The sequence below is a fragment of the Zingiber officinale genome, chromosome 6B (genome assembly GCF_018446385.1).
Source record: "Zingiber officinale cultivar Zhangliang chromosome 6B, Zo_v1.1, whole genome shotgun sequence".
In the NCBI taxonomy this organism is placed as follows: Eukaryota; Viridiplantae; Streptophyta; class Magnoliopsida; order Zingiberales; family Zingiberaceae; genus Zingiber; species Zingiber officinale.
The window spans coordinates 120,210,972-120,283,060 of NC_055996.1; the positions used below are offsets into that span (position 1 = coordinate 120,210,972).

At 35.5% G+C, this 72,089-nt stretch overlaps 3 protein-coding genes across 4 annotated transcripts; all 3 read left to right on the forward strand.

The window, feature by feature from the left end:
- Positions 1 to 22,501: 22,501 nt before the first annotated feature.
- On the forward strand, positions 22,502 to 28,529 carry LOC121991470 (cytochrome P450 CYP73A100-like). Its single transcript, XM_042545468.1, has 3 exons — positions 22,502 to 22,637; positions 22,726 to 22,778; positions 28,221 to 28,529. Exons 1-3 carry the CDS (start codon positions 22,502 to 22,504, stop codon positions 28,527 to 28,529), a joined length of 498 nt encoding a protein of 165 aa, XP_042401402.1.
- Positions 28,530 to 40,288: 11,759 nt separating this feature from the next.
- Positions 40,289 to 43,153, forward strand: LOC121991471 (uncharacterized protein At4g15970-like). The gene is made up of 4 exons (XM_042545469.1): positions 40,289 to 40,297; positions 42,046 to 42,342; positions 42,429 to 42,794; positions 43,088 to 43,153. The coding sequence occupies exons 1-4, from the start codon at positions 40,289 to 40,291 to the stop codon at positions 43,151 to 43,153; spliced, it is 738 nt and encodes a 245-aa protein (XP_042401403.1).
- Positions 43,154 to 43,215: 62 nt separating this feature from the next.
- Positions 43,216 to 45,911, forward strand: LOC121990602 (myb-related protein 2-like). 2 transcript variants are annotated; one of them, XM_042544711.1, is made up of 6 exons: positions 43,216 to 43,531; positions 43,607 to 43,808; positions 43,892 to 43,968; positions 44,061 to 44,118; positions 44,181 to 44,352; positions 45,759 to 45,911. In XM_042544711.1, the coding sequence occupies exons 1-6, from the start codon at positions 43,490 to 43,492 to the stop codon at positions 45,772 to 45,774; spliced, it is 567 nt and encodes a 188-aa protein (XP_042400645.1). In that variant the 5' UTR covers positions 43,216 to 43,489; the 3' UTR covers positions 45,775 to 45,911. The 2 variants fall into 2 exon arrangements, with proteins under 2 accessions (XP_042400645.1, XP_042400646.1); XM_042544712.1 differs by lacking the exon at positions 44,181 to 44,352 and having other exon boundaries at positions 43,218 to 43,531.
- The last annotated feature ends 26,178 nt before the right edge of the window (positions 45,912 to 72,089 follow it).

The window sequence follows — 72,089 nt, forward strand, 5'->3', positions numbered from 1 at the left end:
ATATAATTTATTTAAAATTAGGTCTCTTTTACTTACCTTAGTATCGGAGGTTCCTTCGTGTAATTCGATTAGTTTCTCCAATAAGTCTTTTGCGCTTAAGAATAGGCTAATTTGGTTCAACTCTTCTTTGGTTAGTCCGCATTATAGAGTCTGAGTAGCTTTCGCGTCGGCATCGATTTTCTTTATTATGTCTTGGTCCTAGTTTTCGCATGTTACCAATTTTCTAGTGTCGTCGAGTGGTAGTGAGAAGCCTGTTTGGATGATGATCCACATTTTGACTTGCATCTTCAAGTGGTACTCCATCCGGCCTTTTTAGTAACTGAAGTCCTTGCCGGAGAAAAGAGACGGGCATGCGGTACTATAGCCTTCTTGGTGGGCCATCGAAAAGCCTTCTTGGTGGGCCATTGAGAAAAAAGAATTCTTGCACAACAAAAAATGGAGAATGTTCCAAAACTTGGTCTTGAATTAGTAGTGCTTGTAAAAGAGAAAACTAACATACTCGAGTGGTGTTGCACCAACTTCGAGAAAAAAAAACTCGATAAAAAATTAATCGAAAGGGGTGATAGTACCAATTTTGATCGGCTCCAAAAAATTAAAAATAATATAACGAAAAAAGTTGCTCGAACGGTGGTTTCACCGATTCAAAGAGGCCCCACTCTGATATCAATTGTAGGATCGTTGTGCTAGAGGAGGTGAATAACGCTCGTAACTTTCACATTTTCGGAAAATACAGAATAAACGCAGTGGAAATTAAAGAACAATACTAACACTATTGATTTTACTTGGTTCAGAGCCTGTGACAACTCCTACTTCAAGACCCATGATTAATGATTGCTTTCGATGGATAATTCACTAATAATACGGAGAATTACAAAGATAAGTATAAGTATAATGGAATTATAGATTAAGTGTTATAAATGACAATTATACTGACGACTTAGAGAGTTGGAGTTGCTAACTTTCGGTCGTCAGACCAATGTTACGGTTTTGTATACTTGTCTTTGGAGCAGCGCGCAAGAGAGAGATCATGAGAGTTGATATTCGAAGCAGCTGGTTGAACCCTTTTTTTATAGCCAAGTTGAACCTAATCCGATCCACTGATCTCGGGATCACTGTTTGACTCGACATTGATCGGTCAACAGATCCTCCATGATCAATCGATTGATCTTTTTGAATCGACCCTACTTCCCGTCCAGATGTTACCGCTTCGAATAAGTCTTCGTTCGGTCAACCAATCCAGCCGTTGGTCGACCAAACCTTCGATGCTCCCTGGCTTATCTGGTCTGATCAACCTAGTCCAATCAACCCGCTATTTATGTTAAATTTTAAGGGATGCCCTAAGGTGATTGTTTTATAATTTTTACTATTTATTTGATAAATATAAATTCACTATTTGAATGCATATTATATGTTTGATGGTCTTAAACTCATTTACTGAATGCCCGTAATATAATTCATAGCATGAGAGAATTTATAATTGGATCACAATTTATTATTATCTCTACATGTGCAATTATGAACGTATTAGAATTTCCCTAGTCGTTGAATTGATGCATTTAGACATCATCAATTCTATAACACTAGCACGAGTTATACTCCTTGGTTCGCCAAGTAATTGGTTTCTCACTGGCTGGAGACATTGAGATGTCAAGAGTTAAACGTGGATACTAGTTATGGTAACTAGTTTATTGGAGTGACTCACTTTAAGACTTCATATATTTATCTATATATAAATATGTGTCTGTGAAGCTCTTACTGTAGCTCGAGTACAAGTTTTCTTCGACTTGAGGTATACAAGTCATCTTGGTAATGAGAACTTATATTTTGACATCTTAAGCAAGTATCTTATCGAGGTGTGGACCCGGAGTGATTGGGTATAAATTGAAGTGTCCAAAGGTGTTTGGATAGCCCATAGAGGATTCACCGTTTCTTGCGAGGAGATGTATAGCCTATGACCACTCGTTAGTATTATTACTCAAAGTCTTTGGACAAAGCATCACATGTTAAGAGTATGAGACTCTTAGACACATGTACGAGTAATTTGAATCCGCAGAATAAGAAAGTATTACTTGGGCTAGGTGTGACGTAGTCAGCCTAGTGGGGATTGACACATATATCATGTCTTGAACTAAGTAGGTATAAGATGAGTGAAAGAAACGAGGCACAATTCACTGTAGCAACTGAAGGGTTCAGAATTAATTCTAAAATCAACTATGATTTTTTAGCTAATTGGGGATTATGATGTACTATTAGGTGTCACTCAAGATTATTCCATAATTAAGTAGTTAATTATCGATGACCAAGATAAACCGGGAACCTATTGGGTCACACGCACTAACGAGTCTCTAAAAGACGTAAAATAAATTAAAAAAATAGGATTATTAGATCAAGAGATAAATATTTGGTTAGACCATACATAAGACAAATATGAAAATATTTATCGCATCAAAAGCGCGGATATGCCACATCTCTTATGGAAGAGTTAGACCCTATTTGGATTAGTCATGAACCAACTTGGTTTAGTTGTGAACCAAACCAAAAGGTTAATGGGCTAATTTTTGGTTAAGGGATAGTGGATTATATTTGGGTTTTCTAATTCAACTCATTAATGAGGGCTATATATTGATATGATTAAGAGAGAAACTAAAACAAGAGATCATTAATTAGCTTGATAAGATTCTAAAAACCTTAACCTAATTTCTTCTCTCCCTCTTCCCTCTCTCTCTCCCACCACCAACTAGAGGAACACCCTCCTCTTGTTGTCGTGACCTCCAAGCAAGGCAGAAACTCTTTCTTGTTGTGCTTCTTCTTCCTCTTGATTCCTCTTCTCCGCTCATGGCTAGTGACTTTTGAAGGAGAGTCTTGTACTCACGGAGTTGTCTTGAGGAGTTCGACATGGATATAAATAGAGGTGAGGTTCGACAATGTCGCTAGGGTTGATGCCCTTCTTGTTACAAGTCATCCGTAAGGTATATCTAGAATAATGGTTATTCATTTTATTTTTATTTTATGATCTTGTCTGCGTGATTGTATCCTGCATGCGTGTGGTGTGTGTTGTAATAGATTTATTTACGTTAGTCTTCCGCTATACATGTTTACGAAACGTGTTTTAGCATACACTTCATCGGGTATATCCCAACAGTTTATCCATCGTTCGATCGATCGATGCCTTGATTCAAACTTCATTGAGCTGATCTAATCTCTGGGGTTTGGTTAACTGATTCGAACGTTTGGTCGATCGAAGAAGGAAAAAAACCTTAACCTACAAAATGTTAGTCTTCATGTAAAATAGAGTTAGAATAATAGGCAAGCAAGGTATTTTGACAGTCTCTAAATTGTCTGGTCTTGATTTTGAGTTTTACCAAAACTCTAGGTCGGACTAACGCCTACTGTTCCCTTTATGAAGAACGCATCCTCACCTACTCCTTTTAGGAGAGTTTACCTTTTGTCAAACCGATCCTCCAGATCGTTTGGACTTTTGCTCAGTGTTTGAGACATCACGACTTTTCGTTGGATGTTCGCTTCCCGACCCCTCCAGTCTTCCGCCTGGTGTCCGCGACCCCCAAAACTTTCACCTAGTGTCCTCGACCTTAGGATTTTGTCCAACGCCCTCCTAACCTATCAAGACTTTGTCCAATCTCTCGGCCCGGGACTTCGTTGCCTAACTGCAACTAGAACTTTCCACCTGCCTAGCCTCAAGTAGGACTTTCCTTTGCCTAAAATCACTTAGGACTTTCTTGCATATTTAGTTCAACTTATTAGAACAATAATAACATTTAACTTAGAACATTTTTCCATTATCAAAACTAAGATTCGATCATCTAGTGCCCCTTACACCAACAAATAGGATTGTTATCTTTGATGTGTGAACAACCCTTGAAAGTCTACAGGTCTGGCTGATTTGAGTGTGATTAGAATGTTTACACATCTACAGTATCCACACTAGCACATCCCTTGTTTCATCTCACGAAAATTGGAGAGTCTGACACACCTTCACCTTCTTGCTAGAGATGACTATTCACCTTCTTTGCCCTCTTTAAAGAGATGGCTATTTAAGATGACAAAAATAAAAAGCTAACTCATCACCTTCTTTTTCCTCTTTAATGAAATGGCTATTTAAGATGGCAAAAAGAAAAGGCTAACTCTTCACATTCTCCATCCTCTTTAAAAGAGAAGGCTAACTCTCCACCTTCTTTGTCCTCTTTAAAGAGATAGTTGGGTTGTGCCTTAAAAGAAAAAGGAACCATATTGAATTAACTCATTAAATCAATAAGCTTAAGGTCTGAAGCCAATTTCAGACTTAAGGCTTAGACCCATATTATTTTAGTCAAGCTAAAATAAATCAATATTCAAATCAATATGTTCTTTGTGTGTGACCCAATAGATTCTCATAATGTTGGTAGTGTTTCTAAAACTATTTTTAGATACTTAAGAAATGAGTGGTATCTAGCAATGCATTATTATTATTGAAGTGACGAGAATATTTTAATCCAACCTAATATATCTGTGATTATTATCTTGTATAGCTCATTCATTTTATCCTTGATATCTAGATTGATTTATGAGATATAAATTGTGTCATTCTCTCATCAATCTATATGTTTCTTGATCAACTTATTTGGTTAAGTAAGTCTACTTAGAGATCAATTGCCACCAATTGATCTCTAAGTAGACTTACTTAACCAAATAAGTTTAATATCTCATATAGACTTATTTGAGCATGACCATAAATTTCAGTAGCCTTACTTACTCAAGGGCCCACAAATATCTCTTCCATTATATGGAATGGATAAATCTCATCTACATTACTTACATCCCTCTGCATAATTCATTGTATACATAATGAAAAACTTTATAGTCCACCATATTATAGGTGATGTTTATTAGTACCAAAGTAGGCAACTCCTTATATAGGAAACTATAGTGTCTTCAGGTTTAAGGAGAATTATTTATACTAATAGTCACTATGATAATGTTTATAACACTCATATAACAATTTATAAAGCTTCTCATGGCGGGTCAATTTAGTATAGATTCTCTAATATATATCAATGTATCAACTTGATATCTTATATGATATATTGTATACTAGAACCTATTATTCTATAACACTATATTTACTCAGCTAGCACAAACATGAAGTAAATATAGAAAACAAAGCATTGCTTATTACAAATATGATACAATATATCTTAAGTCAATCAACTTATGATTAGCTCTCAGGACTGACACTAACTGTTAGTATCTCATAGTAATTTTGATGTGGTCAACCAAGTTAAGTTAGGTCCTGTATATTTGATCCTTGTGTCTAAATATGCAGGAGTTTAGGAACACAAGAAGTAGAGCAGAAGACACAACTAGCGAGAAGGATGACACGGGAAGGAAGTCGACGGGTTTGGTGCATCTGAAGGATGAGATACTGCGGAAGAGTACATGGACAGACTAGAAGGACGTGCGGGCGTTCGAGGGATGAGAAGCCGGGAAGGAAGTTTGCTCGAGGAGAATGTCGGAGTTGGGTTCGAGTGAGCTCAACTCCGGTTAGCTGGAGAATCACCTACACGAAGAACTACGTGAAGAGATCAGCTTTAAGGTGAGTTGCCCTGTGGAAGGCGTCTTCCATGGCTGAAAGGCGCCTTTGATGAACAGTACGAAGGCGCCTTTGATGAATAGTACGAAGGCGCCTTCCAGCCTTTGAAGGTTCCTTCGCTAGCCGTTAGCCGAGGATAAAATTTTATCCTCGACGGATAAACTCTATCCAATGGAAGGCACCTTGGACCTCTTTGGAGGTGCTTTCAAGTTACGGATTACTTTCTTTATAGGCTATAAAAGGACCCCTGTCTTAGGAAATAATAATAAACTCTTGTATTCATTTTTTAGCAACTTTCTGAGTATTCAACAAGTGTAAGAGACTTCTCTTTCTTTAACGAAGAAGATTTTTAATGTTTTCTTTTACCTTGGATTAATAACCACCTAGATTGTAACCAAATAATTTCTTTATAGATCTCTTCTTTTTAATTATTAATTTAATTTAGTATAAATTATGTTACTAATTAGAATTGAAAGATTAAAAAAGATTTATTTTAATTTACATGTAATTCACCGTCCCCACTGTACTAACACTAACATCATTTTCTTTTCCTTTATTTATATTGTGATATTTATGCCATCATATATATTGAAAATAGTTCCCAATTTCAGCAAATATGTCAAATCCAATTGGCACTCTTCTTGCATCTCAAATTTTAACCGGTGAAAATTTTTCTAAATGGAAAAGCAAGACTAGACCAAATACCAGATTATGTTTGGGTCAATCCTTAATTAAATATAGATATATTATCAAACATTAAAATCTAAGAGGTTGATTGTACTAAGAATTTTTTTCTTTCTAATATTTGATAATTTTCTTTAAGTTAAACTTGCTTCTTAAGGATTTTAAGTTACACTAGGATATACTGGATTTTTTTTAACTTTCCTTTTTCTTGTTGACATATATAAAAAAAAATCAATTAACTAAGAACTAAGGTTCACCTTAGGCTTTTTACCAATAATATTAAGGTTTTCATTAGGCAAACAGTCTAGTCCAGATCTGAAATACCCTTTTCAAAATAAGGCCAACAATATCTATTTCTCCGGTTTGTCGAAGTTCTTCATTTTACCCTCTATCCTTTCTTGAAAGATCATAGATTTTTTAAAATTTGTTTTCAAAGGATTTTTTTTTTCAAAATAATTGTCATAGACTTAGGGATGTAAACAAGCCGAACTGAGCCGAACAATATTAGACTCGAGCTCGGCTCGTTTAAGTTATATTCGGGCTCGAGCTCGAGCTCGGCTCGAGCTCGAATCGAACTTTTATTACAAGGCTCGAGCTCGACTTGTTTTGGAATTATCAAGCTCGAGAACAGTTCGAGCTCGGCTCGTTATTAACTCGATTATCATAGTTAACGAGCATAATTCCTTAAGCGAGCTCGGACTCATTTTAGAGCTCATTTTTTGGCTCATTTTAAAACTCATTTTAAGGTTCGTTTTAGAATTCATTTTTTTGACTCGTTTTTGGCTCGATTTAAGGCTCATTTTTTGGCTCATGAGCCTATAAACGAACATGTTCGCGAGCTCACGAGCCGAATATCCTTAAGCTTGAGCTCGGCTCGATAAAACTATCGAGCTCAAAATTGAGCTCGAGCTCGGCTCGATAAGATAAACGAACGAACTCGAACAAGTTTTTTATCGAACCGAGCTCCGAATAACTCGCGAAACGTTTGGTTCATTTACATCCCTACATGGACTAATTTTGAAATACTTTTGAAAACACTTTTTTAAAGAATTTTGATTTTTTTTAAAAAATAAAAATAATTTTTAAATATTTTTCAAAAAAATTCAAAAGTTTTTAAAATAAATTCAAAGATTTTTCAAATAAAAAAATCAAAGATTTTACATAGAATTTTCAAAAAAATCAAAAAATTTCAAGATATTTTCTAAAATCTTTTTCAAATATCTTTCAAAGAATAATATGTTAATTAACTAAGTATATTTCACAAAGAAGACGTACTTATGTCTCTTAGGATGTGTTTGGTTTAAGTTATCATGTATAATCTTGGTTATGTGATTACCAGGTAATCACATAACCAAGGTTATGAGGAATGAAACATAACCAAATGTTGTTTGGTTCAATCTAGGTAATGCAACAAAAAATATGTTTGTTTGAAGGTTTTAATGAATAACCTAGTTTAGTATTTTACTAGATTACTCTTAGTTACAAACCAACTATACATAATAATAATAATAATAATATTATTATTATTATTATTATTATTATTATTATTATTATTATTTAAACTCTATTATATTTTACTATATTTTCATGTTTTTTTTTAATTTTTATATATATTTTTATATTTTTATTTTGTTTTTTTTATTTTTTTACTTTTTTTTATTATTTTTTAGGGTTTTTTACATTTTTCTATTTTTTAAAATTTTTTAATGTTTTTTAACATTTTTTTATTATTTTTTACTTTTTAAATTTTTTTACGTTTTTTTTCTATTTTTTAATTTTTTTTTTAATTTTTTTAATGTTTTTTCTTTTTTTTTAAAATTTTTTTATTTTAAAAGTTTTTTTACCATTTTTTATTTTTTAATGATTATTTTTAAAAAAAAATTTTACGTTTTTTTATTTTATTTTTCATGTTTTTTCTTTACATTTTACTTTTTTTTCACATTTTTCTTTTATCCGAGGGTATTTTGGGTAAAAAAATTCGATAACCCCGGAATCAAGAAAAATGTCAGTTTTCCGAGGTTTTCCGATTCATGGTTGCATGCCCCTTTTGCTGACGTGTCAGGCATGGAACATTACTCGGGAATCATCGATTACCTAAATCAAACAGGGTTTTTGTTGATAACCTTAGATGGATAACTAAGGTTATCAAGGATAACCCCCAACTAAACACACCCTTAAGATTTATGAGGTCTAAGGTGACCGATTTTAACTCTAAATATTAGTCAACAAACATGATTTTTAAAAGTGTATAATGTTTTGATATATATATATATATATATATATATATATACTATACACACCTAGACAACCTAGACAATTATGAAATACATTAAAACATTAGTATGTTGAATAACTATTTTAAAATAGTTTTAAGAAAATAATTCTATAAATTTTGAAAAAAATTTCAAAATATTTTAAATTTAATGGTCATTTTCATTTTACCCTTCTAAGTATCCTAGTATAAATAATCACGGTAACCTTATGAGTTTTGTGAGATAATTTTTATTTTTATTTAATTTAAAATTTAAGTTAGAATTTGGAATATTATTTGATTTTGTGTTAAATTTTGGTTTAACTTCTAGTCGGTTAAATACACATTTCAAAAATTGACTTCCAAGTTATGACGAGGCATATAGACTTTTTTTGATATTGAAACAATAACCATTTCATTAGACAAAGTATTTTTAAGATTATACAATTGACCTATTTTTTTTTGAAAACCCTAATCTAATTAATTTAGAATGTGACGAGGTACCTTCAGTCAATTCCTCTTAGTTGAATGTACCAAATAGAATACTCCTTATCCAACATGTATACACTTAAACTAAGTATCCCTAATGCGCTATCATCATACTAGCTTGTCAAGTATTAAACAATCTTTTATTATCTAACCATTCAAGATTAAGTAAGAAATTGAGGATAACATATATATATATATAACATAAATAAATATAAAATAAATTATTAAAATATGCATATATGCATGACAACTATAGGGGGCGGATCCTTAGTCCGTATGGTCCAACCTTTGTATTGATGGGGGTAATAGCCACTCACCTGTTAACAAGTGGGGATCATTGTCTCCCACCAATCTTCTTGTCCCGATCTAAAAACGAATCAAGATAAAAGGACCAGAGGATCCGGTCCCACAACTCTATGGTATACTAAACATGTCAAACAATTAATAAATGATTTCTAAAAATGTATTAAATTCTCAATTTTATACATTTTTTTTTATATATACGAAAGTGAAAACCCACATTAACATATTTTGATTTTATTAATTTAATTATTTTAATAGGTAAAATTTTATTAATTAGTTCCATATTAATAAGGTACTTTATGATAATTAGTTTAAAATTTAATTTATGATTTTTTAAAATTTAGATTTGCCTTATAAAAATTTATAAATTTAGTTTCTTAAATTTTGGTATTTAATTTCAACTTATTTTCAGATTTAATTTTGATTTATTAAATTAGTCATTGTTTCATGTAAAGAGTACTTTATTATAAATGACTCTTAAATTTTAAATTCAGATTTTTTTTGCATTTAATTAGAATTACAATTTTTAAGATTTGAAGTTTTATTTTCTCAATTTTTAATATTTAATTTCATATTTTCAGATTTAATTTTAAATATTAAAGTTTTGTATTTTTAAAATTAGAATTTATCTTATTTGAAATTTTATCTTTTGAATTTGTAAAATTTAACTTCGAATTAAAATTTGAATTTACATTTTTAGAAATTGATAAATTATTTTCTGAATTTATCTTTAAAAGATTTTTATTTTTTTAATTTTTAAAATTTTATATAGGATTAAGATTTGAAATTTTCTTTTTAATTTGTATTTGTAGACTTATCTTTTGAATTTATCTTTTTAAGATTTATAATTTAATTTTCTTAATTTTAAAATTTGAATTTTTAATATTTAACTTCATCAAATTATTTTTAGAATTATCTTAATTAATTAATTATTTAATTGTGAATTTTTAATTTAATTAAATTTGAATTAGATTTATCTTGATAATTATTTTGATTATTAATTCATTTTAGATTAATTATATTAATTAAAATTGAGTTGTTAAATTTAAATTTATCTTGTGAATTATATTGATTATTTATTAATTTTGAATTTATTAAATTAAAATGTTTCAAATTGGATTTATTTTAATAGTTAATTAATTTAGAATTTATTGAATTAATTAAATTTAAATTAATCAATTTAGATTTATCTGGATCGAATAAAGAAAATATTTTGTTAAAATTATGATTAATTTAATCTAGATTAGAATGACTTGGTCATTTAAGTTGGTTATCAATATTAATTAATTCTAAATTATTGATGATTAAATTATATAAATGAGAATTATTTTTATAAATTAAATTAGAATTTAAATTCGGATTGTCTAAATTAATTAAATTTAAAATTTTCAAGTTAATTTTATCTTCATTAATTGAATTAATCGACATGCTAATTCTTTCTAATTTACTGTAATAATTTGAATAATCTAAATCATGCACTAACATTGTTTGCTTTCCCTAATTCCGTAGACTTTTTCTTCGTCTTCTTCTCCCAGCATTGGTTCTTGTAGCGGTCGAATCGGTTGCACTTTATTTTTTGTTTTTTCGGGCTCCTAACATTGGTTGCTCCTTTGCCACCAGTTGTGTCATTCGAATCTTATAAGTATGACACTTATTTTTATAGTTCCCTCTCTCCCTACTTAAAATATATAATATGTAATTTAAAACTTAAATTTATCATCATACATTTTCTCTTCCTCAATCTTAGGCATCCATGTTCCCTTGGCAGTTAACCTCCTCAATCTTAGGCATCCATGTTCCCTTGGCAGTTAATCTAATCGAGAGCCCTCCAAACTCTAATATCAATTATAATACCAGTGGGATCAATAGAGGTGATGAATATCGATCGTGTTTTTTCTTTTCATTTTGTTGTTTGTTCTTTGTAATCAGATTAGTACGTAGCGAAATAATAATAAACAAATAGAAACAAAGACACAGGCGATTTACATGGTTTCTAACCCCATAGTTAGTGTAGGTCTCGTGCGGCCGGCAAGAGGGGGATGAATTAACCTACATAAAAAAAATAAGTATACCTTTCTCAAACAGTTGGGGTTTAAATAATTACACACTTAACAAAAAGATAATAGAAATACGAAAAGTATGAGACACAAATTTTCTTAGTTTGCAATCGGAAGATTGCTACTCCAAGAAAAGTAGGCTCATTATGAAGATCTCCTTCTCAAACAAAACGTCGAAAGCGGAGAAACCTCATACATGAAAATAAGCTCGGAAATGGAAAGCATAATGAAATTCAAAGTACAAAAGTGTGTTCTTCGAAACCACTGTGACCAGAGCTCTATTTATAGTCTACTGGTCGAATCTGACCGTTTATTTATGTGGCACGATCCGGGCACCCGGACCCTCTTTGGGCACCCCCAATGTGACAAAACTCTATCTCCATGCAACGACCAAGTGATAAATTTTTATCCATCTCCGGATGTTCGAACTGCTCCAAGTGCTCAGACCGTTGCTAACGTGAACCCAAAAGTTAATCCGCAATAATGAGGCACCCTTGGGGCACCCTGGTGGTCCGAGACCCGGATTAGTCAACATTGTACTAACTCCCCGGCGCTTTCTCCGATCGCTTGAGTGATCTCCGCTATCCGGAATTGGGCCCACCCGAACTCATCTTCTAGCCTTCTCATCGAGCAATCTTCTGCTCCGGCTTCTCATCACTCAAAAATGTCGCATGCTTCATTCTCGTCTGCAATCGTACTCTTCCGCATCACCTCATCCCTCGGGCACACCAAGCCCGTCGACTCTTTTCCGTGCCATCCTTCTAGCTAACCGCATCTTTCGCTCAACTTCTTGTGCTCATAAGTTCCTACACACTTAGACACAAAGATCAAACACAACAGGACCTAACTTGACTTGGTTGATTACACTAAAACTACTACGGGGTACTTACAATTAGTACATCCAAGGCTTATATTCAAGAGGAGTCCGTCCACTATTTTATCTCCTTTCTAAAATTTTTCTGGAGATGGAAAAACCGCTTGCAATTTAGGTACAATCAAAAGATAATGAAATAGCGTGCATGTACTTAAATAAATACAAATAAATTTGTTAAGCCGATCTGTAAGACTTGAGCATAGCGCACCCCTTTTAGTGTTTCCCTTGTTGCAGAGCTTCGCAACTTGTTTTCTTCTGAGTACAAAGAAGGATAGTAGAGAATTGTTGATTTGAACGTCTTGCTCAGGGTTTCTTTTATAGAAATTTTTGGGTCTACTAATAAGGTCTATCGGTATACCGATCCTAGATAAAACTTGATCCCCACAATCAAGTTTATTACGATCTGCGATCTCATCATTATGAAGTTTATTGGTCGACCAAAAAATCTTTTTTCGATCTACCAAACCATGTCATGTCACCAACCTAAGTCCGAACTCAAACTTGGCCGATAAACCCAATCAATCTATTAATACTTGGATTCATTCTACAGATCCTTGGGATCAACCGACCAACTTAGCTAGGGTCAAGTTTGACCCAAGTCAAGTCTGGTTCACCCCAGATTTGGTCTAATTGCATCAATTGCTTTCGTCTGCCTTTCATCTTGCTTCCAGATCTAGGTTCCCGCAAGACATGCAGAAGAGTACGCGGGCGGACAAAAAGGAGGCGTGCGGCGTTTATGAGGGACGAGAAATCGGAGCGTAAGGTTGCTCGAGAAGGTCGGAAGTTGGATTCGGGTGAGCCCTATTCCTGATGGCCGAAATCACCCAAGCGAGCAGAGCCGGAACGGCATACCCAGACTGAGGCAAGCAGCATCGGAGCAGAGGGCCCGGACCGAAAAGTCAACATGGGTCCGGGTGCTCGAAATCTTATTTTATCCATTTCGACGTGGATGTTGACCGTTGCATCGAGAATAGTTTTTTATCCCACTCCAGGCGCCTGGAACCCTTCCAGGCGTCCCGACCAAGGGTATAAATACAGCTTTGATCCAGAAGCTAAAAAAATAACAAGCAATTCTTGATACAACACTTGTGAGTTTTTCTGTTTTGTTTAGCTTCTTCCTTTATGAGCTTTCATTGCTGTAAAGAGGTTTCTCCGCTTGAAGGAGAAATTAGTGCGCATCATTTCCTTGGATTAACAATCTCCCAGGTTGTAACCAAGTAAAACTCTCTGAGTCTTTGTCTTTTAGTTTCTTTTATTTATCATTTATGCAAGTGTTCTTTTAAGTCCAAGAAGGGTTCGTTTATTTATTTGTGCAGGGTTATTCAACCCCCCTTCTAGCCGGCCAATGGTCCTAACAAGTGGTATTAGAGCCAGGACACTTCAGGAGGACTAACCGCCAATCGAAGCATAGAATTAATGGCCGGACTGAGCATATACCTACTGAAGTTCGAGGGGGAGTTCACTAGCTAGAAAAAACGAGTGTAGGTATTCTTTAAAATCAACTTTGAATTACTATTAATAATGAAGTTCGGTTTTGTAGCACCCGAGGGTAAGGAAGAATACCAGTGGACAAAGAAGGAGCAGACCGACTACGTGGCAAACGGCAAAGCAGAGTTCCATCTGCTGAGCATCCTTCCGCCACAAGAAGTCAACTGGATCGACACCTACAACTCAGCAAACGAGCTTTGGGAGAAGTTCCTTAAGGTACACGAAGGGACGTCCAAAGCCAAGCTTGCGAGAAGGGACTTACTTCGCAACCAGCTCACCAACCTACGATTTGAAGAAGACGAAATGATTGCACAACTTCACTCAAGGATTAAAGAGCTCATCACCAGGCTTTCGAATCTCGAAGAAAAGGTAAGTAATTGAGATTAGCTAAGGTACGCTCTTAATGCATTCCCTAAAAATACAAAATGAGCATCACTAGTAGATGTCTTCTATATCTCTAAGGACTTAGAATATATTACCTTAGAAGAATTTTTTTCCAACTTTTGAAGTGCATGAATTAAGATGTGCAGTTACGAAGGAGCTAAAACACAACATCGCACCTTCAAAGCAACGAGAGACGAACATGAGTCAGAATCCTCTCTCGACGACGAAGAAATGGTAACAATGGTAAGACATTTTAAAAAGTTATTTAAATCAAGAAAGACTAACCATCAGCAGGGTAGAAAGAAAAGGATAATCAGATGCTACCGCTGCAACAAAGAAGGGTACGTTAAGGACAACTACCTTAAGTTGAGGAACAAGGATAAAGGAAAGAAGCATGTCCAAACAAACAAATACAAGACTTTAAAGGTGACGTGGGACGAAACGTCGTCCGAATCGGAAGTTGAGGCTTTCTTCGGACTTGTGTTGATGGCAAGTCATCAAGACAAACACGAAGAAAGCTATTCCGAAATGAGCATCGAGAGCATCGATGAAGCCCCAGCGACATTGGAAGAAAGCAGTAGTTCAGGGGGAGCCACGAACAACGAGATCGATAAGGTAAGTCAGGTACGATCTCTTCCTCTTGATAAAATATTTAAATTCGTTAAATTATTATCTAAAGATTGTTGCAAATTAGAAAAAAGAAATTAAAGAATTAAAAGTAATTCTAGCAAAATCCTGTCCATTAGAAGATTTTGATAAATTAAAGTTAGAAAATGATAATTTACATAAAGAAATAAAAAAGTTAAAACATCACACATGCACATATAGTACAAGTATTAGAAGATATAATTTGAACTGGTATTTTAGATATCATAAAGGATAAATTAGAAATATGTCCCTAAGAAATTTCTAATTAACCCAGTTGGAAGGAACCTTTACTGGGTTCCAAAGTCTTGTCTTAATTAAAGTATAATTGGACTTAGGACTTTCAGAGAGTACATTACACGTTTAATTTCTTTATGAGGCTTTGTCTAAAAAGTTGTTGTTTCTCCAATAACCAAGAAGGCCTAGTGCCTCGTCACAGCCTGGAAGCCAAATATTGAAATAAAATGTTTAATTAACTAACTGATAAACTATTAAAATTGGAATTAGATAATGCTTTGAATAGTTACTCAATTTTTTTAGAAAACTCTTAAATAAATTTTTTCATTATTTTTACTTAAAGTTTTTTTAAGTTATTTTATAAACTTGTGATTTACCAATATGTATTTTATATGTTGCATAAAATTTTTTTAAAACTTAGAAAAAAAATTTTACTTAAAGTTCTTTAGTATCATATTTACTTTACCAAAATTTCTATAAAAATTATTTTTAAAAAAAATTGTTTAAACTGGGGAATTTTTTTATTACATTTTTAGTGCTCTCAAAATTATTATTAAAAATCTTGATAAATTTTTCAAAAAATATTTGAAAATCAGAGTTTTATAAATGTTACCCTTAGATTTTTTTTGGTACTCCATTTTTTATATAATCAAAGGGGGAGAAGAGAGAATTAAGTCTAAGGGGAGGTAGCTTAAAATTTGTTTTTACATTTTGCACTTTATTACAAAATTTAGTATTAGTTGTTTATCCTAGCTTAACTTGGATTGCTCACATCAAAAAGGGAGAGATTATTGGTACCCCAAGGTGTTGGTGCGGGAAGCATCTGACGATCGAACCTATATTTTGATTATGTCAAAGGATTCAAAGTTAAGGTGTTTTGTTTACTAATATGTTGAATGAGCGTTGTAGGAAAAGTCCTAAGTGTACTTAGGCAAAAATCCTAGTTGCAGTTAGGCAAGTGGAAAGCCCTAGGGGCGGTAACCCTAGGTCATAGGGGGTGGTAACCCTATTCGGAAAGCCTTGGCGGGTCGAGGTCTTCGGGCAAAAATCCTAGGGGCGGTAACCCTAGGTTGAAATCCTGGTGTCGCGAACCGGGTGGAAGACTAGATGGGTCGTGGACCGGACGTACGTCCAGCATGAAAACCGGAAGACTCGAGCGTCGAGCAAAAGTCCAGTCGGTCTGGAGGACTGAACTAGCAAAAGGTAAACTCTCCTGAGTGGAGTAGGTAAGGGTGCGTTCCTCGGAAGAGGGAATAGTAGGCGTAGGTTCGACCTAGGATTTCCGATCGGAAATTCGAAGTCAGAACCGGACAGTCCAGAGACTGTCAAATACTCTTTTTATTATGTTTATTATGTGCTAACTTTGTGTTGCAGGGTATTTTGGGACTAACGTATCTTGCAGGTACTAAAACACAAAGTTTGCCTCAGATGAATAGTATTCGAGGCGCCTCCATGGAGCTTGGAGGTGCCTCGGGTGCAAAGTGAGCTGGCTACGTAAAAGGAGCTGGAGGCACCTTGGAGTGTGATGGAGGCGCCTCAAGGCGAATAAACAGTAGCGACGCAAAGGCTTATCGCAGCGCAGGATCCGGGATATAATTTCATGTTTGAGGTTCCTCCGACAGGCTTGGAGGCACCTCAAGCATGCTATTTAAGGAGGGTTCAAGCAGCAGTCCAGATCATCGATTCACGAGCAACCTTTCTGCATCCAGCTACTAACGAGAAGTTCCGACAAAGCTACAACAAGTTTCCGACGACCCGGCACTCCGATTTTGTTAACTTTGTGTTGTCGGTATAATTTCTTTTACATTTCTTGTAATCCATCTTGTAAATCTTTCACCCGATTATAGTGATTACCTAGAGTAAACGCTCAACAAGCGTGGGCCTTGGAGTAGGAGTTACCCAAGGTTCCGAACCAAGTAAAATCTTAGTGTGCTTTTGTGTCTTGTTTTAATTTCCGCTGCCTAATTCTCGAGTGTTTTAAGAATCTGAAACGCGTGAAAGTCACGAGCGCTATTCACCCCCTCTCTCCCCCTCTAGCGCAATCTCGATCCAACACAAGGTTATTTTGATGTGATCAAATAAGTTAAGTTAGGTCCTATTATGTTTAACCCTATGTCTAAGTGTGCAGGAGCTTAGGAGCATAAGAAGTCGAGCAAAAGACACAGCTAGCGAGAAGGACGGCACTGGAGAGAGCCGACGGGGCTTGGTGCATCTGAGGGGCGAGGTGCTGCGAAAGTGTACGCGGGCGGACGAGAAGGAGGCGCGCGGCATTTCCGAGGGACGAGAAGTTGGAGCGGAAGGTTGCTCGAGAAGGCCGAAAGTTGGGTTCGAGTGAGCCCTATTCCGGATGGCCAAAATCACCCAAGCTAGCATAGTCAAAGCGGAAGACTTGAACCGAGGCAAGCAGCACCGGAGTAGAGGGTCCGGACCAAAAAAGTCAACCCTGTTGACTTTTAGGGTCCGAGCGCTCGGAACCCTTTTGGGTACCCAGAATCTTATTTTATCCACTTCGACGTGGGTGTTGACCGTTGCATCAAGGATAGATTTCTATCCCACTTCAAGCGCCTGGAACCTTTCCAGGCGCCCCGACCAAGGTTATAAATATAGCATTGGTCCATAAGCTAAAAAATAACAAGCAATTCTTGATACAACACTTATGAGCTTTTTTGTTTTGTTTAGCTTTTTCCTTTCTGAGCTTTCATTACTGTAAAGAGGCTTCTCCGCATGAAGGAGGAATTAGTGCACATCATTTCCTTGGATTAACAACCTCCCCGGTTGTAACCAAGTAAAACTCTCTGAGTCTCTGTCTTTTAGTTTCTTTTATTTATCGTTTATACAAGTATTCTTTTAAGTCCGAGAAGGGTTCATTTATTTATTTGTGCAGGACTATTCAACCCCCCAACCTCTAGCTGGCTAATGGTCCCAACAGTACCCACTATTTGCACGCAACAATATGCTACCACCAATGAGTCTAGTGGACAAACAGAATAATTAGGTAGCTATCTAACTACTGACTACACCTAACAACATGCTACCATAGATAGATCTCGTCGAGAGTCAAAGTACATGGAAGATCACTGTTTGTGTGCAACAATATGCTACCACGAATGGATCTCATGGGCGAACATGATATACATAATATAAGCATAATAACAAACAGTCTAAGTAAGTGCAATAATAATGACTTCCAAGAATAAAATTCTACAAGTTACACTATGGTATCCCTAACATAAAGGCATAAGTATAAACAATAAATAACATGGATAGCGATGAGACTGTATAAATATCAAGTAGACTAAAATAAGGACAAGCAAGTAAATATCAAACTTAAGAAGCAAATAGAGTGAAGCTAACAGATTTATTAACCGAATAACCGAATACAATTCTAATCAAATTAATACTATTGTTAATCATGGATTTACTATGTTAATTGTAGCTAACAAGATTTAATCAAATGAATACAATTCTAATCAAATTAATACTACTTTTAATCATGGATTTACTATGTTAATTGAAGCTAAATGGATTTAATCAACCAAATACAACTTAATTCAATTACTTCGTTACCCTATAGTAGGCTTCCTCTTCTTCTCTAATGGTGGTTCACAGTGGTTGATGAAGGTGGGGGTGAGGTAGTGATCACAACGTGAAGGAAGGAAGGGAAACAATCAGGCAGGGGATGCAAGTCTCCTTTGATTGCTGAAAAAAATCACTCGCTCTTAAATAAGCATGAGCAGAAGTGTGGGCGGGTTTGGAGACAGGCGAGAGGCAGCCATGAGAGGCGGCTAGATGAGTGTGGGTCTACAAGCTCATCTAGTCAGTGCGTAGGTGTCTGAGGCGAATGTGAGGGGGTTCACGGGATGTGCCATCGAATAAGGGAAGAAGGAGCGATGGTGGCTGGCTTTGCGCATGCGGACATGGGGAAAATGATAGGGTAGCAACGGCGGGGGTGGAAAATAAAAAACCTAGGTTTTAATGAATCAACTTTGTTTATGGGTTCCATCAACTCGTAACTTAAATAGGATAACTCAAATAAACTTTCTAAAACTTTAATTAATTTATCCCATTAAAATATATAAAAATTTATTTTAAATTCTAAAAATTCAAATAAAATCTTGTATATTCTTATACATTCATATTTATTTATTTTCATGATCTAACACTTTATGTCTACTTGACCTACTAGACTTCTTGCTTAGGGTTCCTGTCAGAATTCACCACCTAAGACTTATTCCCTTAGGATCTTATAATCTAAGGTTCACTCCCATAGAATCAAGTCTATCAAGCATCCTTCTTGGACTTGCCACTTGCCACTTGCCACTTGCCACTTGCCAGACATCCAACATCCCTCACTGGATAGACTTTCCCTTGCCTAACATCTTGCTAGGACTTTTCCTTGCTAAACATTCAGTAACCCTTGACTGGCTAGACTTTTCCTTGCTAGTTATCCAGTCAATCTTTGACCTGACTAGGCCTTACCTTTGCTAGTCATCCAATTTACCTTTGACTTGACTAAACTTAGCTAACTTCCAAACATCAGGTCTTGTTTAGGTCAACCCTAAGTCAAACTTGACCAGACATAGATATATTGTCGAATATTGAAACCTTAGAGGCTGATTGCATCAACAATTAATAACCTCGAAGCACAGTTAGAGGGAGACGGATTTGTTTTAAAAAAAAAACTACGTTAAATGCAGGTCTCAACTTTTGTTTCTTAACTCAGAATCATTGCCCCAACTTGATACAATAACCCACGAGAGCTCGAGCGATATGGGTACGAGGGTGATTCCTCTCCTGGCTCAGCAATCAAGTAGAAGTATTCAGGGATATTTATAATTGAGTGATTCCTCTCCTGACTCGACAGAAGCATTCAACCTATTCAGTAGTCGAGCAATGTATCCACTCGGCAACTCGATTGATTTGACGATTTAACACTTGACGAGCTTGACGACTTAGCACTCGGTGAGCTCTGCACTTGGGAATTCAATGTCCCGATTTGGTTTCCCACTCGGACTCGGAAAGTATAAGAGTCGCTCGGACCTCGCGACACTCGAGAAGCACTTCTAGCAGTCTATTCTTGACAACCCACTTGAGCTCAGAATATTCCACTTGGTAGGCTAGCGAATGATGGCTCAAGCACCCAGAAACACTATCGAAGAAGAAGTAGATCGGACAAATCTAGATTGAGAGCTTGAGATTATCAGTTCAATATTCTCAACAGATAAGAGTAAATTTTGAATTTTGATTCTAAAATTTCAAATTCAGTACATTTCCATCATAACTCCGACGACAATCTCTTACAGGATTGTGGAATAGATTGTGATGCGATGATAAGGGGCCCACCAAGTGCGGATCAAGGACGGAGGTAGCAAATGGAGTGGAGGTCAAAGTCAAGGCTGACGTGGTAGTCAAAGTAAAGGGAGTCAACGTCACAGAACCAACAGGCTCACCAAAGGTGGGTCGAGCGGAGGCCTACGGCAGTTGCCGATTGGTAAGTGGCTTGTTCTAGTAGGATGTCCGTACAACTAAGAGCATTACAGTAAGAACATCATATGCTCATTACAAAGTGGACGAACGATAAGGTGACCGGAGCGCTCGCTCGGTTGGGTGGTAACAATCAACTGGAGTAAGGGATTACGAAGAAGATCGACTGAAGTCGATCGGGCAGGGATATCAGGCCGAATAGCTCCCCCGCTCGGCCAATAGTGAAACTCATCTCATATCTCTTGATATCCCTTTGGGAGATAATACCGCTGACAACGAGACATAGTTAACAGACGGATCATACAATGAAAGTTTCTATTGTCGCATCAAAGATTTGCATGTTCTGTTAATGTATGATGTCAAAGCTACTTTTCTGACATGTTCTTTTATAGGACAATTTGGAGAACATGCCCATGCATTAAGGAGTGTGTACGTTGCCCGTTGGAGCGCTATATAAAGGGGGTCCATGCACCGACGGAGGTACGCGTTATTCACTATTCATGCCTATGATTAATGTTGCTCCATTTCCTTCTATCTTTCCGGTGACTGACTTAGACGTTTTTTTGTATTGTAGAACAAAGCAAGGTTTACAAGCAGTCAACCTAGAAATCACATCCCGAGCCAACATTCTTTACGATTTTCGGACAAGGTCAAATTGCTCTAAGAGACGACGTTGTGGGGAATGAAGTGGACAATGGCAGAGCTGGTGAACCACTCGAGTTGTTAGAAGCGGCTCCAAGAGGAGCTTCAGCGAGTCCTGGCCGAGGAGCCGGAGACGGAAACAAGCCTGCCGCCACTGCTGTACCTGCAGGCGGTGGTGAAGGAGATGATCTCAATGCACTCGCCGATCCCGCTGTTGGTCCCCCACCTGAACCTCGACGTGGCAAGTTCGGTTGGTACGAAATCCCCAAGCAGACGAAGGTCAACGTGAACGCATGGTGACCAGGGAGCAACCCCAACTGTCGGCTTAGAGTTGGAGAACAGAGATTAAGCCCAGAAAGTGTTTGGGTTATTGCCTGTGTGAATGTGAATATTGTCCTTGACGTTCAAACATTTATAAAACTACAAATTTTACGAAACTAGATAAATTTGCCAACAGAAGACATGTCTGGTGCAACTAAAACCAAAGCAAAAATCCTTACGCCAGGTTCAGTAGTTCCAATGCCATCAACTAAGGAACGAAAGAAGACACTTCTTCTCCTCAGTTATAGTGCAATCAGCACCACTTGATGGAGAAAGAACTGGATTCCAGGAGGAAGGATCTTAGATGATTTTTGTTCCTCATCTCTGCAAGCAAAAAAAGAAAAAGAAAAGAAAAAGGAAGCCAGAGCTTTGCCTAAAGAGTAGCTTGGAGAAACCATCCATGGACAGTCTTTTGGATGTTCAAGCTGGGGAGAGAAGTTGTGTGCATCAGTGTGGAGAAAAGTTTGTTGAGATCATAGACTTTGAGTTCAGGTACGCCTGTTTTAGAGTGCTGACAATATTTTTATTAATTCAATTCAATAATCTGTTAGTGTTGGTGGAAGTATTTGTTACTATTAATTTTAGTCATTTTTATAGATAATTCTGTTAACAAACTGTTAAACTTAATACACCAAAATATACAACTACTTCTGGCATTTAATTAAAGGCTCAAACAGAATGATCTACCATCTCTGAAACGTCTCAAATGCGCCAGCAAATTAATTAATCTCTTGAGCAATTAACTAATGAATCTTATCAGACTCTTGACTGAGAAGCCACCTGACTCATTAATTGCAGGCTTTGACTCATTAATTAACTTCACTTATTTCACACAAATTAACACCAATCGGCTTATGTACGTCAGCTTAATAATTTAATTCACACCAGCTTAATTAGTTTGATCAGAGTTGAAGGATCAAACTATTCAAATCTCAAGTGTTACTCTCTCTATATATAGAGATATCCATCAATGTAATCAGGCACCACACTTGATTAAACTGAAGCTCAACCAATCTCATATATTTTGAACACTTGTAGTTTTCATTTGAGAGCATATGGCTTCCATCAAGGTTTCAACTCTCCTACTAACCTACGCGTTCATTGCGGTGTTTCTTCATCCATTCTTGTGTCGAGGATCAACGACGAAGATGATGACAGCGACGAATGAAGCAGGAGTTGCAACCAGTGACGGTAATTGATAGAGTTCAATAATTTCTACATAGTGTGGTATGGTATGATAAAATTAGTTAACTAATCATATTGTACTTTTTTCTTACAGGTAAAATGATAGATCAAGGAATAGCCTACTTGCTTATGATGGTCGCTCTTCTCGTAACATATCTTCTCCATTGATGATTTTCATGGATGACATGCTTCATGTTTCTTCATTGCTCATTGTTGAGTGGAAAAAATTGAGATCATGGTCTTTAATTTGGTCCACTTAAAAATATATTTACTTGTATTGGAGTCCCATTAGAATGTTTAGAAAATCAATTAAACAGTTTTTGATGGCTTAATTAGATGCTTTATTTAATGTTATTTCGGCTTAATTAGATGTTTTATTTAATGTTATTTCCCTCTTTTTGTCATTGTGAATGAGATTATTTATGTGTGGTATTTGTTGTGAAAGTGACTAGCTATCATTTACTGAGTAAATTAAGTTCCTAATTTTAAGCGATGACAAAACTAAGTTTGCAACAAGGGGAAAAAATCTATAGATTTATTCTTAAAAAAAATGACATAAAGTAAATTTTTTCTAAACAAATCTTTTAATTTCTGCAAAGATTTTTTATTTTTTGCGTATGCAAGTCAATGCAACATTAATTCAGAGTAAAGTCACTCCGAAAACAACTTAGAAATTTGCGAAATATAAATATTAAATCATTGATGATGTCGTTAATAATGTTTTTATGTTTTACTTGTAATAATTATTGATCCATTAGGTCTTCATTTATTGACAAATAAATTTTATTTTCTTCGTTCGGAGAAAAATGTTTTTAGAATAGTATTGCAGAAAAAACGCTTGATAACACTAGAAGTAAATAAAAACTACTATATAATGGTTAGGCCAAAAAGAGCTAACATATTTAATGATTTGAAAATATTTTATTAGAGCACATGCATGTCCAAAATATAAATATAAATATATCTAACACATACATGATCATATATCAACACTGTAACATCAAATATCAAAGCATGATATAAGATTCTATGAAGTCACCTTCAACACCTCCTTAGGGTGCATTTGATTCTAAATTATCTTTGATAACTTTAGTTATTTATCTAAGGTTATCAACGAAAGTCTTATTTGATTTAGATAATCGATGATTTCCGAGTAATGTTCCATGCTCGACACGTCAACAAAATGGTAATGCAACTTAGAATCGAAAAATCTTAGAAAACTAAGATTTTTCTTGATTCCGAGGTTAACAAAATTTTTTTACCCAAAATGTCCTCGAATAAGAGAAAAATGTAATAAAGAAACATAAAGAAAAAATAAAAAAATAGAAAATATAATAAAAAAAAAAACTTTTAAAAATGTAAAAAAATAAAAAAAATCAAAAAATAATAAAAAAAATGGGAAAAAAACATTAAAATAGAAAAACGTAAAAAAAATTAAAAATAAAAAAACCTAAAAAATAATAAAAAAACATAAAGAATATGTAAAAATATATATAAAAAATAGAAAAAATATTAAACATAAAAAATATAAAATATAAAAAAAAAAGTAAAAAATAAGAAAAACTTTAAAAAAAATAAAAAAAGGAAAAGAAATAAAAAAAATAAAAAACCGTAAAAAAGAAAAAAAAACTAATCGATACAAAAACCATTAAAGCCAACACAAATACCAATGTAATATAAAATCACTACGTTTCCAAATGTTATTGTGTGTATGTATATATGTACATGTAAACACACTAAACTAAATAAGATAAAAGTTATACTATTATAATAAAACTCAAAAATCTGACAAGGGAAGAAAACCATAAATAGAGATAACGAAAAACAAATCAAACAACTCATAAAGAGAATACAATCTCAAGTGGGGTCGACAGTCAAGACCTTTAAGTGACACAACATATTCTTTATCTGTTAACCTAAAAGTTAAAGAACAAGCAAGGGATAGTGAATACAATAATTCAACGGGTATAAAAAAGATAGTACATGCACTACATCACACAAGGAATTCAAATGAAGTAGTCTAGGTAATATTACTTACTATCAAAAGTAAGTGCACTAATATAATCATTTGCTAACAAATGCATAAATAATAATAATATAACCCTCCATTAACCTATTCAACAAAGTATAACTAATAAATTAGGAGTACATATAGTACATCCAAAAATCGCATGTATAAAACAGGCATATAACAAGCACATCACAAGTATTGACTACATGCAACAACATACTACCATGAATGAAATTCATGGGAAGTCAGGGTGTATCCATTGTCTACACATAATAACATACTACCACAAATAGGTCACATAGGTAGATAGGATTATTAGGTAGCTATCCAGCTACTAACTGTGTTCAACAAGATGTTACTACAAATGGATCTCATGAGCAGTCAAGATGCATCCACTGTTTGCACGCAACAATATACTACCACCAATGAGTCCAGTAGACAAACAAGATTATTAGGTAGCTATCTAACTACTGACTACACCTAACAACATGCTACCATAAATAGATCTCATCGAGAGTCAAAGTACATGGAAGATCACTGTCTGTGTGTAACAAACAACATGCTACCACGAATGGATCTCATGGGCAAACATGATATACATAATATGAGCATAATAACAAACAGTCTAAATAAGTGCAATAATAATCAATTCCAAGAATAAAATTCTACAATTTACACTATGGTATCCCTAACATAAAGGCATAAGTATAAACAATAAATAACATGGATAGCGACGAGATTGCATAAATATCAAGTAGACTAAAATAAGGAAAAGCAAGTAAATATCAAACTTAAGAAGCAAATAGACTGAGGCTAACAGATTTATTAATCGAATACAATTCTAATTAAATTAATACTATTGTTAATCATAGATTTACTATGTTAATTGTAGCTAACAAGATTTAATCAACCAAATACAATTCTAATAAATTTAATACTACTTTTAATCATGGATTTACTATGTGAATTGAAGTTAACTGGATTTAATCAACCAAATACAACTTAATTCAATTACTTTGTTACCCTATAGTCGACTTCCTCTTCTTCTCTAATGGTGGTTCATAGTGGCTGACGAAGGTGGGGGTGAGGTAGTGATCACAACATCAAGGAAGGGAAACAACTAGACAGAGGATGCAAGTCTCCTTTGATTGTTGAAAAAATCACTCACTCTCAAATGAGCATAAGCAGAAGCGTGGGCAAGTTTGGAGAAAGGCGAGAGACGACCATGAGAGGCAGCTAGACGGGTGTGGGGCTACAGGCTCATTTGGTCGGTGCGTAGGTGTCTAAGACAAATACGAGGGGGTTCGCGGGATGTGCCATCGAACAAGGGAAGAAGGAGCGACAATGGTTGGCTTTGAGCATGCGGACATGGGGAAAATGATAGGGTAGTGGTGGTAGGCATGGGAAAGGGAAATAAAAAACCTAGGTTTTAATGAATCAACTTTGTTTATGGTTCCATCAACTCATAACTTAAATAGGATAACTCAAATAAACTTTCTAAAACTTTAATTAATTTATCCCATTAAAATATATAAAATTTTATTTAAAATTTTAAAAATTTAAATAAAATCTTGTATATTCTTATACATTCATATTTATTTATTTTCATGATCCAACATTGTATGTCTACTTGACCTACTAGACTACTTGCTTAGGATTCCTCCTATAATTCATCAACTAAGACTTACTCTCTTAGGATCTTACTATCTAAGGTTCACTCCCTTAGAATCAAGTTTGTCAAGCATCCTTCTTGGACTCGCCACTTGCCAGACATCCAATCATCCCTGACTGGATAGACTTTTCCTTACCTAACATATTGCTAGGACTTTTTCTTGGTAATCATCTGGTAACCCTTGACTGGTTGGACTTTTCCTTGCTAGTCATTCAGTCAATCTTTGACCTGACTAGGCCTTACCTTTGCTAGTCATCCAGTTAACCTATGACTTGACTAAACTTAGCTAACTTTCAAACATCAGGTCTTGTTTAGATCAACCCTAAGTCAAACTTGACCAGACATAGATATATTGTCGAACATCGAAACTTTGGAGGCTAATTGCATCAACAATTCATAATCTCGAAGCACAACCGGAGGGAAATGGATCTGTTTTAAAAAAACTGCATTAAACGCAGGTCTCAGCTTTCATTTCTTGACTCAGACTCGTTGCCCCAGCTCGGTACAGTAACCCACTCAAGCTTGAGTGATATGGGCAGTCGGGTGATTCCTCTCCTGACTCAGCAATCAAGCAGAAGTATTCAAGGATATTAATAGTTGAGTTAATGTATCCACTCGGCAACCCAGTTGATTTGATGACTTAACACTTGACGAGCTTGACGACTTAGCACTCGGTGAGCTCTGCACTTGGGAACTCCGATTTGGTTTCCCACTCGGACTTGGAAAGTACAAGAGCCACGCGGACCTCGCGACACTCGAGAAACACTCCTAGTAGTCTATTCTTGATAACCCACTTGGGCTCAGAATATTCCACTTTGTAGGCTAGTGAATGACGACTTAAGCACCCAACAACGCTATCGAAGAAGAAGTAGATCGGACAAATCTAGACCGAGAGCTTGAGATTATCTGCTCAATATTCTCAACAGATAAGACTAAATTTTGAATTTTGATTTTGAAATTTCAAATTCAGTACATTTCCACCATAACTCTGATGACAATCTCTGACAGGACTGTGGAATAGATTGTGATGTGGTGATAAGGGGCTCACCAAGTGCGGGTCAAGGATAGAGGTAGCAGATGGCGTGTAGGTCAAAGTCAAGGTCGACATGGCGGTCAACGCCACAGAACCAACGTGTTCACCAAAGGTGAGTCAAACGGAGGTCTACGACAGTTGCCGATCGAGCATGAAGTGTCCGATCGGTAAGTGGCTTGTTCGAGTAGAACGTCCGGACAGCTAAGAGCACTATAGCAAGAACATCAGATGCTCATCACAAAGCGGAGGAATCATAAGGCGACCAGAGCACTCGCTCGGTCGGGCGGTAACAATCAACTGGGCTAAGAGATTATGAAAAAGATCGACTGAAGTCGACCGGGCAGGGATCCCCGATCGAACGACTCCCCCGCTCAGCCAAATAGGGGGACCCATCTCATATCTCTTGATATCCCATTGGGAGATAATGCCGTTCATAACAAGATATAATCAACAGGCGGATTGTACGATGAAAGCTTCTACTGTCGCATCAAGGATTTACAATATTCTGTTAAGGTATGGTGTCAAAGTCACTTTTTTGACATGCCCTTTCATAGGATAATTTGGAAAACATGCCCACGCCTTAAGGAGAGCGCACGTCGCCCACTGAGATGTTATATAAAGAGAGGTCCATGAACCGATGGAAGTATACGTTATTCACCATTTACACCTGTGATTGATATTACTCAATTTCCTTCCATCTTTCCCGTGACTGACTTGAGCTTCGGAGGACTAACGTCAAGCACCCTTTTCCTGACTCGACAAACGTCTCTTATGTTGTAGAACGAAGCAAGGTCTACCAACTGTCAACCTAAAAGTCACATCCTCGACCAGCCTTCTTCACGATTTTCTAACATGATCAAATTGCTATAACAGACGACGTTGTGGGGAATGGAGCGGACACTGCTGACGACGTTGTGGGGAATGGAGTGGACACTGGCAGAGCTGGTGAAACACTCGAGATGTTACAAGCCGTTCCCAGAGGAGCTTCAGCGAGTTCTGGCCGAGGAGCCGGAGACGGAAACAAGCATGCCGCCACTGCTGTACTTGCAGGCGGTGGTGAAGGAGATGCTCTCAATGCACTCGCCGATCCCGCTGTTGGTTCCCCAAATGAACCTTGACGCGGCGAAGTTCGGTTGGTACGAAATCCCCAAGCAGACGAAGGTCATCGTGAACGCATGGTGACCGGGGATCAACCCCAACTGTCGGCTTCGAGTTGGAGAACAGAGATTAAGCCCAGAAAGTGTTTGGGTTATTGCCTGTGTGAATGTGAATATTGTCCTTGACGTTCAAACATTTATAAAACTACAAATTTTACGAAAACTAGATAAATTTGCCAACAGAAAGACATGTCTGGTGCAACTAAAACCAAAGCAAAAATCCTTACGCCAGGTTCAGTAGTTCCAATGCCATCAACTAAGGAAAGAAGACACTTCTTCTCCTCTGTTATAGTGCAATCAACACCATTTGATGGAGAAAGAACTGGATTCCAGGAGGACTGATCTTAGATGATTTTTGTTCCTCATCTCTGCAAGCAAAAAAGAAAAAGAAAAGAAAAAGGAGGCCAGAGCTTTAATTTGCCTAAAGAGTAGCTTGGAGAAACCATCCATGGACAGTCTTTTGGATGTTCAAGCTGGGGAGAGAAGTTGTGTGCATCAGTGTGGAGAAAAGTTTGTTGAGATCATAGACTTTGAGTTCAGGTACGCCTGTTTTAGAGTGCTGACAATATTTTTATTAATTCAATTCAATAATTTGTTAGTGTTGATGGAAGTATTTGTTACTATTAATTTTAGTCATTTTTATAGATAATTCTGTTAACAAACTGTTAAACTTAATACACCAAAATATACAACTACTTCTGGCATTTAATTAAAGGCTCAAACAGAATGATCTACCATCTCTGAAACGTCTCAAAGGCGCCAGCAAATTAATTAATCTCTTGAGCAATTAACCAATGAATCTTATCAGACTCTTGACTGAGAAGCCACCTGACTCATTAATTGCAGGCTTTGACTCATTAATTAACTTCACTTATTTCACACAAATTAACACCAATCGGCTTATGTACGTCAGCTTAGTAATTTAATTCACACCAGCTTAATTAGTTTGATCAGAGTTGAAGGATCAAACTATTCAAATCTCAAGTGTTACTCTCTCTATATATAGAGATATCCATCCATGTAATTAGGCACCACACTTGATTAAACTGAAGCTCAACCAATCTCATATATTTTGAACACTTGTAGTTTTCATTTGAGAGCATATGGCTTCCATCAAGGTTTCAACTCTCCTACTAACCTACGCATTCATTGCGGTGTTTCTTCATCCATTCTTGTGTCCAGGATCAACGACGAAGATGATGACAGCGACGAATGAAGCAGGAGTTGCAACGAGTGACGGTAATTGATAGAGTTCAATAATTTCTACATAGTGTGGTATAGTATGATAAAATTAGTTAACTAATCATATTGTACTTTTTTCTTACAGGCAAAATGATAGATCAAGGAATAGCCTACTTGCTTATGATGGTCGCGCTTCTCGTAACATATCTTCTCCATTGATGATTTTCATGGATGACACGGTTCATGTTTCTTCATTGCTCATTGTTGAGTGAAAAAAAAATGAGATCATGTTCTTTAATTTGGTCCACTTAAAAATATATTTACTTGTATTGGAGTCCCATTAGAATGTTTAGAAAATCAATTAAACAGTTTGATGGCTTAATTAGATGCTTTATTTAATGTTATTTCCCTCTTTTTGTCATTGTGAATGAGATTATTTGTGGTATTTGTTGTGAAAGTGACTAGCTATCATTTACTGAGTAAATTAAGTTCCTAATTTTAAGCGATGACAAAACTAAGTTTGCAACAAGGGGGAAAAAATCTATAGATTTATTCTTAAAAAAATGACAAAGTAATTTTTTTCTAAACAAATCTTTTAATTTCTGCAAAGATTTTTTATTTTTTGCGTATGCAAGTCAATACAACATTAATTCAGAGTAAAGTCACCCCGAATGCGAAAACAACTTAGAAATTTATCGATGCGAAATATAAAAATGTATAGTAAATCATTGATGATGTCGTTAATAATGTTTTTATGTTTTACTTGTAATAATTATTGATCCATTAGTTCTTCATTTATTGACAAATAAATTTTATTTTCTTCGTTCGAAGAAAAATGTTTTTAGAATAGTATTGCAGAAAAAACGCTTGATAACACTAGAAGTAAATAAAAACTACTATATAATGGTTAGGCCAAAAAGAGCTAACATATTTAATGATTTGTATCTTTTAAGTGTATTAAATTTTTAAAAGAAATCCATTAATTTCTTTCATATTGAAAATATTTTATTAGAGCACATTCATGTCCAAAATATAAATATAAATATATCTAACAGATACAGGATCATATATCAACACTATAGCATCAGACAGGGTATGCCCATCATGTAGGTAATTCTCGGATAGTAAAGGAGTATATCTTTTTTTATTACTTGTAAGTAGGTAATTCTCGGATAGTATGAGATTTTGATTGTATATGATATATGAGATGACTATATATCCGAGGATATTATAGGTGTTTACATGTCACTATCGAGGGACTAGCAGGCTGATGCGGGCAGGTCACACCTCTATATTTATTATGATACATTATGTTTAATAGACCCATAACTACTTAATATTTAAGAGAGAGATTTGAAGTTGATATTGTATTTGAACATCAAGTTATATATCTTGATGATATATAATTTATCTTTTATCAAACAAATCATTAAAAAAATCATTTCTAGCCTCAAGTTATAAAGCACACAAGATTACATCAATACATTTTTTTTTTGATACGACATCAAGTTGGATAAAAAAAAACAGGATACTAATTAAATTGCTTAAAGAGTTATAATGTTTAAGCCATATATCATATCTTTTCGGACTGATTAATTTTGAAACGAGTTGAATGGGATAAAGCGTATCATATAGCCAACAGTGGTTTCTTGGAGAATCCTTCATTTGAAAAGTAATGCTACATTATTTCAAAAGAAAACTAGAAAAAAAATATTTTCTTAAAAATATTCTAATTCGTTTTAAATGGATCGAATTGGTATCCTCACGTGGTGCCCAATTAATTAAAGAATGATATAATTTTACTATAATAAAACAAAAAGACAATTCCTAATACGTTTTAGTTTCGAACTCTTGAAAGAAGTGTCTTCCAATTTGTTCATGTCACTTGCTGCAAAGAAGCGTAGAGCTATCGATGTGGGCACTCAGTAGGCCGCGCCGCCGCGGACATAAAACCCTTTTATAAAAACACCTTTCAACTATGAAATTTGTACGGTATATTTTCTAAAAAAAATATAGATGAAATAGGAGAAAATAATAAAAAAAAATGAAGATAATAAAAATTTTAGGTTAGCTAGTATAGTGAAAAATGATTGTTTAAATTTAATAAAATGAGTTATTATTTTAAATTTTAGATATAGAGATAGAAAAATTGGTATAGATGTTTTAAAATATTAAACTAATAAACCAGGACAAAGTAAACGGCCATTTGCCGGCTGGCTACGTATGAAACAATGAATTAAAGGCATTAATTGGTCATTAACTGACTTCAATAATTAATGCTTCCACATACATCAAGCGCCCAATTTACGTTTGATTAATAATTCATTTAAACCATCCTAACTTGATCAAATTTGGTGGCTCTATTGGGCCGTTCAAATACCCAGTATATATTGTATGCTATGTATATATATCCATGGTGGCAATATGTATATATATCCATGCAATTAGCTAGCGAGGAATACAAACTTAGGCATCAATCCATTTGCTCAACAATATCACTTCTACCCTCACTTCACAGTGTTCATTCGAGATCACTCATGGCCTCCTTCAAGGTTTCAGTTCTCATGCTAACCTATGCATTGATCGCCGTGCCTCTTCATCCATTAGTGTGTCAAGGAACAACTACGACAATAAAAGCGATGACAACCATAGAAGGAGCAGCTTCGACCAATGATGGTATGTAATTGAATTCATTTTCACAGTTGGATTTCGTGTCTTTAAATCTGTGGTAAAATAACTAAGTATCTCCTCTTTGCAGGTAAAACTATAGACCAAGGAATAGCATATATTCTTATGATCACTGCCCTTCTTATCACATACCTCATCCATTGATAATCACAAATCATGCAGCATGGATGGCACGCCTCAGTTCAACTGGAAGATCAATTTGTCAAAATATACGTATTCTTATTAGGATTAGGGATGTATATCATTAATTTTCCCCATTATTTGTAAACAAAGGATGATGAAATAAAGGATGATTGTCAAACGAGAACATTATATAATTTATTTTTCTTCACAATAATTCCAATTGTTAGAAAAACATAAATGAGGAAGGGTATCACAAGTCCATTTCAATAAAACAGAGTTCAACTTATCTGAATTAGTTAAGAGGATACTAAACCCTGAGAACATGTAGTAGGAATCATCAGGATAGCAGAAAACAGTTCAAACTTCAAACCATCTGCACTCATGAGATTCATTAAGATGAACATATATGATATACCGTCTGATGAATGTGAAATGATAAACAGGCAGAGTGCATTCGTGAGATCCATAGGCACATGACAAAGTAGCATGACTTGGAGAGTATTATATACATAATGTCAAAAAATTGTCAATTGAAGGCCAAGTTAAATCTTATGTGGATGTTGATGATCCATTTGCACAATGCTTACCTTAACTTTGCTGTTTTTGCTTTGTCATCTCATTACCAGCCACAAGAAAGTAAGCAGTGCGCCTGAAAGCCTGAAAACAATAATAATTATCATATTATCAACATAGTAAGATACAGTGACGTGATGAAGTTGAAAAAAAAAACAGAAGGAAATATTGATGGGTAACTGCCTGAAATTCATCATTTTGACTTTCCTGTCCAAAAATAGTGATGACGAAAAGTTACAGATGCAGCTATTACGTTGATTGGATATAGATCATGCTCCAATCTGTAAGCACGAGACATGTTAGTACTAGGTCAAAAAAGGGGTCCCGACGTTGGCCCTCCGACGCTGAAGTCAGTCATCTGTACGAAAAAAATGAAGATGAAACAATATTAACACAAGCGCCAAAAGTGAATTACGCGTACCTGCGCCGGTGTACGAACCCCTTTTATATAATGCCCAAGTGGGTGACGTACGCGTTTGTCGAGGCATGTGCACATTCTCCCATTGGTTGTGAGCACGTTCCCCAATTGGTCTTGGACACGTGGTCATGGACATATTCTCCAATTGGTCGTGGGCACGTTCTCCGATTTGTCTGTCGTACGATCCGCTTGTAGACCATGTCACGTGTCATCGACGCCATCTCCCAAAAGTATATCCAAATATACATCAGGGTTCCTGCCGATCGGCCGAGTGGGATAGCCGCTCGGCCGAGTACTCCTCTGCTCGACCGAGTTTTCCAATATTCGGCTGCTTTTCCCTGTGACGACGATTCTAGATAGTATGTTCACGTCTGACCGAAATAGCGATTCGGTCATCTACACGCGTCTTCACTTGGTTCATTCCATTGCCAGTCGGGAGACTCATGCCCGGTCAGCCTTTAATGTAAAGCTCCGCTCGACTACCATTTAGTGAGTCTATTGGTCGATCCTCTAACATTGATCTCCTTGATTTTAACCTCCACGATCAATTATTATCTTCTTCCTTTAACCCACACTTGGTGGACCTTTTTTATCACGATATCAATACTATCCAGTGCTTGTTGCATGTGGCCACCTATCAACCGCTTGGTGTGTAACTGGGAATGGTGCATGTCTCAGAGCCGGATGACCTGCAATAATGATTCGTTTGAGAGCATGTTGAAATAATTCGGCAAAAGGTTTCCTTTCATTATATAAGCAGAGTTGTCAGACGAGTTGACATGGCATTCCAATTTAGATTCTCAAGTTCTCTTTCTTAGGGAACAAAAATATCATCATATGGAAGTGAGGAACAAGAAAGCATCAGAACTATATTTTGTTATGCTTTTATAGTCAATCTGATTGACACATCTAGCTATCTACCATGTAATCTACACAGAATATATAGTTTGGCCATGCAACATTCTTTTATTGTTGTACTTGCACGCATGAGCAAAGAAGCTTGACAAGAATACATTGGTACTCTTATGTGGCAATTACCTAGGAGAACTCATCCTTAGGATGTGTTAGGGTCGATTTGTAGTTGGGGTGTTGCTTTGTCATTGATGATGTGCAGCGGAATACTCTCAAAGCAAGCTCCAATGCTAACAACGTAGATTTACTTGGTATCCACCTCAAGATGAGATGATTAATCCAAGGATCCACACACGACGCACTTCTCTACTAAGAAAATAGCTCCTTTTCGGTCGCAGCTGGAGGCGGAGAAGCCTCGTACAAGCTCACGCACAAGAAATACAAAAAGAGGGAAACAAGAAGCTAATACATAAGGAATCTTACAAGATTACACAACGAAACCTTAGTTTCTTGTTCTTCTTGCTTGAGTACACCTCTTGAGATGCTTGGGAATGGAACAACACTCCTCTCTAAGCTTCCAAGGACTGGTGCGTGTCACTAAACTTGGTGGAGAAGAATCAGTGAAGAATCGGGAGCACAGGAGAGGAAGACTGTCGAAGAAGACGCTCGCCAACGGCTATAACCTGCACAACGGTCGGATCCCAATCGATTGAATGACTCTCAATTAATTGGGGAGGCTTTGAATCGATCGGCTGATCGATTCAGAGCGCCTCTGTGCTATTTGGAAAGCGCCTGAATCGATCGCCCGATCGATTCAGCCTTTATCGTGCAATTTCCAGCCCCCCCAATCAATTGACTGATCGATTGGAGGTTTCAATCGATCAACTGATCGATTCAGAAGCTCACTGTTCTTTCAGAAACTCTCCCAATCGATTGGGAAAGTTTTGATCAATTACCCAATCGATCCAGACCATTTCTATACAAAATCATGTCAACCAATCGATTGACCAATCGATTTAACCCCCCCAATTGATTGGCCAATCGATTGGCAAGTAGAAAAATGTGTATAGCTTGAAATGAGCTTCATTTCGTATCCAAGATCACCTCATTCTGATATCCGAATCAAAAGTTATGGCCTTCAGAAGTCCACTACGTCCGAACTTTCTAGTTCCATGCCAACTCCCTATTGGACTTACGACCGCTAAGTGTTCGATCAACTTTTGGCCCATCTGATGCCTCCCTTATATGTTAGTCACTATTCCAAAGGCTAGTAGCCGCTCGTGATTTACTTCCTCCGTGTTGGCCCTGGAACGGGTTGGCGGGGGCGCTGGGGGCAGCGTATTCGCCTTTTGCCACAACTTTTGACCCATCTAGACTTTTTCTCCTCGTGCCAATTGTTCGATCAACCTTGACCCACTTGGACTTACCATCTCGTGCCAAGTGTCCGGTCCTCCATGACCCACTTGGACTTCCTTCCACCAGATGTCCGGTCACCCTTGACCCATCTGGATTTCCTCGTGCCTGACTTTACTCACCAGGTCTTTCCACTACCCGGCTTCACTCACCGGAACTTTCCCCTACCTGGCTTCACTCACCAGGACTTTCACTCTGCCTAGTTTCACTCACTAGAGCTTCCCATCTGCCTGGCTTCACTCACCAAGATTTTCCCTTGCCTAACCTCTAGTTAGGACTTTCCCAGTCAAGTATCTGGTCAACCTTGACCTACTTGACTCTCCATCACATTAACCTGGTCAACCTTGACCAGAGTCTGCAATCTCCATGTATTGTCAAACATCGAAACTCAAACATCAAGACTCAGGCTTGAACTAACTCAAGCTTAGTCAACCTGACCTAGGAGATATTGCACCAACAATCTCTCCCTTTTTGATATTTGACGATACCTTTAAGTTAGGTTAATCTCATAGCCTCAACTTCCTTTCATGTCAAGGCATGAATGAGGATTTCCTTCATTCTCCTCCTTTCCTAGAGGGCAAACCCCCTCTTAGGTAATGAAGGTCTAACTTAAACCCTATATTTTTCCCCTATTGGCACACATAAAAAACACTCCCCCGGAAGATTTGCTCAGCGTTGTTCACAACTTCACTTGTTGTTCATAACACCACAATGAAGGTCTCATACCTTTCACTGTATCCAATGCTCACCCTTGAGCATTAACCAAGCCAACAATGAAGGTCCCATACCCTTCATTGTTGCCCTTGCTCACCCTTGAGCATTTACTTTAAAGAAGGTTAACCACCTTCCAAGGTTTATAAAAATTAATTTTTATGTCCTTAAAGAGTAACTCCTAAAGACATGCTGCAAACTTCTGTCATTGCACCAACAATGACTTGGAATCCCTAAATCTTTAGGAAACCCAAATTTAGAAGTTTTGAGGTTCAAAATTTCAATATTGAAACCAAACCTCAATCTAAACTTCTACTTAGTCTCCCTTAACCAATCCATCTTTATTTTAATCATGAAAACTCCCCCTAAATGTATACAAATGTATTTCAAGGAGTTAGGAGAGATTACCTAGACTAAAAATGGTTTAAGATGCTGAAATCAGGCTTTCCCAACCAAAATCAGCATTTTCAATCGATTGGGTTGAGTCTTAATCGATTGAAACTATTTCAATCGATCCACTGATCGATTCAGAGAGGTTCTGTTCGCAGAACCTGCCTTTGAATCGATTGCCCGATTGATGCAGGAGAGAATGGATCGATCGGTTGATCGATTCCGTGAGCTACTGCTCACGAGAAATACCTCCTAATCGATTGACTGATCGATTGGGGTACTACAATCGATCGGTTGATCGATTGGAGCTCTGATTTCCTGAAATAAAATTTCAACCGAAATTAAGAAACTCCCCAAAAATTCTAAAAAATTTAAAAAATTATAAAAACTCATGTAGACATTACTTAGGGTATATACTATCATGGAAAAATAGTTTTCTCTGAAAATACTTCCTATTTTCAAAGATTGACACAAACTTGAAAACTTATAAAAAATTTAGTGTTTTCTTCTAGTTTGTGTCTAACTTTTCAATGATGATTACTATCAAAAGATAGTCTTCACCAAGGTTTTCCAAAAGTATTTTAAAATTATTTTCAAAACTAATTTCCAACCATGTTCTTTGGGCTCAATGCACATGACTTGTACATTAACTTTCCCAATGATTGGAGTACACACAACTATATGTTTTGATGAACCTAAAACTCAAAAAGAATGCACTAAATCAACATCTTGAGTTTTGTTCATTATCCTAACATCTCACTTGTATTTAATGTGTACGAAAATACATACAAGTCACCTTATAGTTCCTTGTGAAATGTAAAATTTGGTTTTTCACTAAACTAAGGATCATGCATATCTATCTAGGAATTTTAAAAAATTTTGAACATCCACATAGGATGTCGCTTGTTAATAAATGTCATTTGTCTTTAATTGCAAGGGATTAAAAATAATGCATGATGATTTATGACATACATCAAAATGAATAATTTTCCAAAAGAAAATTTACTGTAACTACATGATGTATTATGACGTGACATGATATTTTTATGTTTTTCATAATAAGTATGAATGCAAAAATATGATGTCATGGCATATGATGAGCAAACAATCATGTCAAATTAGTATAAATAAAATATACCTAGATTATTTATCTAAGTATCCTTAACCTTAGCTAACTTGACATTAAGTCCTAGATTGCCCACTTTTCCTCAAGAAAATGTCAAACTCTCAATTTTGACATTTCTTTTACTTTTCTTAATTTGTCTTAATTTAAATTAAGCATAATTCTTCAAGGTTTGACACACTTTACTCTTTCAAAGAGTAATCATTTTAAATTAAGGCCTAAATTTTGCCCTTAACTTCTTAAGAAAATACCAAAATCTCACCTTGACATTTCTTTTACTCTTTATTTGATGTGTGAATTAAAATTACATCAAATTTCTTAAATTATGACACATTTTACTCTTACAAAGAGTAAATAAATAATTCACTTCATTTTCAAAAGTTAATAATAACCTTGAAAATGCTCTCCGAGTGTCAACTTCATCAAGGTTGGGTTAACTACCCTTCCGATTAGAGTTGACACTCTCTAACCCATCTAAGGGGTAGAGAAAATGCTCCTACGAACCCAAAATCTATTAGTGCTCCTTGAATGCTCTAGGTACTCACTAGGGATAACCTCCCTAGATACCTTCCTAATGATCTTGTTAGGCTTCTTAGAAGCCTTGGTCACATTCTCTAGGTCAACTCTAGGGATTGCTTCCCTTGTGACCTTCTTAGTGACTTTCTTAGACTTCTTAGAAGTCTTAGTCACATTTGTCATTGCAAAGATACTCCTAGGGATAGCTTCCCTTATATCCTTGACTTGACTCCTAGACCTAGAGTTGGTTCCATAGCTATATGGAATCCTATGGTAAGAAGACACATCCTTCTTGATTTTAGGTTTGTATCTCAAACCCCTATGACCATTAGATGACTTTTGCGTTCCTCTCCCTAACCCTAGATTATGCTCATTTTGATCCTTAAGAATGTTTTCCATTTTCTTCAGGGTCTTTTCTATTTTATCAAGCCTTGACCTCAAGACTTGATTTTCTCTCCATAAATCCATAGATTTTGGTTTGCCATTAAATCCTTGAGTATTTTTATTTTTGGGTTTGTATCTATTATCCTTAGTGTTCTTGCCCAAGTAGTTATCTACCTTCCTAACCTTAGGTGAGGTAGTTTTAGCATGAAGAACTACATGATTTTCATTAATTTTATCATGCCTCCTATTTTTATGATAAATATCATTAAAATGGTATAAGTTAGAACTAGCATGCTTTTTACCATGATTTAAAGGTATAGACTCAATAAATAACACCTTGGGTTTTACCTTGGAAGCTTCCCTTGACTTGTGCTTCCTCCCTTAGGCTTGACCGACTTCTTTCCCTTTGGACATTGGCTCCGATAATGTCCGTTTTGGTTGCAAGAGAAACACACAATATGCTTCTTGCTCTTCTTTGTTGTGGGAGCGGTCTCCTTGGGCTTTTCCTTACCCTTTGGTGCCACTTGGCCTTTCTTCTTGACCAATTTAGGGTACTTACTCTTGTAGTGCTCATGTTCCCTACACTCAAAACATATAATATGATTTTTATTTTTAATTAAAATATTTATACCTTCATATGTAGGGATGACACTTGATCCTCCATTTGATTTTTCATAACTTTTGGAGGTTGTATCATCTTCTTCTCCACTTGACCCAGATGTAGAAGCTTCTCCTTCTTCTTGATCCGGTGTCAAAGAAGGGCGTTCCCCCTCAATCCTAGAGGTGGAGGCTTTTTCATCTTCATCTTGTACATGGAACAAGGAGTATGCTCCCTCCTTGCCATTTTCATTACATTCCTTTGAAGATGAGGCTTCTTGGACTTCTTCTTCGGATGTTGAGCATCTCTCAACTTTCGAGCCCTCCTCCTTTTGGTCTTACTCCAATAAGTTGCTCTCTTTGGATTTCTCTTGGTTTGATGTAGTGGAGGGTTCTTCATGAAGCTTGGCCAATTTACCCCAAAGCTCCTTGGCATCATTGAATTCTCCAATTTGCTCCAAGATGTTGCTTGGCAATAGATTGACCAATAGCTTGGTCACTTTATCATTAGCCTCACATCTTTGGATTTGCTCTTGGCTCCACTTACTCCTCTTGAGAATTTTGCCCTTTGAATTTGTTGGAGTTTCAAAGCCTTCCATGAGAGCAAACCATTGCTCTATCTCCACCATCAAGAAATTTTTGATCCATGATTTCCAAAGATCGAAGCTTGTTGAAGTGAATAGTGGAGGCACCCTCGTGTCATATCCAAGTCCATCTTGGAATTCCATTTGAAGTTGAGCTTTAGATGATGTCTTTTGACTTGATGAACTTGCTTCAACTTCTTCACCCTCTAGCCTTGTTGCCCCTTCCGGCGATGGTTCCGGTAAAGAGTGACCTTGCTCTCATACCACTTGTTAGGGTCGATTTGTAGCTAGAGGGGGGTGAATAACTCGTCGCACGCTCGTTGCTTGCTTCGTCAATGATGATGTGCAACGGAATACTCTCAAAGCAAGCTCCAATGCTAACAACGTAGATTTACTTGGTAACCACCTCAAGATGAGGTGATTAATCCAAGGATCCACACACAACGCACTTCTCCACTAAGAAAATAGCTCCTTCTCGGTCGCAGTCGGAGGTGGAGAAGCCTCGCATAACCTCGCACATAAGAAATACAAGAAGAGAGAAACAAGAAGCTAATACATAAGAAATCTTGCAAGATTACACAACGAAACCTTAGCTTCCTCTTCTTCTTGCTTGAGTACACCTCTTGAGATACTTGGGAATGTAACAACACTCCTCTCTAAGCTTCCAAGGACTGGTGCGTGTCACTGAGCTCGGTGGAGAAGAATCAGTGAAGAATCGGGAGTGTAGGAGAGGAAGACTGTCGAAGAAGACGCTCGTCAACGGCTATAACCTGCACAACGGTCGGATCCCAATCGATTGAATGACTCTCAATTGATTGGGGAGGCTTTGAATCGATCGGCTGATCGATTCAGAGTGCCTCTGTGCTCTTTAGAAAGCGCCTGAATCGATCGCCCAATCGATTCAGCCTTTATCGCGCGATTTCCAGCCCCCCAATCGATTGACCGATAGATTGGAGGTTTCAATCGATTCAGAAGCTCACTGTTCGCTCAAAAACTCTCCCAATCAATTAACCAATCGATTGGAAAAGTTTTGATCGATTACCCAATCGATCTAGACCATTTCTGTACAAAATCGCATCAACCGATCGATTGAACCCCCCAATCGATTGGCAAGTAGAAAAATGTGTAGAGCTTGAAATGAGCTTCGTTTCGCATCCGAGATCACCTCATTCCGATATCCGAGTCAAAGTTATGGCCTTCGGAAGTTCACTACATCCGAACTTCCTAGTTTCATGTCAACTCCCTATTGGACTTACGACCGCTAAGTGTTAGATCAACTTTTGACCCATCTGGACTTTTTCTCTTCGTGCCAAGTGTCCAGTCAACCGTGACCCACTTGGACTTACCATCTCATGCCAAGTGTCCGGTCCTCCATGACCCACTTGGACTTTCTTCCACCAGATGTCCGGTTACCCTTGACCCATTTGGATTTCCTCGTGTCTGGCTTACTCACCAAGTCTTTCCACTGCCCGGCTTCACTCACCGGGACTTTCCCCTGCTTGGCTTCACTCACCAAGACTTTCACTCTGCCTAGCTTCACTCACTAGGACTTCCCATCTGCTTGGCTTCACTCACCAGGATTTTCCCTTACCTAACCTCCAGTTAGGACTTTCCCAGTCAAGTATCTCATCAACCTTGACCTACTTGACTCTTCACTACAACAAAAATGTTAAAAGACAACACCCCAAAGACAACGGTTTTAAGAGAAACCGTTGTGTATTTGATCAAAGGCAACGGTTTTTGACAACACCGTTGTCTTTGAACTCCCCATTAAATATAAAAGACAACGATTTTGTGAAAACTGTTGTCATTGAGCGGCTTCATTTTAAATCAACAACACTTTTTACAACGGTTTTCTAAACCGTTGTCTTTATGCGCGTTTTTAAGGGATACAACAACAGTTTAGATAAAACTGTTGTAATTTGACTTTGATTTTTTTTTTCTCCTCGCGCGCATTTTTGCTTTCCCTCCCTGAATATCTTTTCAGCGCCGTATTTTCCCCTTAGCGTTCCCGAACCCTAGCCATATTTCTTTCCCTCTCCTCATACCGCCTCCGTTGCTCTTTGTGAGGGTTGTCGCCCTTTCAGTCACCCTCCTCTACTGTGCCATCGCGTCTGTGGTTTTTGTTTCCTCGACCTCCCGCCGAGGCGATTTCATCCATGCTTATCCTGTCATCCCGAAGCAGCAGCTGGCGGCTTCCGTTCCACCTCCGAGTTTATATCCCCCGCCGGAGCTGCAGTATGAACCTACGAGCTCTGCTCTTGCTGTTCTGCGGGATGCGACAGTGAGTGTTGCCTCTATTTTTTCCCCTCCAAGAAAAGAAAGATACCTTTTTAGGGTTCTGACGAAATGGCGATACTGCGATGACAGGAAAGCCAGGAAATGAGGTTGGAGAGGGTCCTGAAAGCGGCTGCTACCGCGGACAATGCGGTGATAATAACCTCCTTGAATGTGTTCTGGTCCACGCCCGGATCTGTACTGGACGTGTTCCTGGAGAGCTTCCGCATCGGGAACGGGACAAGAGAGCTACTGAACCACCTGGTCATCGTCGCCGTGGACGACAAGGCATACGAGCGGTGCGTCGTCGTGCACCGACACTGCTTAGACTTCAAGGTCGAGGGGGTAGACTTCTCCGCTGAGAAGGTGTTCAACTCGCCCAAATACTTAGACATGATGTGGGCGCGGCTCGATTTCCTGCGCCTGGTGCTGGAGAAAGGCTTCGACTTCGTCTTCTCGGTGAGTTCGACAACCTCTCCATCTACGGATCCCGCCATTAGCGGCAACTTTTAGCAAAGAAAAAAAAACATCCTTTTCATTTATCTTTTACCATCCAAACATTCTTTACTTGCAGCTGCTTCCAATATTCATACCTACCTGCCTATGCAATCAAAACATATCTATCCATTAAACAACAAAAACAAAGGAACAAAAAAAAGAAGACATTATTTGATGGATTACTAAGGCCATTATTTTTCTCTTCAAGTTTAAAAATTCTCTTCACAAGTATATGCTTCTTTTTTCTTTAGTAGGCCTTTTATGAAAGCGAATGGATATTTATGGATCTATTCTCCTGCACATGCGATGCGACTAGTTAAAGTTGTTCCATGAAAAAGTTTCTTCTGCAGAATGAGTGCATAACTTTAACTTCATGAATTGAAAACTAAAGCTCCAGCACATGGTCCATATTAAAGGAAGGACAATATCTCTTTTTGGGTTTCTCTGAAGATCGGATCGACTTAACTGCTTTATTCAAATAATTCCAAATTCTCTTTTGCAGTTGGCTTATAAAGAGTTTTGTACCATCCTTCAGCTGCAAGAGAAGTAGATGAGCCTTTGGGAAAATGATAGATCATAGATGTGCATGTCCTGGCATTCCAGAAATACGAAGTAGATGAATCTAAAGCGACAAGTTTCAGCTACTCAAAGATCTGATGTGCATAGGATTACCTGAAACAAAGGCAACAATAGATAAGGTAAGAAAAAGGAAAAGGGAAATCTTTGCTTCTATTTGATGATTGATGTGCATACTATTTCTTACCAAGCAAAAGATGTATCATCAAGGCCACAACAACATCATTTCTTCTAGGGAAGCATTTCCTCCAGAGAGGCATTTGTTATTGCAACAATGGGGGAGCATTCCAGACGAATCGGGACTAGTGCTATCGACTGATGCAAAGCCAAGGTTGAAGTGGACACCTGAACTCCATGATAAATTCCTAGAAGCAGTTAATCAACTTGGCGGAGCAGACAGTAAGTATACAAGAAAAATACATATAGAGCCAAGGCAACATACTTTGCATGATAGCAAACTAACTTGCTTAAGTGTAATGCAGAGGCAACACCAAAAGCAGTCATGAGACTCATGGGCATTCCTGGACTGACACTGTATCACCTAAAAAGCCATCTTCAGGTCCTGACTAACTAATTCCTTAATTCTTCTTCCTTAGCTTTTCTTTATTCATTTTTATATTTGAAGACTATGCTTCTCTTGTTGAATTGCAGAAGTACAGACTCAGCAAAAATCTTCAACCTCAAGCAAACATGGGAAGTACTAAGAGTGGTAAGAGCAAATCCCAATTTATCAAACATAATGAGCTTGCAAGCTAATACATAATGCTGCAGTTGTAGGTTGTTACTCTATGCGTGTTTTGGACAACCCCGAAAAAAATATATCAATTGTTTTTTATCATGATTTCTTTGACAATGAGTACGAACTGCTAGTGAGCATTGAAGACATCACACCTTTTTATGAGTTGGAGCCAATATCTGCTAATTGTCTGGTTACTTACATGTGGTAAGTTTTCGCATCACTCATTTTGACGAAGTGCGATCCGAATGGACGGATTGCGTACTAGACTATATTCATTACTAGGTATAAATTACTAGACTTCAAAAGATGGTTGAACACTTTGTTTGTGACTCCATGATTTATTGATTTTGATTCCTTAGTGCCAATAATTTGTTTGTTCATAGCTAGCTATCTCCTTTGCTCAATACTTCATTCTTGCATTTCTACCATGAGCAGAATTAGTTGACATTTCCCTTATTTATTGCCTCTCTTTGTGGTCCAAAATTAATAATGGTTGAGTTGTGTGAGTAACTTATTTAGTTGTTTCTGAATATGTAGGACTAACAATGTGGAAGTTATCTTTTTGTGAATTGTTAGATGATGACCTTTTGTATCTGTGTTTGTTTCATTTGTTAGTTTAATTTCCTTGTCTAATCCTATAATTTATTATTTTTTCTTTTTACAATCGCATTTAATACAAAAGTTTCATCGCCTTTTTTCCCTTTTGGCCTTTTGAGTTAGATTTTGGTTTCTCTTAATTTTGGAACTTTGTCCTAATCAGGTGGGGGTAAGATAGTTGTACTTAGTGGCATATTGGTGGTTTCACTGGGCTAATAGTCGACCAATATACGTGTGAAATTTTTTAGGAAAGATTGTAAATTTGTAATAAACGTTGATCTGTGTGATTAATCTCGTGTGTTTCATATTTGAATGACTTCAATTTTGAAATGATTTTCCAGATTAAGTCATCTTAGCTATCTTGATCTGAGGGGCATCTAGGAATACAAAGTATGAATTTGACGTGGCAGGTTAATATGGTTAAGTTTCACTTTTCATGTCAATATTTGGTGAATAACAGAGTTCTTTTCCTTTTAGACACACCCTTGATATTCCTCTTCCAATGTGTTACTCATGAATGCAGCTGATTGAGAGAGGATTTTTTATTATTATTATTAGAACCATATTTCGATAAGGCTCCTTGAGTCACATGGAGTACATTAGTTGGAAGAGTTTCTCCATTTCTTCTAGCAGTGGCTAACAGTTCTGCAACATGTACAAATAGATACTCAAAGATTATGTTCAAGGGTACTCATAAGTTTAAGTCAATGTAAAATTTGATAAAGTTGCAAAAAATCCTCTTTAAACCAGTCATTAGTTGAAAACGTAAGAGGAGGAAAATTTGTAATTGTCTGTTTTTACCCTAACTGGATGAAAGTAATTTTTTAGTTGCTCTTATTCTTTGGTAGTCATATTTATAGTAATTTTGACTATAACCACCTCAAACATGCAACTTCGAGTATAAAATGGCTTGTTTCCTTGTATTGATTGTTTTCTAGGAATTCATGTTGTCATGTAGATTATAATCTGGAATTCTAGAATTTTATAAGTTTTGTTGAATTTTTCTTTTGCAGGTCGGGCAATTCGTGAGTCTTGAGTTTATTTGATGCAAGAAGTGAGCTTTGTTAGGATGTAGCTTGCCTTGCTAATTTGTAAATTAAAAGTCATATGGAGAACAACAAATGGAAAACTATGATTTAATGTATATGGAGAACAATAATGGAGAACATGTGTATTTTGATGAGTAATAACTCATTTTGTATATTTTTGTATATGTGTGGCTACAAGATGAATTATATATGGATGTATATTTTGGATTTAATGTAGTAAATATTTAGCTTTGTATTGGTGGTTTGCTTATAGTAAAATAAGATTGGTTGTTTGGTAATTAATGAACATTAAAGACAACAGTTAAAAATGTTGTAAAAACTATGTAAACCAAAATGATTTTTTTTTGAAAAAAGTGATAAAAGACAACGGTTTTATCCGTTGTAAAATATATTAAAACTGTTGTAAAAAAAAAGCAAAACGAGTAAATATTATCTACCACAACAGTTTATATCTGTTGTAAAAAGAGTCTACTACAACGGTTTATTTTTGTTGTTGAAATTAGCTACCACAACGGTTTTAAAACGTTGTTGTATCCTTCGTAACCAAATTTTGAGCATATATACAACAACGGATAAAAACCGTTGTCAAATGTCTAAAAAGACAACGGATTCAAAACCGTTGTCGTAGGGCAATACATTCTAGAACGCCCTCAGTTACAACGGTTTTTTGACCCTACGACAACGGATAATATCCGTTGTCGTTTGCAGTTTTTGTTGTAGTGCTTCATCACATCAACCTGGTCAACCTTGATCAGAGTCTGCAATCTCCATGTATTGTCAAACATAGAAACTCAAACATCAAGATTCAGGTTTGAGCTAATTCAAACTTAGTCAACCTAGTCAATCTGGCACAGGAGATATTGCACCAACAGGATGTTCTTGACTTTAGTTAGCTTGACTTAGGTAAAATATTATCATTTATTGGAACAACAGGTTGCCACAATTTATAGCCTTTCTTCTTGGTGTAGAAGAATATCCCGTGAATTTTTATTTGACAAGACTATGCAAAAAGAAGGGGCTCAATAAAACTAGAAATTAGTTGTGAAGTCTTCCAATTGCAACCACAATATTGCACTGATTCACTGAAGTTGAGAAGCCAATGGTAAGACAACATCCACAACAATAGGACCACTTATTTACCTTGTACATATATAGAAGGTTAGAATGAAATAATCTATTACACAGTAGATGCTGGTAGCAAGAGATATCTTAGCCAATCCGCAAATATTTTTATTAGCACAAACATTTTATTAATGATGATAAACAACTATGAGGAGGGGAACTTTGTGCAACAATAAAATTATTGTCATATGACCTTATGATTACGATCGAATCATGAAGAAAGTCTCTTGCAATGTAAGGTAAAATTGTATATAATAGACGTCTAACCCTTTTTCAGGATCCTACATTGACAGAAACTTCATGCATTGGATTGCCTCTTTTATAATAAGCAACTATGCCAAATGCATCACCAAGTTACAAAGGGATGAACTTGAAGCATCAAGCTTTCCCAATGACAAACTTATTGAGGATAAAATATTATTAATTCAAAGGCCCTAGGAAGAATTGAGATCTGTTTAAAGGTTCCAACCCAACTAACATTGGAAATAAAATTTTAAAAAAAAATGTACTACCAAATAACGGAGCAGCAAAAAGACTTCTAGAGTGAAACATGGATAGGTCATACAAGGGGCACAATCGTGCTTTTCTCTATTGCTTATCGAGGACACATCCAACATACCATACGGCTAGGTCATGCTTCCCAACACAATCTTGGATCGTCTTCAAAAACCAGTACCACAATCTGTGCTAGTTGACACATGATCATCACTTCGCCTACATATATTAGGACCAAGATTGGATGTCATATATATCTTCTACACACTTCACACTTCCATCTCATTATAAAATTTTAGAAATCCAAGTCATATAGATCTATTAATGAGTTTCGGTCAAAACTCATTGATGGATTTAGAGAGTTCTAATCGGACTCATTCCAACTCCTGTAAGTTTTTACAGTTTCCTAGAGTACAAGGATGCTCTCCATTATCATCGTAAAAGATTCTCAACATTGCTAAAAAATGTTTAGAAAGTTTCAGACTTTGTGTCAATTGACATGTACTTATAACTTTATGTAGAAGACTCATAACCAAGATTTCTAACCATATCTACCTTCTATACACTCCACACTTCCATCTGATTACAAAAATTTAGAAATCTTAAGTCATCTAGTTTTATCAAAGAGTTTTGGTCAAAATCCATTGATTGACCTAAAGAACTCTGATCGGACTCATTCCAACTCCTGTAGATTTTTGTAGTGCCTTAAAGGCCAAGGGTGCCCTCCATTATCATCGTAAAAGATTTCTAGCATTGCTCAAAAGGTTTCAGACTTAGTGCCAATTGGTACGGATCAATAATTTCATGTAGGAGACTCAAGACCATGATTTCTCACCATATCTTCCTTTTACACGCTCACCTCTTCCATCTCATTTCAAGTATTTAGAAATCCAAGTCTCCTTGGTCCATTAATGGATTTTGGTCAAAACCCATTGATAGACCTAGAGAACTCTGATCGGACTCATTCCAAATCCTATGTATTTATTAGGTGAACATGAGTCCAAATAAGCCCTTATTTACTATTTAATGTCCTCTCAACTATTAGTGTGTACACTTATGTGCCAAGACATTCCTTATGTATTTTATGGATAATTATTTCATAAAGATAAATATTTATCATTAATCATTTACTTTTCTATATGTATATGATTAATAAAAAGTTTCATGGATTAATGAGTATATTAATCTTAAAATAGTTCTTGATCAATTAAATATCTAGAGGGGACATGAATATATAGATCAACGTTGAGTATAACTAGGTCAAGAGATAGACCAAGAGATGGCTATCCAAGTTGTACTTAGGGGTATCTTGAGTTTAGAGGTACATTGGACACAACCTGCTTAAGAGGAGACCACATATTAAGCATCATTAGTCATTCCTCTTATGAACGAGTGTAACTAATCTTTTAATTTGAGATATTCATTTATTCTATGCGTGGAGTTATGTACTTTGACGTTGTTAAAAGCTGTCTTTAATTGGATTGTGATTAATATGGTAGTTGGGTGTATAGCAAAATATAGAGAGAATAGTGTTGACTCAATAAAGAATTTATCGCTCTCTTGGATTAGGAGTTAACATCTTGACCATTTGATAGAGATATTAGTGACTTGAAATCTATGGCTATGGAAGGAATAATTTTATCATTTAAGAGAAGTCTATTATATCTTGAAAATCAAGTAAAACTATTAATTTGATGATGATTCATAATATATTGAATTAATTGGGTTGTAAGCTAGATGAAGAGATTGAATTACATAGTAATTGATTTATGGTGATTTATAGTTTAAGACTAATATTAATTTTATCATGTTGGGTGGCTAAAAATTATTGCTAGAAGGTTACCTTAGTTTGTGTATGAATTTGCACTACCTTCATGTATAAAATCTAAAGGGTCGCACGCATAGCACATAGATATGAACATTATCTATATTTGATTATTTTAGCGGATACCAAAATTAATCAATAAGAATTAAATGAATTATTAATTAATTCTAAAATATTGGAAGCTAATACGGATCAAGATCAAATATAGTTTTATTTGATTCAAAGAAGAGGGAGTAGAGAATTTGGATAGATACAATCACGGTAATCCTTGACAAATTTGAAGAGTCATAACTATTCATCTTCCTTGAAGAATTAATGGATGACATAATTCTACTTAAATGAATAATTAATGGAGGCCATAACTCTTCATCTTCCTAATTAATTGAGGACATAATTCTACTTAAATGAAGAATTAATGAAGACTTTAACTCTTCATCTTCCTTGGAGACTATAAATAGCCACCCTTGAAAAGTTTTGATGCATAAGCTCTTTTTCACTTCTCTCTTTCTTCCATCAAAAGAATCGATAGTACTTCAAAAGGGTTTTGTTGATCTAAGAAGCTAGCATCTAACGGATTGTATCAAATTCATGATCTAGTGCACGTGGATACCGCTAAAGGAGTCAAACTTGAGACTCTTATTTGTTTGTGGTATATATCATTCATGTCTATCGAGGATTCAAGGTATATTTTTATATTATTTTATTTTAAACTATATGTACCATAAAGAGATCCATGATTTAAGAGAGAGAAAAAATAATTTTAATCTATGTATTCGACTACACTCCAAATCTAATACCAATAATGTCAAAACAATTTGAAACTTTAATAATACTGTGGTAATGGGTTTCGAAAATAGGCACCACAACGATGTTGATAATTAAGCTGTGGTGTTGGTTTCTGAAGACCAACATCAAAGTAATTTTTATTTTATTTTTATTTTTATTTTTATTAATAAAATCAGCTTTATTAATTTTATTTTATTATTCATTTATAATTAAATATTAAAAAAGAAGATATTAAAAAATAATTAAAAAATATTTTTTGATGTTTTATTTATTTTATTTTATATATTTTTAATTTTTTTACTATAGTTTTAAAATTAAAATTAAAAATAAAAAATAAATTTAGAGTGTTTAAATTAATTTTAGATGAAAGTGAAAGAGAAAAATTCAGAGAAAGGAAAGAAAAGGGATTAATTAAGGGGGGTGTACAATACACCCCCCTAAATGTCTCATTCAAATGAGAGAGAAAAAAACATGAATAGTTTGTTGGTCCATGTGTGGACAGTAAGAGAAGGGTGAATTGCTTGAAATGACAAAAATATTTTTTTAAAAAAAAATCGACTTTGATTAAGACAAACACTTTAATAAACGAAACTAAATTGCATAAAATAAGTACGAGACAAAAAAGGATTTACTTGGTTTCTAACCAGGGAGGTTGTTAATCCAAGACAAGTGAAGCTCAACTAGTCGACTCCTTCTTTGACACAAATTGGAGGCTGAGAAGCCTCATACAGAACACTGAACCCACAGAACTTTGAAGAACAGAATGGAAAACTCGAATACAGAAAATGTAATTCTGAATGAAGAAGATCAGGGATCTATTGATAGCCGACTGGTCGAAACTAGTTGTTTGCTGATGTGGCATCTTCAGGGGCTTGGATCATATCCGAGTGCCCGGACCGTTGTTGACGTAGACCTGAAGGTGATCCACAGCAACGACACTGTGACAAAATGCCTGTTATTTGCCTTAGTGGTCCAGGCGCCTAGACCAACTGGTTTGAGCACTTGGATCAGTCAGTCATGCGTTGACCATCCGACACCTTCTCTGGTCGCTTGGGTGATCCCCCAGCCTTCCAAAGTTGAGCTCACCCAAATTTAACTCCAGTCTTCTCCTCGAGCAGTCTTCCGCTCTCGCTTCTCGTCTCTCAGAGATGTCGTGCGCTTCCTTCTCGTCTGCCAACGTACTCTTCCACGACAACTCGTCCCTCAGATGCACTGAGGTCGTTGATTCCCTTCCGGTGTCATCCTTCTCACTAGCTGTGTCTTCCGCTCAACTTCTTATGTTCCTAAGCTCCAGCATACTTAAACACAAGGATTAAACATAATAGAACCTAACTTAACCTAGTTGACCACATCAAAACTAATCTGAGGTACTTATAATCCCCCCCCCCCCCCCCTTTTTAATGTGCATCAAGCTAGACTTAATCTTTTCTCTCCCCCTTTAAGCACATTAAAATAAGGGTGAATATAAAAAAAATTCAAGGGTTATTTAAATAGTGACTAAGACTTAAAAAAATATATGAATTTTTTTTTTAAAATCTAAATTTTTGCGATTTAAAAACCAGTCTTTAGAAAAATAATTTTAAAATTATTTTTAACTTTTGAAAAATTTTAAAAAATTTTGTCACTATGAAAACACAATAATCCAAAATTCTAATAAAATTTTTACAAATAAATAAAATTAATATAAATAGTAATTAATTATTTTATACTGAGAGATATATTTTCTTTAAAAAATATTTAATAATAGATTTTGAACTCAAAAAATTTTGTAAGATTTTCTAAGTATGTAAAATAGAAATTACATTTACAAAAAATAGTTTTTTGAAGATTGATTTTTTAAAAAATTTTAATATTAAAAATTGATATTTGGGTAAAAAAACAGTAGAAAATTTATTAACGGTCAAAAAATTTCAAAGTTTTTCCTACTAAAAGGGTAGTCCGATGCACGAAGCTCCCGCTATGCTGGGTCCCAGGGAAGGATCCATTGTATGCAGCCTTATCCTACTTTTTTTTTTGCAAGAGGTTATTTCCAGGATTCGAACTCGTGACCTTTTGGTCACAAAGCAACAACTTTTCCTTCTAATAAGTAATAAAATCCATTTTCACGAAAAAATTAAGATCTAATTAATTTTGAATAGAAAAGATACAAAATAATTTTTTTGAAAAGTTAGAGCTAGCAACAAAAATATTAAAGTAAATTAAAATTAAAACATATATAAAGATTTAACCTAAGTATGATTTTGGAACCCAATATAGGTTCCTACCTACTAGATTAATCAAAAATCTTCTTGGAATGTACATTCTTATCACTTTTCTTATTTAACCCTTATGGAAACTATAATACCAATTTAACTTTTATAATTTCTTAAATTTGAGGTAGCAAAATTTGAACATGTAAAATTTTTTAAATTTTCTATTTGTTCTTTTAATTTTTCATTTTTAGTTTTAACTTTATTAAATTCTTCTAGTAAGCATGCTTTAGCTAAAATTGTTTTCAAGTTCATATTTTTCCTTTTTAAATTTATATTCTTAGTTTTAAACTTACATAAAGATTTGGATATAGACTTTATTCCTACATATAGTTGATCAGAAGGTAAGAGACATACCTCACTTACCATGTCGTATCTGAAAGTGGATTCTCCTCCTGCATCGTTGCATTCATCTGATGTGACTCTCCCTTCATCGATGCTAGCTTTCGAGTTGCTTGGTTCTTTGTCACTCGCCTTCAGTGCTAGTCCAGCATAGACTTCTATCTTAGATTCAGATGAAAAACTTTCAACCTAAGTGACCTTGAGATTCTTGTACTTGGGTAGCCTTGGCCCTTTGTCTTCCTCCCTCTTGAGCTCTAGGCAGTCATCTTTTATGTGTCACAATTGCAACATCGGACCTTTCTTTTGCTTCTTAGATTTTTCCTAGTCTACATCTCTTTAAACTTGTTAGATTTAAAAAACTTAAACGTCCTTACTATATATGCTTCTTGGTCTCCATCAAGATCTGATTTTAACTCATGTTCATCCTTCTTGTTGGCTTTCAGTGTTAGGTTCTGACTTGACTCTTTTCTTACACCTGCACATCTAAATTCGTGTAATTTTAATGTTGAAAAGAGATCATCTAGCGTACTTACCTCTAGGTCCTTTGATATATAGTAGGCGATTATAATCGAGGACCACTTTGGAGTTCTGGGAAAGACATTGAGTGTGTAGTGGACTGAATCCAAGTTGGTCATCATTTTGCGGATATTGATTAATCCGGTGAACAATTCTTTGATCTTCGAGTATAGTTGAGCTACCATCTCACCTTTTTCCAAACGGAGGTTTGTCAATTAATTCTGAAGAATGTCCCGTCGTGCAAGCTTTGCTTCAGTTATGCCTTCATGGAGCTCTAGGAATTTTTTCCAGAGTTCTTTGGCTAAGAAGTATCTTCCGATGCGGTTGACTTCTTAAGGTGGTAATATGCTTAGCAAGTGGTATTCCGCTCGGCTATTGATTATGAAGTCATTTTGCTCCTTTTTCGTCCATAGGTATTCTTTTGTCTCCTCTCCTTATTGATTCTTGAGAACTACAAAACCGTACTTGATTATTAAAATCATTTTAAAATCGGTTTTAAGGAATACTTCCATTCGACATTTCGAATGTGTGAACTCCCCTTTGAACTTTAGCAGATTGATGTTTGGTCCGACCATCAATTTCTTTGATTCATTCGACGATTAGTCCTTCAAAGCATCCTTACTCTGATATCACTTATTGGTCCTGGTGCAACCGACAAGAGGGGGTGAATTGCTTGAATTGACAAAACTACTCTTTCCGAAACTTTTGACTTTAATTAAGACAAACACTTTAATAAACGAAACTAAATTGCATAAAATAAATATGAGACAAAAAAGGATTTACTTGGTTTGTAACCAGGAAGGTTTCTAATCTGAGGCATGTGAAGCTCAACTAGTCGACTCCTTCTTTGACACAAGTTGGTGATAGAGAAGACTCGTACAGTACGTTGAACGGACAGAACTTTGAAGGACATAATGGAAAATTCTAATACAAAAAGTGTTGTTCTGAATAAAGAAAACCAGGGCTCTATTTATAGTCCACTGGTCGAAACTAGTCATTTGTAGACATGACATCTCCTGGTGCTTGGACCCTCTCAGGGCGCCCCCAGTGAGGCAAACTTTATCTCCACGCAACGGCTTTGAGATTGAATTTTTCCATGCTCAGACGCCTATACCATGTTCGGGCGCTCGAACTATTACTGAAGTGGACCCAAAGGTGATCCACAGTAACTGCACTATAAAGAGGCGCCTGTTAAGCACCTTGGTGGTCCGAGCACCTGGACCATCTAGTCAAGAGCCCGGACAGTCCGAGCACCCGGATCTATTAGACATGCGCTAACCGTTCGACGCCTTCTCTGGCCGCTGACTACTTCTCTAGTTACTTGGGTGATCCTCCTATCTTCTAGAGTTGAGCTTACCCGAACCCAACTCTGGTCTTCTCCTCGAGTAGTCTTCTGCTCGGGCTTCTCGTCCCTTAGAAATATCGCGCGCTTCATTCTCGTCTACTAGCGTATTCTTCCGCAGCACCTCGACCCTCGGATGCACCGAGCCTGTTGACTCCCTTCTCATGTCATTCTTCTCGCTAGCTACGTCTTCTGCTCGACTTCTTATATTCCTAAGCTCCTACATACTTAGACACAAGGATTAAACACAACAGGACTTAACCTGGTTAACTATATCAAAAGTAACCTAGGAGACTTATATAGTTGTCATAGGGTAAAATTAGAATAAAGTATGTCTTTTGGGAAGAATGAAATTTGGGTATGCCTTTTGGGCAAAATCAAACTTGAAGGTCACCCTTTAGGAATTTGCTGAAAAACCTTTTTATGTATAAAAATGCTTTTCAACTATGGAAATTGTACAGTATATTTTCTAAAAATTTGATAGAGCATGTATGATTTAGAGTTGTCAGACGGACCAACACATAACAAAGTCAGCAGGCCTATTTATAATCTTAACGGATTGGAAAGTTCCCAATCCAACCCAATTTATAGCAGGTTACAGGTGAGGCAGGCCAACCCACAAGCCCACAAAAAAAATAAATATTGAAATGATTAGAAATTTTAAATTTGAGTTACAGATTAGATGAATCTAGGACTTATGATTTTTTATGGAACCATAATCAAGTAAGTTTTTATGTGTTTATTATTTTTGGAGATTACTTTTCACAAAGAAATTATGGGAGGACTTATTTGATTATAGTTTTTTAATATTTTCTGAAAAGTAGAACTCATATTTATTTTTTTTAAATTTCACCTCTAAATCTCTTGCTATACTTCTTCTATTTATTTTTGAAAAAAAAATTATAGAATTTTTTCCTTCGATCCATAGTCAATCCAAGCCCATCGCAGATCGATCTGCACGGATCGCGAGCCCAAGCAAGTCAACTCACTTAGACCTATCTTTAAATGAGTTGATAATAATTTAATCCAAGTTGATTAAATTATTTGACAGACGACCAATTTAATGGATCCAACCCAAATTAATAATTCTAGTATCATTGTACTCTACCACAACTTTACCCTTGACTCGACCACCACCAAGATATTAAACTAATAAACCATGACAAAGTAAACACCCATTTGCCGGATGGCTAAGTATGAAACAATTAATTAAAGGCATTAATTGGTCATTAACTGACTTCAATAATTAATGCTTCCGTAGATGTCAAGCGCCCAGTTTACGTTTGATTAATAATTCATTTAAACCATCCTAACTTGATCAAATTTGGTGGCTCTATTGGGTCGTCCAAATCCCCAGTATATATTGTATGCTATGTATATATATCCATGCAATCAGCTAGCGAGGAATACAAACTTAGGCATCAATCCATTTGCTCAACAACATCACTTCTACCCTCACTTCACAGTGTTCATTCGAGATCACTTATGGCCTCCTTCAAGGTTTCAGTTCTCATGCTAACCTATGCATTGATAGCCGTGCTTCTTCATCCATTAGTGTGTCAAGGAACAACTACGACAATAAAAGCGATGACAACCATAGAAGGAGCAGCATCGACCAATGATGGTATGTAATTGAATTCATTTTCACAGTTGGATTTCCTGTCTTTAAATCTGTGGTAAAATAACTAATTATCTCCTCTTTGCAGGTAAAACTATAGACCAAGGAATAGCATATATTCTTCTGATCACTGCCCTTCTTATCACATACCTCGTCCATTGATAATCACAAATCATGCAGCATGGATGGCACGCCTCAGTTCAACTGGAAGATCAATTTGTCAAAATATATGTATTCTTATTAGGATTAGGGATGTATATCATTAATTTTTCCCATTATTTGTAAACAAAGGATGATGAAATAAAGGATGATTGTCAAATGAGAACATTATATAATTTATTTTTCTTCACCATAATTCCAATTGTTAGAAAAACATAAATGAGGAAGAGTATCACAAGTCCATTTCAATAAAACAGAGTTCAACCTATCTGAATTAGTTAAGAGGATATTAAACACTGAGAACATGTACTATGAATCATCAGGATAGCAGAAAACAGTTCAAATCATCTGCACTCATGAGATTCATTAAGATGAACATGATATACCGTCTAATGAATGTAAAATGATAAACAGGCAGAGTGCATTCATGAAATCCATACGCACATGTTGGACAGAGTAGCATGATTTGGAGAGTATTATGCATAATGTCAAACAATTGTCAATTGAAGAGCAAGTTAAATCTTATGTGTGGATGTTGATGATCCAGTTGCAGAATACTTACATTAACTTTGCTGCTTTAACTTTGTCATCTCATTACCACCCACAAGAAAGTAAGCAGTGCGCCTGAAAGCCCCAAAACAAAATAATTATCAAAATAGTAAGATACAGTGACTTGATGAAGCTGAAAAAAAAAAGAAAGAAATAGTGATTGGTAAATGACTGAAATTCATCATTTTGACTCTTGCATCGGGGGTCGATGCTTGAGGTGCTATCCAGTGCTCGTTGCATGTGGCCACCTCTCAGCAGCTTGGTGTGTAACTGGGAATGGTGCATATATCAGAGCTGGATGACCTGCAATAATGATTCGTTTGAGAGCATGTTGAAATAATTCGGCAAAAGGTTTCCTTTCATTATATAAGCAGAGCTGGAAGTAGTAGAACCACATATGAATAGGCATTTACTCAGTTTCTTTTCTGTGTCAGACGAGTTGACATGGAATTCCAATTTAGATTCTCAAGTTCTCTTTCTTAGGGAACCATAATATCATTATATGGAAGTGAGGAACAAGAAAGCATCAGATCTATATTTTGTTATGCTTTTATAGTCAATCTGATTGTCACATCTAGCTATCTACCATGTAATCTACACAGAATATATATATAGTTGGGTCATGCAACATTCTTTTATTGTTGTACTTGCACGCATGAGCAAAGAAGCTTGACAAGAATACATTGGTACTCTTATGTGGCAATTACCTAGGAGAACTCATCCTTAGGATGTTCTTGACTTTAGTTAGCTTGACTTAGGTAAGATATTAGCATTTATTGGAACAACAGGTTGCCACAATTTATAGCCTTTCTTCTTGGTGTAGAAGAATATCCCATGACTTTTTGTTTGACAAGACTATGCAAAAAGAAGGGGCTCAATAAAACTAGAAACTAGTTGTGAAGTCTTCCAATTGCAACCACAATATTGCAATGATTCACTGAAGTTGAGAAGCCAATGGTAAGATAACATCCACAACAGTAGGACCACTTATTTACCTTGTGCATATATAGAAGGTTAGAATGAAATAATCTATTAGACAGTAGATGTTGGTAGCAAGAGATATCTTAGCCAATCCGCAAATATTTTTATTAGCACAAACATTTTATTCATGATGATAAGCAATTATGGGGAACTTTGTGCAATAATAAAATTATTGTCATATGACCTTATGATTACATTTGAATCGTGAAGATAGTCTCTTGTAATGTAAGGTAAAATTGTATATAATAGACGTCCAACCCTTTTTCAGGATCCCACATTGACAGTAAGTTCATGCATCGAATTACCTCTTTCATAATAACCGACTATGCCCAATGCATCACCAAGTTACAAAGGGATGAACTTGAAGCATCAGGCTTTCCCAATGACAAACTTATTGAGGATAAAATATTATTAATTCAAAGGCCCTAGGAAGAATTGAGATCTATTTAAAGGTTCCAACCCAACTAACATTGGAAATAAAATTTTAAAAAAAAAATGTACTACCAAATAACGGAGCAGCAAAAAGACTTCTAGAGTGAAACATGGACAGGTCGTACAAGGGGCACGATCATGCTTTTCTCTATTGCTTATCGAGGACACATCCAACATACCATACGACTAGGTCGTTCTTCCCAACACAGTCTTGGATTGTCTTCAAAAACCAGTACCACAGTCTGTGCTAGTTGACACATGATCATCACTTCGCCTACATATATTAGGACCAGGATTGGATGTCATATATATCTTCTACACACTTCACACTTCCATCTCATTATAAAATTTTAGAAATCCAAGTCATCTAGATCTATCAATGGGTTTTGATCAAAACTCATTGATGTATTTAGAGAGTTCTAATCGGACTCATTCCATCTCCTGTAGGTTTTTACAGTTCCTTGGAGTCCAAGGGTGCTCTCCATTATCATTGTAAAAGATTCTCAACATTGCTCAAAAATGTTTAGAAAGTTTCAGACTTTGTGTCAATTGACATGTACTTATAACTTTATGTAGAAAACTCAGAACCAAGATTTCTAACCATATCTATCTTCTATACAATCCATACTTCAATCTCATTACAAAAATTTAGAAATCTAAAGTCATCTAGGTTTATCAAAGAGTTTTGGTCAAAATCCATTGATTGACCTAGAGAACTCTGATCGGACTCATTCCAACTCCTGTAGGTTTCTGTAGTGCCTTATAGTCCAAGGGTGCCCTCCATTATCATCGTAAAAGATTTCCAGCATTGCTCAGAAGGTTTCAGACTTAGTACCAATTGGTACGGATCTATAATTTCATGTAGGAGACTCAAGACTGTGATTTCTCACCATATCTTCCTTTTACACATTCACGTCTTCTATCTCATTTCAAGTATTTAGAACTCCAAGTCTCCTACGTCCATTAATGGATTTTGGTCTAAACCCATTGATGAACCTAGAGAACTCTGATCGGACTCATTCCAAATCCTATGTGTTTATTAGGTGAACATGAGTCCAAATATGCCCTCGTTTATTATTTAAGGTCCTCTAACTATTAGTGTGTGCATTTATGTGTCAAGACACTCCTTATGTATTTTATGGATAATTATTTCATAAAAACAAGTATTTATCATTAATCATATACTTTTCTATATGTATATGATTAATAAAAAGTTTCATGGATTAATGAGTATATTAATCTTAAAATAGTTCTTGATCAAATAGATATCTAGAGGGGACATGGATATATAATTAACGTTGAGTATGACTAGGTCGAGATAGACCAAGAGATGGATATCTAAGTTGTACTTGGGGGTATCTTGAGTTTAGAGGTACACTGGACACAACCCGTTTAAGAGGAGACCACATATTAAGCATCATTAGTCATTCCTCTTATGAACGAGTGTAACTGATCTTTTGATTTGAGACCTTAATTTATTCTATTCGTGGAGTTATGTACTTTGACGGTCTTAAAAGATATCTTTAATTGGATTGTGATTAATATGGTAGTTGGGTGTATGGCAAAGTATAGAGAGAATAGTGTTGCGTCAATAAAGGATTTATCGCTCTCTTGGATTAAGAGTTAACATCTTGACCACTTGATAGAGATATTAGTGACTTGAAATCCTTGGCCATGGAAAGAATAATTTTATCATTTAAGAGAAGTCTATTATATCTTGAAAATCAAGTAAAACTATTAATTTGGTGATGATGCATAATATACTGAATTAATTGGGTTGTAGGCTAGATGAAGAGATTGAATTACACAGTAATATAATTGATCTATGGCGGTTTATAGTTTAAGACTAATATAAATTTTATCATGTTGGGTGACTAAAAATTATTGCTAGAAGGTTACCTTAGTTTGTGTATGAATTTACATTGTCTTCGTGTATCAATCTTAGAGGGTCGCACGCATAGCACATAGACATGAACATTATCTATATTTGATTATTTTAGTGGATACCAAAATTAATCAATAAGAATTAAATGAATTATTAATTAATTCTGAAATATTTGAAGTTAATATGGATCAAGATCAAATATAGTTTTATTTGATTCAAAGAAGAGGGAGTAGAGAATTTGGATAGATACAATCATGGTGATCCTTGACAAATTTGAAGAGTCATAACTCTTCATCTTCCTTGAATGGAGGTCATAATTCTACTTAAATGAATAATTAATAGAGGTTATAACTTTTCATCTTCCTAATTAATTGAGAACATAATTCTACTTAAATGAAGAATTAACGAAGACTTTAACTCTTCATCTTCCTTGAAAGCTATAAATAGCCACCCTTGAAAAGGTTGGATGCATAAGCTCTTTTTCACTTCTCTCTTTCTTCCATCAAAAGGATCGATAGTGCTTCAAAAAGGTTTTGTCGATCCAAGAGGTTAGCATCTAACGGATCGTATCAAGTTTGTGATCTAGTGCACGTGAATACCGCTAGAGGAGTCACACTTGGGACTCTTATTTGTTTGTGGTATATATCATTCACGTCTATCGAGGACTCAAGGTATATTTTTATATTATTTTATTTTAAATTATATGTACCATAAAGAGATCCATGATTTAAGAGAGAGAAAAATTAATTTTAATCTATGTATTCGGCTACACTCCGAATCTAATACCAATAATGTCAAAACAATTTGAAATTTTCATAATAATGTGGTAATGGTTTTTGAAAATCAGCTCCACAACGATGTTGATAATTAAGATGTGGTAGTGGTTTCTTAAGACCAACATCAAAGTAATTTTTATTTTATTTTTATTGTTATTTTTATTAATAAAATCAGCTTTATTAATTTTATTTTATTATTCATTTATAATTAAATAATAAAAAAAGAAAATATGGAAAAATAATAAAAAAATATTTTTGATGTTTTACTTATTTTATTTTATATATTTTTTATTATAATTTTAAAATTAAAATTAAAAAAAATAAATTTAAGAGTGTTTAGATTAATTTTAGATGAAAGTGAAAGAGAAAAATTAGGAGAAAGGAAAGAGAAGGGATTAATTAAATGTCTCATGCAAATGAGAGAGAAAAAATGAATAGTTATATGGTCCCTATGTGGTCGGTAAGAGAAGGATAAATTGCTTGAAATAACAAAAATATCCTTTTTCAAAACTTTCGACTTTGATTAAGACAAACACTTTAATAATCGAAACTAAATTGCATAAAATAGGTACGAGACAAAAAAATGGATTTACTTAGTTTGCAAATAGGGAGGTTGTTAACCCAAGACATGTGAAGTTCAACTAGTCGACTCCTTCGACACAAGTTGGAGGCGGAGAAGCCTCGTACAGAACGCTGAACCCACAGAACTTTGAAGAACAGAATGGAAAACTCGAATACAGAAAATGTTATTCTGAATGAAGAAGACCAAGGATCTATTGATAGCACACTGGTCGAAATTAGTCATTTGCTGACGTGGCATATCCGAGGGCTTGGATCATGTCCGAGCGCCCGAACCATTGTTGACGTAAACCCGAAGGTGATCCACAACAACGTCACTGTGACAAAATGCTTGTTAGGACTTAGGCGCCTTGGTGGTCCGAGCGCCCAGACCATCTAGTCTAGGCGCTCAGACCAACTGGTCTGAGTACTTGGATCAGTCAACCATGCGTTGACTATCTGGCAACTTCTACGGTCGCTTGGGTGATCCCCTGACCTTTCAATGTTGAGCTCACTCAAATTCAACTCCAGTTTTCTCCTCGAGCAGTCTTCTGCTATAGTTTCTCGTCCCTCAGAGATGTCGTGTGTTTCCTTCTCATCTGCCAACGTACTCTTCCATGACAACTCGTCCCTTGGATGCACCGAGGTCGTCGATTCCCTTCTGATGCCATCCTTCGCACTAGCTATGTCTTCCACTCAACTTCTTGTGTTCCTAAGCTCCAACACATTTAGACACAAGGATTAAAAATAATAGGACCTAACTTAACCTGGTTGACTACACCAAAACTAATCTAAGGTACTTACATCAACTTAGACTTAATCTTTTCTCTCCCCCTTTAAGCACATTAAATTAAGGGTGAATATTGAAAAAAATTCAAGGGTTATTTAAATAGTGGCTAAGACTTAAAAAAATTATGAATTTTTTTTTTTAAAATATCTGAATTTTTATGATTTAAAAACCAGTCTTTAGAAAAATAATTTTAAAATTATTTTTAACTTTAGCAAAAATTTTAAAAAAAAATTGTCACTATGAAAACACAATAATCCAAAATTCTAATAAAATTTTCACAAATAAATAAAATTAATATAAGTAATAATTAATTATTTTATACTGAGAGATATATATTCTTTAAAAAATATTTAATAATAGATTTTGAGCTCAAAAAATTTTGTAAGATTTTCTAAGTATGTAAAATAGAAATTATAGCAGCAAAAAATATATTTTTGAATATTGATTTTTAAAATTTTTAATATTAAAAATTGATATTTGGATAAAAAATTAGTAGAAAATTTATTAATCGTCAAAAATTTCAAAGTTTTTCCTACTGATAAGTAATAAAATCCATTTTTAAGAAAAAATTTAGATCTATTTAATTTTGAATAGAAAAGAAATGAAATAATTTATTTGAAAAGTTAGACAATTTTAAGCTAGCAACAAAAATATTAAAGTAAATTAAAATTAAAACATGTATAAAGATTTAACCTAAGCATGATTTTAGAACCTAATATAGGTTTCTACCTACTAGATTAATAGAAATTTTCTTGGAATGTACTTTATTATCACTTTTCTTATTTAACCCTTATGGAATCTATAATACCAATTTAACTCTTATAATTCTTAAATTTGAGGTAGCAAAATTTGAACATGTAGAATTTTTTAAATTTTCTATTTGTTATTTTAATTTTACATTTTCAGTTTTAACTTTATTAAATTCTTCTAGTGGGCATGCTTTAGGTAAAATTGTTTTCAAGTTTATATTTTCCCTTTTTAAATTTATATTCTTAGTTTTAAACTTACATAAAGATTTGGACATAGACTTTATTCCTACATATAGTTGATTAGGAGGTAAGAGACATACCTCACTTACCATGTCAGATCTAAAAGTGGATTCTCCTCCTGCATCATTGCATTCATCTGATGTGACTACCCCTTCATCGATGCTAGCTTTCGAGTTGCTTGGTTCTTTGTGACTAGCCATCAGTGCTAGTCCAACATAAGCTTCTATCTCAGATTCAGGTGAAAATTTTTCATCCTAAGTGGCCTTGAAATTCTTATGCTTGGTTAGCGTTGGCCCTTTATCAATTGTAACATCGGACCTTTTTTGCTTCTTAGATTTTTCCTGGTCTGCATCTCTTTAAACTTGTTAGATTTTTAAAAAAATTAAACTTCCTTACTATATATGCTTCTTAGTCTCCATCAAGATCTGAGTTTGACTCAGGTTCATCCTTCTTGTTGGCTCTCAGTGCAAGGTTCTGGCTTGACTCTTTTCTTACACCTGGACATCTAAATTCGTGTAATTCTAATGTTGAAAAGAGACCATTTAGCGTACTTACCTCAAGGTCCTTTGATATATAGTCGACGACTATGATCAAGGAGCACTTTGGAGTTATGGGAAAGACATTGAGCGTGTAGCGGACTGAGTCCCGGTTGGTCATCGTTTTGCCGATATTGATTAATCCGGTGATCAATTCCTTGATCTTCGAGTATAGTTGAGCTACCATCTCACCTTTTTTCAAACGGAGGTTTGTCAATTAATTCCGAAGAATGTCCCGTCGTGCAAGCTTTGCTTTGATTATGCCTTCATGGAGGTCTAAGAATTTTTTCCAGAGTTCTTTGGCTAAGGAGTAGCTTCCGATGCAGTTGACTTCTTGAGGTGGTAAAATGCTTAGTAAGTGGTATTCCGCTCGGCTATTAGCTACGAAGTCATTTTTCTCCTTTTTCGTCCATAGATATTCTTCTGTCTCCTCTCCTTATTGATTCTTGGGAACTATGAAACTGTATTTGATTATTAAAAGCATTTCAAAATTAGTTTTAAGGAATACCTCCATTCGGTATTTTCAATATGTGAACTCCCCTTTGAACTTTAGCATGCATATTGATGTTTGGTTTGGCCATCAATTTCTTTGCTTCTTTCGGCGATTAGTCCTTCTGAAGTATCCTTACTCTGATATCACTTATTGGTCATGCTGCGACTGATAAGAGGGGGTGAATTGCCTGAAATGACAAAACTACTCTTTCTGAAACTTTCGACTTTAATTAAGACAAACACTTTAATAAACAAAACTAAATTGTATAAAATAAATATGAGATAAAAAAGGATTTACTTGGTTTGTAACTAGGAAGGTTGCTAATCTAAGGCAAGTGAAGCTCAACTAGTCGACTCCTTCTTTGACACAAATTGGTGAAGAGAAGTCTCGTACAGTACATTGAACGCACAGAATTTTGAAGAACAAAATGGAAAATTCTAATACAAAAAGTATTGTTCTTAATGAAGACCATCAGGACTCTATTGATAGTCCACTGGTCGAAATTAGTGGCTTGCAGACATGGCATCTCCTGGTGCTTGGACCCTCTCAAGGTACCCCTAGCGAGATAAACTTTATCTCCAGGTAACGACTTTGAGATTGAATTTTTCCATGTCCGGGCAACTAGACTATGTTCGGGCGCTCGAACCATTACTGACATGGACCCGAATGTGATCCATAGCAACCACACTACAACGATGCGCCTGTTAAGCACCTTGGTGGTCCGGGCACTCGGACCATCTAGTCGGGAGCCCGGACGGTCCAGGCGCCCGGATCAGTTAGACATGCGCTAATCGTCTGCCGCCTTCTCTGGTCGCTGATTTCTTCTCTAGTCACTTTGGTGATCCTCCTGTTTTCTAGAGTTGAGCTTACCCGAACCCAACTCCGACCTTCTCCTCGAGTAGTATTTTGCTCCGACTTCTCGTCTCTTATAAATGTCGCGTGCTTCATTCTCATTTGCTAGCTTATTCTTCCGCAGCACCTCGACTATCGGATGCACCGAGCCTGCTGACTCTCTTCTCATGTCATTCTTCTCGCCAGCTATGTCTTCCACTCGACTTCTTATGTTCTTAAACTCCTACATATTAGACACAAGGATTAAATATAATAGGACATAACTTAACTTGGTTGATCATATCAAAACTAATCTAGAGAACTTATATAGTTGTCATAGGGTAAAATTAGAATAAAGTATGTCTTTTGGGAAGAATGAAATTTGGATATGCCTTTTGGGCAAAATCAAACTTGAAAGGCACCCTTTAGGAATTTGCCAAAAAACCTTTTATGTATAAAATGCTTTTCAACCATGGAATTTGTACAGTATATTTTCTAAAATTTTGATAGAGCATGTATGATTTAGAGTTGTTAGACGGATCAACACATAGCGAAGTCAGTGGATCTATTTGTCATCTTAGCGAGTGGGAAAATTCTCAATCAAACCCAACTGATGGCAGGTTACAGGTGAGACAAGCCAACCCACAAGCCCACAAAAAAAATAAATATAAAAAAGATTAAAAATTTTAAATTTGGGTTACATATTAGATGAATTTAGGGTTTATAGGTTTTATGGAACCGTAATCAAGTAGGCTTTATGTGTTTATTATTTTTGGAGATTACTTTTCACAAAGAAATTATGGAAGGACTTATTTGATTATAGTTTTTTAATGTTTTCCGTAAAGTAGAACTCATATTTATTTTTCTGAAATTTCACTTTTAAATCTCTGCTTCTGCTTCTTCTATTTACTTGTGAAAAAAATTATAGAATTTTTTCTTTCAATCTGCAACCAATCCAAGCTCATCGCATGCCGACCTGTACAAGTATCGGGCCCAGACAAGTCAGATCTATCTTTAGATGAGCGATCAATCTGATATCCAACTCAAATTAATAATTCTAGTATCATTGTACTCTACCACAACTTTACCCTTGACTCGACCACCACCAAGATATTAAACTAATAAACCATGACAAAGTAAACAACCATTTGCCGGATGGCTAAGTATGAAACAATTAATTAAAGGCATTCATTGGTCATTAACTGACTTCAATAATTAATGCTTCCGCAGACGTCAAGCGCCCAGTTTACGTTTGATTAATAATTCATTTAAACCATCCTAACTTGATCAAATTTGGTGCCTCTATTGGGCCGTTGAAATCCCCCAGTGTATATTGTATGCTATATCTCAGTATCTATATATATCCATGCAATTAGCTAGCGAGGAATACAAACTTAGGCATCAATCCATTTGCTCAACAATATCACTTCTACCCTCACTTCACAGTGTTCATTCGAGATCACTTATGGCCTCCTTCAAGGTTTCAGTTCTCATACTAACCTATGCATTGATCGCCGTGCTTCTTCATCCATTAGTGTGTCAAGGAACAACTACGACAATAAAAGCGATGACAACCATAGAAGGAGCAGCTTCGACCAATGATGGTATGTAATTGAATTCATTTTCACAGTTGGATTTCCTGTCTTTAAATCTGTGGTAAAAGAACTAATTATCTCCTCTTTGCAGGTAAAACTATAGACCAAGGAATAGCATATATTCTTCTGATCACTGCCCTTCTTATCACATACCTCGTCCATTGATAATCACAAATCATGCAGCATGGATGGCAAGCCTCAGTTCAACCGGAAGATCAATTTGTCAAAATGTATGTATTCTTATTAGGATTAGGGATGTATATCATTAATTTGTCCTATTATTTGTAAACAAAGGATGATGAAATAAAGGATGATTGTCAAATGAGAACATTATATAATTTATTTTTCTTCACCATAATTCCAATTGTTAGAAAAACATAAATGAGGAAGAGTATCAAAAGTCCATTGCAATAAAACAGAGTTCAACCTATCTGAATTAGTTAAGAGGATATTAAACCCTGAGAACATGTACTAGGAATCATCAGGATAGCAGAAAACAGTTCAAACTATCTGCGCTCATGAGATTCATTAAGATGAACATGATATACCGTCTAATGAATGTAAAATGATAAACAGGCAGAGTGCGTTCATGAAATCCATACGCACATGTTGGACAGAGTAGCATGATTTGGAGAGTATTATGCATAATGTCAAACAATTGTCGATTGAAGAGCAAGTTAAATCTTATGTGCATGTTGATGATCCAGTTGCACAATACTTACATTAACTTTGCTGCTTTAACTTTGCCATCTCATTATCACCCACAAGAAAGTAAGCAGTGCGCCTGAAAACCCCAAAACAAAATAATTATCAAATTATCAAAATAGTAAGATACACTGACTTGATGAAGCTGAAAAAGAAAGAAAGAAATAGTGATTGGTAAATGACTGAAATTCTCAAGTTCTCTTTCTATTTTGCCAAAAATAGAATAGCCAAGGGAGCATCATAAGCATCAGAATTTTAAAACTATCAAAAACCACTAAAAATACATCTCCTACTCTTCCTACCTCTCCAGTCAACCTCCTAAATCTTCTCTTTTACTTTTCCAATACATCTCCTCTATTTAGGATTAAAAAGGGTCTGATATATATGTTCTTATATCAAGTCCACCGCTGGGCCCACAGGGCCAGATATTTTTCCATATCAGGCCTACTCTAAACCTGATTTGATCCAATATCAGGTCTAACTTGAGCTTGATATTTTTCCATATCATACATGTTGGGATTTATATAAAAAATATCAGGCTCATGCTGGGCCTGATATGGTCCAATATCAGGACTAGTGTAGGCCTAATTTTTTTTATATCATACTCATATATTGGAAAATAGCATGGAATTTAAAAGGTTGGTGGGAGAGGCAGGAAGGGAATAACATTATTTTTAATATTCTTTTTTGTAGTTTTGAAATTAAGATATTTCTTTTAATAAAAAAGGAAACATGATCATTCCTTTACATAAAAAACCGCTTTCTTAGGGAACAAAAATATCATTACATGGAAGTGAAGGAGAAGAAAGCATCAGATCTTTATTTTGTTATGCTTTTATAGTCAATCTGATTGTCACATCTGGCTATCTACCATGTAATCTACACAGAACAGTTTGGTCATGCAACATTCTTTAATTGTTGTACTTGCGCACATGAGCAAATTCTGCAAACAAGAATACATTGGTACTCTTATGTGGCAATCACCTAGGAGAACTCATCCTTAGGATGTTCTTGACTTTAGTTAGCCTGACTTAGGTAAGATATTAGCATTTATTGGAACAACAGGTTGCCACAATTTATAGCCTTTCTTTTTGGTGTAGAAGAATATCCCATGACTTTTTGTTTGACAAGACTATGCAAAAAGAAGGGGCTCAATAAAACTAGAAACTAGTTGTGAAGTCTTCCAATTGCAACCACAATATTGCACTGATTCACTGAAGTTGAGAAGCCAATGGTAAGACGACATCCACAACAATAGGACCACTTATTTACCTTGTACATATATAGAAGGTTAGAATGAAATAATCCATTAGACAGTAGATGCTGGTAGCAAGAGATATCTTAGCCAATCCGCAAATATTTTTATTAGCACAAACATTTTATTCATGATGATAAGCAACTATGAGAAGGGGAACTTTGTGCAATAATAAAATTATTGTCATATGACCTTATGATTACGATCGAATCGTGAAAATAGTCTCTTGCAATGTAAGGAAAAATTGTATATAATAGACGTCCAACCCTTTTTCAAGATCCCACATTGACAGTAACTTCATGCATCGAATTACCTCTTTCATAATAACCAACTAGCCCAATGCATCACCAAGTTACAAAGGGTTGAACTTGAAGAATCAAGCTTTCCCAATGACAAACTTATTGAGGATAAAATATTATTAATTCAAAGGCCCTAGGAAGAATTGAGATCTGTTTAAAGGTTCCAACCCAACTAACATTGGAAATTAAATTTTTAAAAAAATGTACTACCAAATAACGGAGCAGCAAAAAGACTTCTAGAGTGAAACATGGACAGGTTGTACAAGGGGCACGATCATGCTTTTCTCTATTTCTTATCGAGGACACATCCTGTTGGATCTCTAGCGAACTTTACAATCCAACACATCCAACATACCATATTGCTAGGTCATGCTTCCCAACACAGTCTTGGATCATCTTCAAAAACCAGTACCACAGTCTGTGCTAGTTGACACGTGATCATCACTTCGTCTAAATATATTAGGACCAGGATTGGATGTCATATATATATATATATATATATATATCTTCTACACACTTCACACTTTCATTTCATTATAAAATTATAGAAATCCAAGTCATCTAGATCTTTCAATGAGTTTCAGTCAAAACTCATTGATGGATTTAGAGAGTTCTAATCTGACTCATTCCAACTCCTGTAGGTTTTTACAGTTCCCTGGAGTCCAAGGGTGCTCTCCATTATCATTGTAAAAGATTCTTAACATTGCTCAAAAATATTTAGAAAGTTTAAGACTTTGTGTCAATTGACATGTACTAATAACTTTATGTAAAAGACTCAGAACCAAGATTTCTAACCATATCTATCTTCTATACACTCCACACTTCCATCTCATTACAAAAATTTAGAAATCTAAAGCCATCTAGGTTTAGAAAAGAATTTTGGTCAAAATCTATTGATTGACCTAGAGAACTCTGATCGGACTCATTCCAACTCCTGTAGGTTTCTGTAGTGCCTTATAGTCCAAGGGTGCCCTCCATTATCATCGTAAAAGATTTCGAACATTGCTCAGAAGGTTTCAGACTTAGTGCCAATTAGTACGGATCTATAATTTCATGTAGGAGACTCAAGACCATGATTTCTCACCATATCTTCCTTTTACACACTCACCTCTTCCATCTCATTTCAAGTATTTAGAACTCCAAGTCTCCTAGGTCCATTAATGGATTTTGGTCGAAACTCATTGATGGACCTAGAGAACTTTGATCGAACTCATTCCAAATCCTATGTGTTTATTAGGTGAACATGAGTCCAAATAAGCCCTCGTTTACTATTTAAGGTCCTCTCAACTATTAGTGTGTGCACTTATGTGTCAAGACACTCTTTATATATTTTATGAATAATTATTTCATAAAGATAAGTATTTATCATTAATCATTTACTTTTCTATATGTATATGATTAATAATAGTTTATGGATTAATGAGTATATTAATCTTAAAATAGTCCTTAATCAAATAGATATCTAGAGTGGATATGGATATATAGATCAACGTTGAGTATGACTAGGTCGAGATAGACCGAGAGATGTATATCCAAGTTATACTTGGGGGTATCTTGAGTTTAGAGGTATACTGGACACAACCCGCTTAAGAGGAGACCACATATTAAACATCATTAGTCATTCCTCTTATGAACGAGTGTAATTGATCTTTTGATTTGAGACTTTCATTTATACTATGTGTGGAGTTATGTACTTTGACGTTGTTAAAAGCTGTCTTTAATTGGATTGTAATTAATACAATAGTACTTGGGTGTATGGTAAAGCATAGAGAGAATAGTGTTGAGTCAATGAAGGATTTATCACTCTCTTGGATTAGTAGTTAACATCTTGGCCACTTGATAGAGATATTAGTGACCTGAAATCCATGGCCATAGAAGGAATAATTTTATCATTTAAGAGAAATCTATTATATCTTGAAAATCAAGTAAAGCTATTAAGTTAGTGATGATGCATAATATAATGAATTAATTGTGTTGTATGCTAGATGAAGAGATTGAATTATACAATAATTGATTTATAGTGGTTTATAGTTTAAGACTAATATTAATTTTATCACGTTAGTTGACTAAAAATTGTTGCTAGAAGATTACCTTAGTTTGTGTATGAATTTACACTACCTTCGTGTATAAAACCTAGAGGGTCACACGCATAGCACATAAACATGAACATTATCTATATTTGATTATTTTAGTGAATACCAAAATTAATCAATAAGAATTAAATGGATTATTAATTAATTCTGAAATATTGGAAGCTAATATTGATCAAGATCAAATATAGTTTTATTTGATTCAAAAAAGAGGGAGCAAAGAATTTGGATAGATTCAATCATGGTGATCCTTGACAAATTTGAAGAGTACTTTTCATCTTCCTTGAAGAATTAATGGAGGTCATAATTCTACTTAAATGAATAATTAATAGAGGTCATAACTCTTCATCTTGCTAATTAATTGAGGACATAATTCTACTTAAATAAAGAATTAATGAAGACTTTAACTCTTCATCTTCCTTGGAGGCTATAAATAGCCACCCTTGAAAAGGTTGGATGCATAAGCTCTTTTTCACTTCTCTCTTTCTTCCATCAAAAGGATCAATAGTGCTTCAAAAAGGTTTTGTCGATCTAAGAGGCTAGCATCTAACGGATCGTATCAAGTTTGTGATCTAGTACACGTGGATACCACTAGAAGAGTCGCACTTGGGACTCTTATTTGTTTGTGGTATATATCATTCACGTTTATCGAGGACTCAAGGTATATTTTTATATTATTTTATTTAAAACTATATGTACCATAAAGAGATCCATGATGTAAGACAGAGAAAAAATTAATTTTAATCTATGTATTCTTCTAGTCAAAACAATTTGAAACTTTCATAATACTGTGGTAATGATTTTCGAAAATCAACACCACAACGATGTTAATAATTAAGCAGTGGTGTTGATTTTTGAAGACCAACATCAAAGTAATTTTTATTGTTATTTTTATTAATAAAATCAGCTTTATTAATTTTATTTTATTATTCATTTATAATTAAATATTAAAAAAGAAGATATTAAAAAATAATAAAAAATATTTTTGATATTTTATTTAATTTTATATATTTTTTATTTTTTATTATAGTTTTAAAATAAAAATAAAAAAAATAAATTTAGAGTGTTTAAATTAAT

Excerpts from the sequence above, each read along its gene's own strand:
- LOC121991470 (XM_042545468.1), top strand. The coding sequence starts at position 22,502 with ATGGCTTCCATCAAGGTTTCAACTCTCCTACTAACCTACGCGTTCATT. Across the intron at positions 22,638-22,725 it reads AGGAGTTGCAACCAGTGACG|GTAAAATGATAGATCAAGGA; the intron begins GTAATTGATAGA and ends TTTTTCTTACAG. Across the intron at positions 22,779-28,220 it reads TTATGATGGTCGCTCTTCTC|ACGACGTTGTGGGGAATGGA; the intron begins GTAACATATCTT and ends TTGCTATAACAG.
- LOC121991471 (XM_042545469.1), top strand. Across the intron at positions 42,343-42,428 it reads CTGTTCTGCGGGATGCGACA|GAAAGCCAGGAAATGAGGTT; the intron begins GTGAGTGTTGCC and ends CTGCGATGACAG. Across the intron at positions 42,795-43,087 it reads GCTTCGACTTCGTCTTCTCG|GCCTTTTATGAAAGCGAATG; the intron begins GTGAGTTCGACA and ends TTTCTTTAGTAG.
- LOC121990602 (XM_042544711.1), top strand. The coding sequence starts at position 43,490 with ATGTGCATAGGATTACCTGAAACAAAGGCAACAATAGATAAG. Across the intron at positions 43,969-44,060 it reads ACCTAAAAAGCCATCTTCAG|AAGTACAGACTCAGCAAAAA; the intron begins GTCCTGACTAAC and ends GTTGAATTGCAG. Across the intron at positions 44,119-44,180 it reads CATGGGAAGTACTAAGAGTG|TTGTAGGTTGTTACTCTATG; the intron begins GTAAGAGCAAAT and ends ATAATGCTGCAG.